Source organism: Apodemus sylvaticus, chromosome 22 (assembly GCF_947179515.1).
Source record: "Apodemus sylvaticus chromosome 22, mApoSyl1.1, whole genome shotgun sequence".
In the NCBI taxonomy this organism is placed as follows: Eukaryota; Metazoa; Chordata; class Mammalia; order Rodentia; family Muridae; genus Apodemus; species Apodemus sylvaticus.
In genome coordinates this window covers 2658367-2730455 of record NC_067493.1, presented here as the reverse complement: position 1 = coordinate 2730455, position 72089 = coordinate 2658367, and the positions used below count along the sequence as shown (strand labels likewise).

General features: G+C 38.9%; 3 pseudogenes; all 3 read right to left on the bottom strand.

Annotated features, from left to right (window-relative positions):
- Positions 1-183: 183 nt before the first annotated feature.
- LOC127673203 (zinc finger protein 431-like) lies at positions 184-22818 on the bottom strand (annotated as a pseudogene).
- Positions 22819-59535: 36717 nt separating this feature from the next.
- LOC127673202 (uncharacterized) lies at positions 59536-61088 on the bottom strand (annotated as a pseudogene).
- Positions 61089-61103: 15 nt separating this feature from the next.
- Positions 61104-70349, bottom strand: LOC127673201 (E3 ubiquitin-protein ligase RBBP6-like; annotated as a pseudogene).
- Between the last annotated feature and the right edge of the window lie 1740 nt (positions 70350-72089).

Here is a 72089-nt window from a genome sequence, read left to right as displayed (position 1 = left end):
CATAAGCATCAAAAAAAACCAACTCCAGAGTGGAAATAATCCCAAGCACCCATGTCTATCATATCCTACTATGATACCCTCCTAATTCCCACTCAATTCATGATCATATTCATTACGATTTTCTCCAGCAAACAGAATGTGGAGACTTATCCCTGATGAAAACACTTTACTATACTGATTACATTAACAAGATTTCTGTCCATTGTATGTTCTTTTATGATTTTTGAGATTACTGTGATAGGCAAAAGCTTTACCACATTGATTGCACTCATAAGGTTTCTCTCCAGTATGTGTTCTTTTATGATATTGGAGATGACTACGCTGTGCAAATGCTTTACCACATTGATTACATTCATAAGGTTTCTCTCCAGTATGTGTTCTTTTATGAATTTGTAGATAACTGTGAGCTGCAAAGGCTTTACCACATTGATTACATTCATAAGGTTTTTCTCCAGTATGTGTTCTTTTATGTCTTTGGAGATGACTGCACTGTGCAAAGGCTTTACCACACTGATTACATTCATAAGGTTTCTCTCCAGTATGTGTTCTTTTATGAATTTGGAGATCACTGTGACATGCAAAGGCTTTACCACATTGATTACATTTATAAGGTTTCTCTCCTGTATGTGATCTTTTATGTTTTTGTAGATAACTGTGAGCTGCAAAGACGTTACCACATTGATTACATTCATAAGGTTTCTCTCCAGTATGTGTTCTTTTATGAATTTGGAGATTACTGCATCTTGTAAAAGCTTTACCACATTGATTACATTCATAAGGTTTCTCTCCAGTATGTTTTGTTTTATGATATTTGAGATGACTGGATCTTGTAAAGGCTTTACCACATATATTACACTCATAGAGTTTCACTCCAGTATATCTTCTTATATGCCTGCAACGATAATTAGCACATGTGAAATCTTTACCACATTCATTACTCTGATCAATCATTTAATCAATATGGATTATGTTTACAATTTGCCTAATGGTAAAGAAGCAGCAGATCTTAAGGTTTTAGCAATTTATATGTTCATGGTGTACTCCCTCATCATGAATAGTTCAAGACCCCTGTGATAGTTATTACATGGCTCATATTTATAACACCCTCTTTATATATGATGTATTTTAGCTATCTGAAGAAAGAACAACTCTGATCTTCATAACACTGATTGTATTCATATTTTCTCCTCTCGTGTGAATTACAACACTTTTGACTATTAACCAGGACACACATAAGAATTTTCAAATTCTTAATACCCATAAAGGTTTTCTAAACTATGAGTTTTGGGATATTCCCTGTAAAAATAGAAAACCAACTAATTGCAAATATCTTTCACATTCCTAATTTCTATCAAAATCAGAATACTATGTATCTTCCTGTTTTAGAACAAAAAAAATTATGTTTCCTCTTTCAATATCCCTATGCTCACATTAATTTTATCCATTGTGACACACAATATACCTAATAAAAAAGAATGATAAATGAAAGGTTTATGCATTACATTCACACTGTTTGAATTTTTGCTTCTCATACCATTTGCAATATAGTCTAATGTTTCTCCACAACAACATTCTTGATACTCATAAAATGCTCTCTCAGCAAACTTAACCATATTACTTCAAGAATATGAGTATCACCAAACTCTCTATGGACTAATTGCTTATTAGAATGCTTTGGATATAGATTTATCATTATTCATTATGCAATTTCTAAATACTTTGAGGCTATACAGAATGTCAGTTCCACAGCATAGCTCTAATGGAGCTATTTATCAAATGGATACACAAGCCAGATATTGGATCTTGAGGTACATGGTTTTGTAATAATATTATAATCATAGCTACACTTAAAGGACTGTTATTTTATAGTCTTGCTTTTAACTGGAGATTCCATAAGATATTACAATTTCCTCAGAGACAAATTTGTATAAGCTTGCACATGAAAATTACCTTTCATGTTTTCTACAACTTTGAAAATGTTCTTCAAGATGATGATCTTCCCAATTATAGCCTAAAACACAGTACAAGAAAATGAATGATATATTGTTGGAAAATAGGCAAAATTAAAGATACTGTGAATTTTAACTTTACTGTGAAAGTTACAGTGAAAATTCAGTGAAACTGAATTATTCAGCTCAATTTTCATGCAATTAAAATAATAGAAGATCATCAATAACCAAGAAACATTTGTTTCCTTCAGAAAAAAAAACACAGTCTTACCTATAGCTTTGAGGTTCAGGTAGGTTTCAAACATCACATTTTTGTAGAGACTCTTCTGGGAAGGATCCAGCAAATTCCACTCTTCCTCCGTGAATTTCACATGCACATCATCAAAAGTCACTGCATCCTAAATATCCCATACAAATGTACAATGCAAAGTATGATACTAACAACACCGGAAAACAAATATATGCTTTCTCAAATAAATACTCACATAATTCTTGTGATTGCTCTGCTTATTTTCTGACTCAGAATTTATAATCACTGTGTCATTTTAGAAGGAGCTTTAATTATAAGATACACTTCTGTCACTTTTGAACACTTTGAATAGGATACAGCTTTGCCAGAGAAATGCGAATTGAGAGGGACATGCAGGGGAAACAGATCCACAATACCGAGCACACATCTGGAAAATTGTATGAACAATTACTAACTACAAACATGATGGGCAAGCTGGGTGTATTTTCTCATGTCTTTAATCACAGAGGCACAGGCAGGTGTATGCCATTTACCTAGACACTGGCATGGCCTTTGTAATGTGTTCTAGGAGACTAAAATGTATATTTTAAGACCCTCAATCCCTACAAAAAACAACCATGGGAAAAATGATACTGAACACAAAGTTCTTTATGAAAGTTCCTATAAAGAATTATAAATTCACAGAACATCTGTATTCATCTGGTAGAAATATGAAGTTTAATCTATAACATTTGGTCAAATTTCAATACTAAAGATATGGATGAAAAAACACGGAGCCGGGCGGTAGTGGTGCACACCTGTAATCTCAGCACTCTGGGAGGCAGAGACAGGCGGATTTCTGAGTTCAAGGCCAGCTTGGTCTACAAAGTGAGTTCCAGGACAGCCAGGGCTACACAGAGAAACCCTGTCTCGAAAAAACCAAATCCAAAAAAAAAAAAAACAAAAAAAACAAAAAAAACAAAAAACAAAACAAAAAAATAAAGAAAAACTGCACAAAAATATGCTTATATTACAAATACAAGACATGTGTCTTTTGTGGTTTCTCTACTACTTTATGGACAGACAAACCTACACAGAGAAATTTGTTTTGGAACAAAAAACAAAGAATAAAATAAATATAAAAATATAAAACAACTAGACTTGTGAAATAGATTAGCACTGATTAGCAAATATATCTATTGTATTTTATATGATTTAAAGAAAGAGATTATAGTGAATATATGGGAGCAAGAAAAGAACGTTGAAGGGTCAGTTTCAACCACAACGCAGAACACACCAAGGACACAATGTTTTCCCTCTAAAAGAAATGCGGGGTAAAATCTGGAACAGAGACTGAGGGAATGGCCAAAGAAAATTTGCCCCACTTGAGAGTACCATCCAATGGGTAAGCGCCAATCCATGACATTATTAATGACACTCTGTTTTGCTCCCACACCAAAGCCTTGAGTAATTGTCTATTGAGAGGATCTACCCCCCAGCTGACTGAAAAAGCTGCAAAGATCCAGAGTCAAACCTTGCATGGACCTTGGGGACTCTTGTGGAAGAGTTTGTGGAATGATTGAAATCCCTGAGGAGGATAGGAACTCCACAGGAAGACCAAGAGAATCAAGTAACAAGCACCCCTGGGGACACTCAGAGTCTAAGCCACCAACCAAATAGCATACACAGGACGGACTAAGTCCCCTGGCACATATATAGCAGATGTGTAGCGCAGAGTCTCAGAAGGTCGTCTAATAACAACTGTAGCACTGGATTTCCCTATAGCTGTGTGTGTGTGTGTGTGTGTGTGAGGGGGTGGATATCTTTTGAATCTGTTTCCTTAACTGGGATGCCATGCCTGGCCTCAGTGAGAGAGGATGCACTTAACTCACAAGAGAATTGATGCACCAATTTTCGGGATACCTGGGGGCCCCACAACTTCTCAAAGAAAAACAGAGGAGACTGGGGGAGGGACTCTGCCATAGCAAGGGACATATAATGGGGATAGTGATAAGGGTGACAATGAATATACAAATTATTGGAAAAGCAAAAAAAGGGAGAAAAAATAAAATTTTCATTCTATAAACACTATCCTGGAAGGTATCTGGAATGGCTTCTACCAGAAGATCTTCCACAAGTTTCACAAAGAAAGCCAGACAGGACAGACAAGCAGCCGAAGACTTCATCCTATCTAGAAGCTTTTTGTTTCAATCAACTGCATCCTGACCCTTGACACTATGGGCAAATATTCATCCGGTGATGAAAATGCATTCAGTCTTTCTTTAGGGATCCTAACAGTCTGCAGGAACTCCTACACTGTTCAAACATCTAAAGTCTCTTCTGATACACAAGGCAAAATCTTGAAGGTCACCTCTGTAACAGTTTGGGTACATCCTTTCCTTGTATACATCTCTTCATGGTAGATTTACCAATGCTTTAGTTACCTCAGCAAGCTGTGGTCACAAAATGCAACTCAAGAATCATCCTCATAATTTCAGTGTAATGAACTCTCATTGAGTCTTCGCTATGGCTCTGACTCTGCCAAAAGATATCTGGATTCGGGCCAAATTGAAACCATACTGGAAGAATCTGGGTTCTCGAATTTATCATCTATCAGTTTTCAGAAGCCATACCATATGTAAAATCCTCTTAAGTTTGGCTTCTAAGGTGATGGACTCTACCTACCTGGTCCACTTATAACTGCTAGAAAGTGAAAAAAATCAAGATGTCCCTCAACCAAAATTTGGATACAGATTATGTGGTTCATTTACAAAATGGAATTCTATTCAGCTAGTAAAAACAAAAACATTATGAATCTTGCAGGCAAATTGATACAACTAGATATTATCATCCTAAGTGAACTATCCCAGACCCAACGGGACATGCATGTATGTACTCACATACAAATGAATAACCATAAAGTACAGGATGTCTGCAAGACATTTCTTAGTCCGGAAGAAGCTAAACAAGAAGGAATGCTCAGGGGCTAGATAGATGGCTCAGTTGGCAAAAGCACTGATTGCTCTTGTGAAGGTCCTGAGTTCATATCCCAGCACCGACATGGTGGCTCACAACCACCAGTAATGAGATCTGATGCCCTTCACTGGTGTGTCTGAAAGCAGATACAGGGTTGTTACATATAAAAAAGTAAATATATTTTTAAAAAGAAAAATGGCTAAAATGAGCATGGTTGAATCACACTCTGAAGTGGAAATAAAACAGTCAAAGGAGGCAGATGAAAGAGAGAGAGAACTGGAAGGGCCAGTAGTTAAGAAAGGGGAAGGGGAGGTAAGGAACAGCTGTGCTGATAGAAAAGGAAGGGCCATAGGACAAGGAAAATGAATTGAAATCTCCAGCTGACAGGGATCTAAGAGCTTAGGAACCTTTAGGATCTGCTACAGACCATGAAAGGGAGGGCAACAGGCGGTCTATGGGGGGTGATCATAGCTGAAATACATAGCAGTGAGATTTGGACACTGAAGAGGGCCACACCCTAAAGACAGGCAGAACTCCCAGTGGAAAGTTAATTACGCCAACCAAACCAAAATCCTTTCCAACGAAAATTTATCTTGTCTACAAGAAATGTAGGCAAAAATATGAAGTAGAGAATGAGGGACTCACGAAACTATACCCTGCTCAAATTGATAACCATCCCATGGGCAATCGCCAATCCCTGACTATACTGAGGATATCCTTTGTTGTACTTCCAGAGAGTAACTTAGCATAATTGTTCTCTGAGAGTCTCCATCCAGCACCTGACTGAAACAGATGCAGAGCCCACAGCCTAACATTGCACAGAACACAGGGGATCTTTGAAAGAGTTGGGGAAAGAAATGAGGGCCTTCAAAGAAAAAGAAACCCATAAGGAGTCCCTCAGTGTCAACTAACCTGGGCACTAGGAAACTCTCAGAGAATGAGCCACCAGCCATCCTTCAGATGACTGTAGCTCTGAAAGGTTGAAATGCTATCAACTTCACCTCTCTCCTGATTATGTTTCCTTATGGATTGCTAGGATTTTCTTACCCTGCCCACCTCCTCTCCTAGCTTCCAACATCAACCAGCAATTTCTCTTGAACATAACAAACAGGTCAGGAAAAGAGCCAGCACTCAGCCAACACTCTAAAAATCTACAAAGAAAATTGTAACACAGGAATAACATTCCCACAAGAACAAGACAAACTGAGAAGCTAGTACGTAAACCAATAATCACCAAAAATGCAAATACCTAGGAACAGCATAGAAAGATATGTAATACCAGCCAGGAAAATAAGTCACCATCCTCAGGCTCTCACTCCTCTCCTTTTCTACAAACAACCTCTTTTGTATCAGAGCTCCTGTGTGTTTTACTTTCTCAATATATGTTAGAGAAAGAGGAGGAAGAGGAGGAAGAGGAGGGGGAAGAGGAGGAGGAGGAGGAGGAGGAGGAGGAGGAGGAGGAGAAGGAGAAGAAGAAGAAGAAGAAGAAGAAGAAGAAGAAGAAGAAGAAGAAGAAGAAGAAGAAGAAGAAGAAGAAGAAGAAGAAGAAGAAGAAAATCAGCATAAAGAAAATATTTCCAAGAAAACCACAAATGAAAGCTTTCATTGACTAAAGTAAGGTGTCTATTAATGTACAAGAAGCATCAAAAATACCAGATTGGGAAAGAGACGTTTACCACATCATAATCAAAACAATAAACATATTAGTTAAAGAAACAAAAAAATTATAACAGAAAAAATTAACAAACCAAGCAAAAGAAAAACTAGTAATGTTTGAAATCAGAAATATTAGATTCATATCTGTGTTCTTTTTTTTTAAGGAATAATTTCATTCCTTATGCAATGTTCTCCCTTCATGTGTTACTGCAGGCCAGAAGAGGGCACCAGGTCCCATTACATGTGATCATGGAGCACCATGTGGCTGCTGAGAATTGAATTCATGGCCTGTGTAAGAACAGCCAGAGCTCTTAAACTCTGAGCCATCTCTCCAGGCCTAATCCTGCCTTCTTAATGTATATTGTAAAAGACAAAAAGCTTTGGACACAGTTGCTGCATAGTCACAGAACCCACCCAAGCTTCTACAAGAAAGCAAATAGTCCAGATGTTTTGGACAGAATTACAATCAGCCGTGATACTCAAGTTATTAAAAGGTCATTGCCTGAACTAGCAGGTTAGAGGCACCACTACAAACCTCACAGGTGGTCACATCTGGCTGATGTTTCTGATCCAACCCAAGGAGGACCGACCATACCACTGCACACAGCTCAGCCCCATGTTCCTCCCCATTGTGGGCAGATATCTTGTGCTCACCATGTCTTGATTTCAGCATTTCCCTGAGGTCCCCCTCACAGCAAACAACAGCAGAGCTCAGAGCAGGACACAGAGAATCACACAAACTGCACACCCACAGGGAACACACCAAAAGGCACCCTGAAAATCCCACCTCTTTTTCTGACTGGCAGGTCTGCCTGGTGTCCTTTGATTGGCCAGTGAGTCTTAGCCCTCCTCAGGTTAAAGTGTGCTTCCTATCCAGGACCGCACCTACTCAAGATCTCAGGAGTGGTTTGCATTCCATTAACATTTGAAATAAGATATCAAGAGGCATCACACCCCTCACAGCCCTGAGGGAGGAACAACATTCCAGCTTAGGCTGGTCAGCTTCCTGCTTCCCCCCTCTGATGCCAGGACCCTGCATTTACCAGTACCTGTGCCTGAGCTTTCTTCAAAGCACTTGTCTTCTTTCCATAAAAACCATGAATAGTTTGCCTAGACCATTACTGAAGGTTCATTGGATATATCAATCTGACCCAGGAATTGATGACCCAATGTAACACCAGCCTGGTCTACAGAGTGAGGTCCAGGTCAGGCTCTGCTATACAGAGAAACACTTGTCTCCAAAAAAAAGAAAGAAAAAAAAATAACAAAAACAAACCAAGTCGGGTTTTTTGTTTGTTTTGTTTTGTGTTGTTTTGTCTAAATCCTGGGCTCAGGGAAACTGATGCTCCCTTCTCAAACAATCCCATAAGGAAAGCCAGAAACATAAGCGAAACATAAGGAAAACACTGTTGAGCACTATTACTAGTCATCACATTTTAAACAGTGACAAATTAAAAAACAAAATACAGATGGATTAGTACAGATTTTCTAGATAAGCCTATCTCAAATCATAGAGAAAAATGAATCTTTCTATGTATATAGAAAGGGTAGTTAACAGAATGTCCTGATAAAGGCTGTCAGCCAAGGGGAGTTAGAAAAATCAAGGACTGGTGGATTTCATGTTGCAGGATATTACAGCTGATCTTCAGTGTATACCAGTATATTTAAGAAATAAGTACTTTCTAATGGCAGTTTAAAACAAACAAACAAATCACCTTTGTTTTATAAAATAAAAAAGTACAAGTACCAAAACAAAAGAACTGCTTTTTCATGAAACTTCTATATGTACGTTGCAAAAAGCACATATAGCCTAGATCAAAAGTGGATAATAACATCTTAAAAGATCAAGATTAAGAAAGGGTCTCTCATTTCAAAAGGTATAATTAAGAAACATCCCCCAGAGTAAGCAGGGTTAGAGTTAGGGTTAGGGGATTAGGGGGTTATGGTTAGGATCAGGACAAGGGTTGTTAGGGTTAGGATGCTTAGGAAATTAAGGGGTTAAGATAGGATTAGAGATTTAGGAAAAGTTCCTGGGTTAGCCTCAGAGTTAGGGTTAAGGTGGCCACCATTATTCTTGATGGTCCCACTGAGTCAATCGTATCCCTGTTACACAACGAAGAAATGTTAGGGTTGTGGTCAGTCTCAGGATCAGGTCAAAGGATTTGTTTGTTGTTTTATGTGAACTCAGTTTCTATCTTTTTGCTCATCTGCCTTCCTAGTCCTCATTTTTTATAATATCAAAATCTTTCCTGTCCCAGTGAAAGTGGAAAGTGAGTTATCCATGAACCTAGTATTCCCAGATGGGAAATATCTTTGCATTATTATGAGGTCCTGTTCACAGACAACAGAAAACCACTACTCCTTTAGTTTTTCTAAGTTTCATCTGGGGATCCTCATAAGATGGACAAAATCATGGGACTTGGTGCCCCTCTTTGGTAATATCATAAGTATTGCATGGGCCATTTGTCTTCACCACATCTTTAGTAAATATAACCAAATGGTACAAGACAAAATGGTCTCCATCATTACTCTTGCTGGTCTCACTGAGTCAATAAGAACCCAATTGCACAAAATACCACAACTGTAAGCTATTCATTTTATATACAACTATAAGTTTAATGTTTTGTTCTGTTCTTACTCTAATAGCTTCTACCTAATTCACTCAATGGTTTCTCTAAAGAACCTAAAAGTTTATCCATACCACTTCCAAACTAGCATACTGAAAAAGGAAGTGATGACTCTGATATTCACAAAATCAAACAGATAATCAAGGGACAAGTTGCCAAGGGCAAGACCGACTGCTGCCAGCAAAGAATATCTGTGCTATCCTGTGTTGGGTCTCAGAGTCAGTTATTTATGCAGCTAATTCCCCTCAGTGATAAAATGGCCTTCAGTACTCTTCTGCTCTAGATATGTAAGGTTTACTTTCTGTCCAAATTAAAAATATGCTTACTAAAGATTTTTTGTGAAGTTTTCACAAAATAATCAATGAAAATTATGGAAAAAAATCTTACACAAGCAATAAACATAAATTTGTGGCTTAATGAAATTTGTCTTTTATTACTTATGTATAGAATATCCACATGGGATCATTGTTTATTCTTCACATCTTTTTCTTAATACCAAATAGATTACAAGTAAAGTAAACTGGTTAACTTAGACTAAGTTATTTTTATTCAGAATAAATAAAACTTAAAAATTAATATGAATAGACAAATGTATATTTAATCAATAAATCCCACAGCTAAAATAAATATGAAATGATATTATGTCTCTGAATCTTTATTTGTAATGGGTAACATGAGGATATATATTTAAATTTTAATGTCTACTTTTAAGTACCTGATATATGTAAACATACAGATCTGGTCACAGTGATATCTCTATGAACCCTATCCCAATTCTAATACACAACATGGTCACTATCCCTCAGGGTTCTAAATTAGTTTTAAAGATTTTTGCTTTCCTAGAGGAGGATTTGTTTTTTATAATGGATATTGTCTTCACTCAATGTAAAAATGATACATGAGTGCTTTTGAAAATGAAATATACATGTGTAAATATTTATATAGACAAAAACACTTTAATAATTTCAACAATATTTATTTCCCAATATGCCTCATTAAAAACCAATAAATATACTAAGATAGAAAGATCAGCACAGGGCTTCTGACTTATTGTCTAAATTAAACAACAACCATTTTCATATCTTTAACTCCCTTGAATTAATATAATGACAGAAGGTCTTTTTAAATGTTATTAAAACTCTGTGAAATAAGAGGACTTGGGTGGCCAATACTTCTATAATTTGTAGGGGGAATTACTAGTTAGGTCATGTGAATTTGTCTAAAGATATCCTGAGTAAATTGTTTGTGATGTATAGAATGTACTTCAGGGCTGGATAGAAGGCTCAGCATTTAAGAGCGCTGGCTACTCTTCGAGAGGTTCTGAGTTCAATTCCCAGAAACCACAAGGTGGATCACTACCATATGTCACAGGATCATGATGCCCTCTTCTTCTGTGTCTGAAGACAGGGATAATATCCTCCCATACATGAAATAAATAAATAAATCTTTTTTTAAAAGAAATGCATTGTCAGTTTTCTTTAGGAAAAAACAATAATTTTACCTTTTATCCTTTGATAAACTATGATACTTTTAAAATGTGGTATCATTGAAACTTAGAAAAGGGGAATAAAAATATTTTATTCCCCACTCCTGAATTAATGTTCTGACAATAAATTGTGGATTTATCTGTTAAAACTCTGTTAACTTTTGGTGTTCACATTTAATGGTCTTAAAAAATAAGTATTTATATATAGAGACTTCTATGTCTTCTACTCTGATCCTATTTAGTTGTAGTTCAAGGCCATCCTTTTATCTTCTTAAAAAGCTTTCTGAAAGCACATTTTCTAGAAAGAAAAAGAGCCAAGACTACTGAATATCATTGGCCATCTTATTTTTCATCCCAATCATTGGACAGAAACAATAATTAAAGCCACATTTTTGTGGTAAATATTATTATTTATTTATTTTTTACCACAATTGAATGATAAGTATTCCAAGTAAAAGACACAAAAGACTTGGTGTTTATAATAAGATTTAAAGCACTAGAGTTGGACGGACTATTTTGTATAGTTCCTGTTAAAAACTGTGAGATATCATTTGTTCGCAATGGGGGAGCTAGAGAAAGGACCCACGGAGCTGAAGGGCTTTGCAGTGCCACAGAAGGAAGAGCAATGAGTCACCCAGTACTCCCAGAGCTCCCAGGGACAAAATCATCAACCAAAGAGTACACATGGAATCACTCATGGCTCCAGACGCATAGGCAGCAGAGGATGGTATTGTTAGACACCAAAGGGAGGAGAGACCCTTGGCCCTGGAAAGACTTGATACCAAAGTGTAGAGGATTACCAGGACAGAGGGTGGGGGAGGGTTGATTGGGGAAGTGAGATGGCTTAGTGGATTTTCAGGAGAGGGGGGATCTAGGACAGGGGACAAAATTTGAAATGTAAATAAAGAATATATTTTAAAAAAGAAAAAAATGAATAGAGAAAATTGGATACAATGGTCAAAAATAAATCTGGATTATAAAACTTTACTGGGACTAAACAACAAAGTGTTCTGTAACATATGAGAAAGCAAAGTTACAAACAATTGGAGAAAGGGAGAAGAGGAAGAAGAAGAAGGAAAAGAAGAAGGGGAAGAAGAAAAGGAAGAAGAAGAAGAAAAGGAAGAAGAAGAAGAAGAAGAAGAAAAAGAAGAAGAAGAAGAAGAAGAAGAAGAAGAAGAGGAGGAGGAGGAGGAGGAGGAGGAGGAGGAGGAGGAGGAGGAGGAGGAGGAGGAGGAGGAGGAGGAGGAGGAGGAGGAGGATAAAGTCTGGAAAATATTTCCAATAAAATCATAAATGAAAATTTTGCTAAATTAAAGAAGGTGTCTGATAATGTACGAGAACCATCAAAAATACTAAACAGACTGAGAAAAAGTCCCTTTGCCACAAAATAATCAAAACACTAAACATATAAGATAAGGAAATATTAAAAAAACTGCAGCAGAAAAATTTAACAAACTAAACAAAACAAAAATTAGAAATGTTTGAAATCACAACTATTAGCTTCATATCCATCTTATTTTTATGGAATTAATTCATTACATACACAATGTTCTCCCTGCATGTATTCCTGCAGGCCAGAAGAGGGCACCAGATCCCATTACATATGGTTGTGAGCCACCATGTGCTTGCTAAGAATTGAACTCATGACCTGTCTAAGCATAGATAGAGCTCTTAACCTCTGAGCCATCTCTCCAGTCCTATTCCTGCCTTTTTAGTGTATATTATAAAAGACAAAATGGTTTGGACACAGGTGCTGCATAGTCACAGGAACCACCCATGCTTCTACTAGAAAGAAACTGGTCCAGATGTTCTGGAGAGAATTACAATCACCCATGATACTGAAGTTATTCAGAGGTCATGGCCTGAAATTGCAAGTAAGAAGAACCACTAGAAATCTCACAGGCAGTCACATCTGGCTGATGCTTCTGATCCAACCCCATAGAGGATCCACAACCCCAGCACCCTGCTCAGCTGCATGTTCCTCCCCATTGTGGGCAGATATTGTGTACTCACCATGTCTTGATTTCAGCGTTTCCCTAAGGTCCCCTCACAGCACACAACAGCAGAGCTCAGAGCAGGACACAGAGAAGCATTCAAGCTGCACAGCCACAGGGAACACCTCAGAAGGAGAAGGTGAGGGTGAGAGTGAAAAAGATCAATTCGCATAAATGTCTAGAAATCATTTCCAATAAAATCTTAAATGAAAATTTCTTAAACTAAAGAAGGTGCCTGTGTAAGAATAGCCAGAGTAATTATAAATATATAGCCAGAGTTAATGTAAAAGCATGCAAAATACCAAACAGATTGGGGAAAAGTCCCTTTAATGCACAATAATTGAAACACTAAGCAACTAAAGTAAAGCAATAAAAAAAAAAACAGAAACAAACAAAAAAAAAACACTACTTCAGGAATAATTAACAAAACTGAAAAAAACAAAAAATAAAGCAAGTTACTCTGGGTCCTAGCCCCGCCCATCCCACAGCCTTTGACCCCAGCCAGCTGCAACTTGATCATTAATGTTCCTTGTGAAAGCGCCAGCCCAGACCTCTGTAAACTGTACCAGGTCTTTGTCGTTTCACAGCCCAGCCTGTGTCATTAAGGATCAGGATGCAGTTTATTGGCCTGTGAATTCCCTACCTGTCTCACCAGCTCACAGCCAGAAGCCAGGGCCGGGCGCACAGCCCAGCGACCCATGGCGGCCACGCTCTGCTTCTGTTCCCACAGGAGGGTTGTGCTAGGAGGCTACTGTCGCCGCCTGGAGGAGCACAGAGAGCGTTTGCACTCCGCCCCGCTGCAAACTTTCCAGAACGGGAAGCCTGCGCCTTGCCCAGCCACTGTCCCCGCCTGGAGGAGCACAGAAAGGGTTTGCACTCCTCCCTGCTGCAAACTTTCCATAGCGGGAAGCCCGTGCCTTGCCCAGCCACTGTCCCTGCCTGGAGGAGCACAGAGAGGGTTTGCACTCTGTCCCCCTGCAAACTTTCCAGAGCGGGAAGCCCGCGTCTTACTAGGCCTCTCCAAACTCACAGACTGCGTCTGTGGAGACGACAGGAGTATAGCCCAAAGTTACTCCAGAACTCAAAGAAACCCGCAGCATGGAGCACTATCTTCATCCGAATGCACATGTGAATACAGTCCCGTTTCACAATTCCAGGCCCAGCTGCTCAGAGCCCGGGAAGCTCAGCAATCGCAGCAGTTGCTAAATGCTCACACTCACCTCCTTCCCGCCTCTGCCAGACCTCTGACCAATGTGCACATTCAAACTCCCAGCCCACTTTCATTCATAAAATAGAAGACAGGAAATGACATCATTCCAGGAGGCTGGATGTAGGGCGGGCGCTGCGGTGACGTAAGGGGTGGTGCCAGCGGCTGCTGGGTGATGGACAGGCACGCCAACATGGCGGCCGCCAGGGGCTTAGGTGCACAGTCACGGGGTGGGGGCGGGGCTCGGGGGACATCAGGGGGCGTGGCCAGAGGTTGCTGGGTGACAGTCAGGGAATACAACATGGCTCCCCCTAGGGGCTGAGATAGATAGCCGAAGGGTATGGTCGACGAATTTCAAAGTTTGTTACCTGTCTGAGGAATATGTTCTTCTAGCTGGGCTGCCTCCTGTGGCCTCTGTGGGAGAGGATATGCATAGCCTCCCAAAGACCTGATGTGCAGCATGAGGGCAAACCCTTTGAAAGCATTTACTCAGAGGAAAAATTCGGAGTATTGGGAGGGGTTATGAGAGCTGGTGATGGGGATGGCAGCAGTGAGCGGGATGTAAAAATGAATAACTAAAAATAATAAAAATATAAAGGATAAAATAAGCTATCAAATTTTATCACATGCAGCATTTAAAACCCATTGCAGCATTTAAAGACATGGCAATAATATCACGCCACTTCATTTTTCACTATTGTTTCATTGAAGGAAAATACTAATTGTTCAAAAGGAGTCTTCAGGTAATTCTAGCCATGAACACTGAAGCCATTAGAGGCTGAACATAGAGTTTGGGAGCTTCCTTTCATTATTTTGGAATCTGGCTTTTTGTTCTTTGCTTTTATTGTTAAAACATTATAAAATTAGAAGGGTTACATAGACAGTTAGCAGTCTTCCTCTATGGTTTCTGCTTTGGATTTTGCTTACAGGGCCTATCTCTAGTACTCTTTACAATGGACTGCAAGATCTGACATGGAGTAAACACTTCCCTCCTCTTGTTCCTTTATATTATGTTGATGTGCCACAAAAAGAGAAAGTGAACAAATGCAGAGGTGATGTCTGGCCACTTTATGAAATGTGTGTCCTTCACAAACCTCACTGCCTCTGCAAAACCACAGTGACTCATGGAGGGTAATACTTACATCAGTGGATGTTGATGGCTGTTCTTCAATTGAGGGGTTAAAGTTTGTTTCTTTACTTAGGGTTTCTTTACCCTTATGCTAGGTTAGAGATCTTAGAAAACATGCCTGATAAACTATTTAAGAAACAGTTTATCTAAGAAATGATGGGTTAAGGAGTTTTACCTGGGGATTGGATGGTAAGTGGATTGCTTTATTTTGACCATATCTGTGGCTGGTTCCTAATAACCATTGTATCTGAATGATATCTTTTGGTTGGGAGTCACAGAGCTCAGAAAAAAAGAGGAGCTGGGGAAGTTTAATTGGCATATTTCTGGGAGTCCAGGGTCCATGTGAGGTTGTGATTTCCTTCCTGGATTGGAATGGAGCTGCACAATCCCATCCATAAATCACACTGATTGGTTAAGCACTCTACTGAAGTTTCATCAAGACTGACACAGACGTAGAAGCCTCCAAAATTCGTTATGCCATTTTACTAATAGCTGAGTAATGCTACATTGAGTAAACATACTACATTTGGTTTTTCCATTCTTCAATTGAAAGACATGTTGGTTACTTTCAGTTTATGGCTATTTTGAATAAATATTAACTATGAAAAAAAAATATATATATATATATGAGTGCCTTGAAATTGATTCAAAACAGTACGAGAAAGCAAAGAAGACTCTGATATGAGTACCTTTTATGAGTACCTTGATGTTGATTCAAAATAGTACAAGAAAGCAAAATGATGGAACCCACCCTTGGTTAAGTATGAAAAACCTTTCCATATGTTATGTGGTAAGAAAATGTTATTTATTGGAGAAGAAAAGTCTACAGTAAGGGGAATGAAAATAACTTTAGTTTTGTGGAATAAAGGCTCTCCACCCACTCAGTCAGACCATTCCTTTTACATTTATTACACACTCCATCGTGGTCTGTTCTCTGAGAGTTGTTCTCTAACATGAGTACCATATTTCCTTGAAAATCCACACTGATTTTTTTAATTTAATTTCTAGTCACTGGAACTGCATACAATGCATTTCTGTCTCACTTGTATAACATATACCTTCATTTTGTTTCTGTTTTTTTTTGGGGGGGGGGATCGAGACAGTGTTCATGTTGAATCTTACTCCAGCAGTGACACGGCTCAAACAACAGAATTCCAAGGACTACAAGGTCCAAGCCATCTGTGCCAATCATAATGAGATCCTCCACTGTGTGATGATCCTGGGTATCCAAGGCTGTGTGGTTGTGGACAAAGAAGGTATAGAATACAAAAATTAAACGTGTATGATCAGTTGCAATAATCTTCAATCAGCTCAATTACTGAGAATTCTCATTACTCACAATTGTCCATAAACACAATAGTTTAGGATCACAAATGCTCACATATTCAAAATACCCCTGATTCCTTAAAATTCAGCGATGTAGAGGCATTGATGATTTCCCTTGTTAAGGTTGAACCTAGAGAATGAGTGCAGGGAATCACGTAGTCGTCCTATTCTATCTTTTCAAAGGCGTGTTTCATAGACTTTTCAGTTTTAAGTACATGGTTCCTGCAGCCCCCTTTTCTTTTAGTTCCTGAAGAACTAGGACTCTCCTTCAGTCAATGAAACACTCTGCATTACTTATAAATTTGACAAAAGTAATTAGTCACAGATATTGATCTTGTATATTATGCGTAGCTTACAAATGTCATTGTATCTTGGAAAAAACAATTGTATACATATCTATATTTCATTTCTGATGAAATGAAAGCCTGATTCCTTTTAAAATACTTTTCTCAGACTCAGTCTTTCTCGGACCCTTCCAATCATAACTGATTTAATTTAAACTGACAATATTTGCAGACAATAGCTCAGTAAATGAATGTTCTACCTTACACAAGAACGAGAAGGAATCTTGGCAGTGAAGAAGAGGATTTTCTAGAAATTCCTCTGGAAGTACATCATACAGATGATAACTTCACAAAAAGGAACTTCACATCAATGCCATGAATCTCTCAATAGAGGAACTGAAATCCACACAGCAGACGGCCTGTCCATAAAAAACTCTCCACATAAGAATGCCTCCACCCCATAACTAACTTGTTTCCCACTTGATCCAGTCTGCATTTGAGTTCATGAGTCTGTGGTCAGACACCATGGGCGAGAAGAGATGCTTTTCATGTTCCTGAGGCGATTGAATGGGAAGTTCAGGGGAATTGACTCTGCTCTCAATTTATGTGCTTCTCAGTAGGCTTGATCCTCAATATCTCTGTTGATCATGAAATTTCTATTGCAACCAGGTCTCCAAGCCTCTGTGTTTCAGGGGATCATGTGGGGAACTCTCACTGATTCCTATAAGATCGTTTCCCATCGAAGCAGATATGGGAATGAAGACTCATAGAGTCAGAGTTTTTCTATATCATGTTGACACTACATCCCTAGACTGAAAAATTTAAAAGCTCCTATTGGAATGGTCTTTGCAGTACAAAAGACTGTAGAAAATAGGCTGGGGGATGAAGTGTGGAAAGTTTCACAATTATCTCATTTCTTCTCAGTCTGACATCTATACTGTAGCATCTCTAAGATACATTGCAACTTCCTCCCTGGCATCTTCTAGATTACCAAGGAAAGGGAGATGTGGTCATTGATAGATAATCCAAGTTTGCTTGTTCAATTGTTTTAAACACAGAATCTCACTATGTAGCTCTGTCTATCCTGGAACATTCTTTTTAGACAAGACTGGCTTCACATTCACACAGGCACAACTGTTTCTTTACCCTCCCATATGCAGAGATTGAAGTTGTACTTAAAGATGCCCCAGTAACAACTTAATATATGAATACATATCAGCCCTCCTTAGGGTAAATATACTACTATCACAGCCAAGAAATTCAACAGTCACTTAACTTGATTTACCTTAAAAGCTCAAACAGGTCCACCTCACCTGAGACTTTGATCTGCTCAGGAACATTGGGGTGTGACAGCAGGTAAGGAGATGAGCTTTGAGAACTGAAGCAAATGTAGGCATCCCAGAGGACTGGGCCCACAGCACTCAGGGAGAATTCTGCTACACATTATGCTTTACCACAGTGCTGGATTTCATATAATTTCTCTCCAGCATGCATAATTTCATAATGATAAAGACTACAGATTTTTGCAAAGCCTTCACCATACCAAATATATTCACAAGGATTATCTGCAGTACAAATTCTTACATGAAGAAGAAGAATGCAGAATTGTGCAGAAGCTTCACCAATCTAAATTTGCTCACTTTATTTCTAAATTAGATTTTCAATTACTAAGAATACATGAAATGATCAATTCAAATTTATAAAAGAAAACATTTAATTGAGGCCACCTTACATTTTTCAGAAGTTTAGTACATTTTCTTTATTCGAGGAAACATGGTTCGCATACAGGCAAACATAATGCTGGAGAAGCATATGAGAGTTCTGCATCTTGATCCAAAGAAAGTTAGGAAGAGACATCTTCCAGGGTGCTAAAAGGAGGGTTTCTTCAGCACTGGGAAGATCCCCAAAGCCCACCCCAACACTGTTAAACTTTCTTCAAAAAAACATACCTGCTATTAGTGCCACTCCCTCTAGCACATAAATCATAACTACCACATTCCACTGTCTGGCCCCATATGATTGTTCAAACACAAGAGTGTATGGCAACCATACTTAAAGAAAGCATATTGCAAAACCCATGACCTCCAATGTCAAAAGGCACCATCATCTATCAAAGTCTCAAAAATGTCAAAAGTCCAAACGTCAAAGACTCTTCTGTGATTAATCCTATCATGCAAGAGTAATCCGCTATATTTTTGGAAACAATAAAGAACATCATATACCTTGAAATTCACAGGATATACTTTATTATTTGTAAAGGTAATCATGAGGAAATACTGGACCTAAAGAAGACCAAAGCCAGCAGAAGAATCTCCAAACTCTGCAACTCCATTTCTGATGTCAAAGTGTTCTTAAGGTCTCCAACTCCTTTCTGCTTTGTTCAATGAAGCACAATTTGTTCTCTTTGACTGGTTTTATTCAATTCCTGAGCAGCTATTGTATAGTTCTAACATCTCAAAAACTTGGGGTCTCTAAGATAACTTCAATTTCACAGCTTCTTGTTTCAGTGTCCTGGATCCACACATGATCTTCTCTGCTCCTCCAAAGAGATTGGGTCACTTTTCCAGCTCTGCCCTCTGTATCAATTTAAGCTATGGTTGACTCCATTCTCCTGCTCCTGCTGTTCTTGCTGTTCATCCCTTGGTACTTACATCTTCAAGATGCTGGGTTCTTCTGCTAGAACTAGTCCAGACCCATAGCCTCCCTTATGCTTCCTCAATGGTGCCAAGCCTCAGCTGTTCTGCATGACAACTTCATGAATTCGAAGTCTGTATCACCTGGATTATTCTTACACATAACCATGCCGAGCTGCACTATGAGATCCAACCTTGGTGAGCTCTAGAACACACCTTTTTGTCACTCAGAAAATACCAGTCAGTTTTCACCACAGTGATGCTGATTTCTTCTTCATCACCTCTAATTACTAGCTAGCCAGCATCAATTGTCTCAGTATTATTACCATTTAAGACCGAGCTGCTGAGTTCTGCTGCTTACTGGGGCTGGAATGTGGCTCCTTCCATTCCATTATCAGCAGCTTTCAATATTTCAAATATATCACTGACTAATCTTGGCTTTCCTGGAACTTGCTTAGAGATCTACCTTGATCTCAAAGATCTGCATGACTCTGTCTCGTGAATGGTAGGTTAAAAAGCATGTAACACCAGGCCTGGAACTAAGCCTTTCTGTTTATATTTTAAATTCAGAACCCAGAATCCAAATCTATCTCTTGGCAATTTGACACATACTTTTATCTTTAAATGTCTGCATCAAAACAATAACCAGGTAATAATAATTCCTAAGATGATACAGTTCACTTTCATACAACTGCAAATCCATATGTTTAGCTGAATGCAATCTTGTCCTAATGTAACCATTCCTTTAATGCTATTGAACATCCTTGATCAGACGATTAAACTTCATTCAACTTCCTGATAAAGCCTTGAATTTTGAACCTTTCTTTTTTTATTTTTCCTTTCTTAGTTTCTATGTTTGTTAAAAATTTTCATGCCAAATTCTATGCGGTGATTTTCATGACTTACTTTGTCAATACAATTAATGTAAACATCTTTACCTTAACCTCAAGGAAACTCTTCAGACAAGGGCAGCAAACTTCTTTGCAAAAACATTAAAAAAAAATCTCCATAGTGGAAATAATCCCAAGCACCCATGTCTATCAAATCCTACTATGATACCATCCTAACTCCCACTTAATTCATGATCATATTCATTAATTTTCTCTCCAGCACACAGAATTTGGGGAATTATCCCTGGTGAAACACTTTACCACATTGATTACATTAATAAGGTTTCTGTCCGGTGTGTGTTCTTTTATGATACTGGAGATGACTGGGTCTTGCAAAGGCTTTACCACATTATTTACATTCATAAAATTTCTCTCAAGTATGTGTCATTTTATGTCTTTGGAGATTACTGCGCTGTGCAAAGGCTTTACCACATTGATTACATTCATATGGTTTCTCTCCAGTATGTGATCTTTTATGATATTGGAGATTACCCTGATGTGCAAAGGCTTTACCACATTGATTACATTCATAAGGTTTCTCTCCAGTATGTATTCTTTTATGATATTGGAGAGTACTGAGCTGTGCAAAGACTTTACCACATTGATTACATTCATAAGGTTTCTCTCCAGTATGTATTCTTTTATGATACTGGAGAGTACTGAGCTGTGCAAAGGCTTTCCCACATTGATTACATTCATAAGGTTTCTCTCTAGTATGTGTTCTTTTATGTCTTTGGAGATGACTGCGCTGTGCAAAGGCTTTACCACATTGATCGCATTCATAAGGCTTCTCTCCTGTATGTGTCATTTTATGTCTTTGGAGATAACTGGATCTTGCAAAGGCTTTACCACATTGAATACATTCATGAGGTTTCTCTCCAGTATGTGTTGTTTTATGATATTGGAGATGACTTGATCTTTTAAAGGCTTTACCACATATATTACACTCATAGAGTTTCACTCCAGTATATCTTCTTACATGCCTGCAATTATAATTAGCACATGTGAAAACATTATCACATTCATTGCTCTGATCAATCAAGTAATCAATATGAATTATGTTTACAATTTGTCTAATGGTAAAGAAGCATCAGATATTAAGATTTTAGCTCTTTATATGTTTATATTGTTCTCTCTCATTACGAGTTGTTCAAGATAAGTGTGATGGTTATTACATGGCTCATATACATAGTACCCTCTTTTTATATGGTGTATTTTAGCTATCTGAAGAAAGTTTGAAAATCTCTGATCTGTATAACACTGATTGTATTCATATTTTTCCTCTAGTGTGAATTACAACACATGTGACTGGGAATCAGGACACACAGAAGAATTTCCAAATTCCTAGTACTCATAAAGATTTTTTACACAATGAGTTTTGGGATATTCCCTGTAATGCTAAAAAACCAACTAATTGCAAATGTATTTCATATTCCTAATTTCTTTCAAAGGTAGAATACTACATATCTTCTTTTTTTTAGAACAAAAATTTTATGTTTCTTCTTTACATATCCCTATGCTCACATGATTATTATCCATTGTGACACATGATATACCTAATAAAAGAATGATAAATGAAAGGTTTACACATTGCATTCACACTGTTTGAATTTTTGTTTCTCATAACATGTGCAATATGGACTAATGTTTCTCCACAACAATATTCTTGATTCTAATAAAATTCCCTCTCACCAAGCTGAACCATATTAATACAAGAATATGAGTATCAACAAATTTTCTGTGGATGATTTTCTTATTAAAATGTTTTGGATATAAATTTATCACTATTCAATGTGCAGTTTCTAAATACTATGAGACGCTACAGATTGGCAGGTCCAGAGCATAGCTCTAAAGAAGCTACTTATCAAATGGATACCCAAATCAGTTATCGGACCTTGAGGTACCTGGTTTTGTAAGAATATTATAATCATAGCTACAGTTAAAGGACTGTTATTTTACACTCTTGTTTTTTACAAGAGATTCCATAAGATATTAAAATTTTCTCAGAGACAAATTGGTATCAGCTTGCACATGAAAATTACCTTTCATGTCTTCTAATACTTTGAAAATGTTCTTCACGATGTTGGTCTTCCCAATTATAGCCTAAAACACAGTACCAGAAATGAATGATACACTATTGGAAATTTGGAAATAATCAAGGTACTGTGAATTTTCACTGCACCATGAAAATTACAGTGAAAATTTAGTGAAACTGAATTATTCAGCTCAATCTTCACTATTCACAATTAAAATAAGAGATCATCAATAACCAATAAACATTTGTTTCCTTTAGAAAAAATAACAGTCTTACCTATAGCGTTGAGGTTGAGGTAGGTTTCCAACATCACATCTTTGTAGAGATTCTTCTGGGAAGGATCCAGCAAATTCCACTCTTCCTCAGTGAAGTTCACATGCACATCATCAAAAGTCACTGCATCCTAAATATCCCATACATGTGTACAACACAAAGCATGATACTAACATCAATGTAAAGGAAATACATGTTTCCTCAAAAACATATTCATATAATTTTGGCATTTGCTCCACTTATATTCTGACTCAGAATTTACCATCACAGTGTCATTTTAGAACGAGCTTGAATTATAAAATTCATGTGTCTTGCTTTTGAACAATTTGAATAACATACAGCCCTGACAGGGAAATGCCAATTGAGAGGGAAATGCACAGGAAACATCCACAATACTGATCAGACATCTGAAAAATTTTATGAACAATTACTAACTACAAGTCTGATGGGTAAACTGTTTGTATTTGCACATGTCCTTAGTCATAGATGTACAGGTAGGTGTATGTCATAGGGCTGGATGCAGGCATGGCCTATGTAATGTGTTCTACGAGACCAAAAGTTATATATTAAGACCCCCAATCCCTACAAAAATCAATTAAGGAAACAAAAATGATAGAGAACTCACAGTTCTTTACTAAAAGTCCCTACCAAGAACTATACATTCACTTCAGATCTGTACTCATCTTATACAAGCATGAAGTGCAAGAGTTTAAACTATAACATTAATAAAATTTTACTAGAAGTGAATGCATGCTTAAACAGTTACAAATGAACAGATGAAAATATAGTAATATAAATTTTGATCATAAATAAGCAATATAAGGCAGGAGAAAGAGCTCAGCAGTGGAAAGCTCTAGCTGGTCTTCCACATTGTGTTTGTAAATTTCTCAGATACACATGGGGACTATCAACTACTAATTATTTCAAGATCAAGAATTCTGAGGCCATCTTATGACAAGTGTAAAGAAGAGACATATGATATACATATTCCTATACATAGGCAAAATATTATTTATTCAAACATTTCAGAACAATCACAAGTGTGAAGAAGTACATCATACACCTGGAATCCAAGGACTCTGAATCCTCAGATAGTATTGATGTAATGAACACATATCAACTTGAGAAATAGAATATAACCTATCTATTTGGCCAAATTTCAAAGTGAAACATGAGGATTAAAAGTTCCATAAAAGCATATCCTTATTTTGCAAATCCATGTCAGGTGGCTTATGTGGTTCCTATATCGACTATCAGGACAGTAAGGATTTCACAGAGAGATTTTTGTCTTTAAAAAAATACAGAGAATAATATTTTTAAAAAAATATTAAACCACTGTGCTTGCAAAATAGCTTAGCATTAAATGCAAATGGGTTTAAAGCATTTTATGTGATTTATGGACAGAGTACAAATGTTGACTGTATGGGAGCATGTGAAGAAACCGGAAGGATCAGTTTCAACTACAGCACAGTAGACACATAGAACAAAATTTGTCCCATCTAAAAGAAAGGCAAGGGCACACCTGAAGCACAGAATGAGGGATTGCCCAACGAAAACTCGCCCACCTGGAGACACACCTTATGGGCAATCTCCAATCCATGACATCATTATGTATATAATGTTATGCTCCCAGACAGGAGACTTTATTAAGTGACCAATGAGAAGCTTCACCCAGCAGCTGACTGAAATAGATGCAGAGAACCACAATGAAACATGGGATGGAGCTTGGAGATTTCTAATAAAGAGTTGGGGAAATATTCAATGCCCTGAAGATGGTAGGATCTCCACAGGGAGTCTAGCAGACTCAATGAACCTTTAACCATGGGGATACTGAGAGACTGAGCCACCAACCAAATAGCATACACAAGCTGGACTAAGGCCAATGGCACATAAGTAGCAGAAGTTCAGGTTAGTCTCCATGACAGTCCTCCAAAAACTGGAACTGGCACTGTCCCTAAAGCTGCTGCCTATGTTTGGTAACTGTTCCTTTTACTGTACTCCAAAGTCTGGCCTCAGTGGGAGAGGATGCACTTAACCCAGCAGAAACCTGAAGACCCACAGTGTGGAGATATCGAGGAGACCCAATCAACTCCATTCTGACCCTGGATGCTATAAACTCATGTTTATCCTGTGATGAAATCCTGTGATGAAAATGCATTTGGTCTACAGTGATCCTAATAGTCTGCAGGAGCTCCTACATGGTTCAAATGTCTAAAGTGTCAAATGTCTGACACTCAAAGTAATATATTGAAAGTCGAATCTTTTAAAATCAGAAAGTAAGTCCTATTTTTCCATAATACAAGGGTACCAAATACCCCTTCCTCTTCCAGTAGACAGGAATGTACACTCCTTTTTCAACCACATGCCATGCCTGCCAGGAGACAAAGTAGGATTTCTATAAGATTTACCACACTATTTATTATCTCGCATGCAATTTACACAGCTCTCCCTAACAGTATACAAACACCAGAGACAGCTTAACCTTTCTCCTGACTATGTCTCCTGGTGGATTGCTAAGACAATTTCTTCCTGCCTGCCACTTCTTCAAACTTTCAACATTAGCAAGCATTCCCTCTTGAACATACCTACAAAACAGGTCAGTAACAGGGGCTACACTCAGCCAACATCCAGTGAAAATACAGACAAAAAAATAAATCAGGAATAAAATTACCAACCAAACAAGACAAACCCAGAGACCAGTATCTAGACCTATTATCACCTCAAACCCAGGTACTTATACATCAGCACTGGAACATAATGAAGAAAAACCAGGGAAATATTTCACCAAGAAATCCAATTTATCCTATCACAGCAGGTCTACAGAAATTAAAACATGCAAGAAATCTGATACAAAAGAGGTTGTTTTTTGGAAAGGACAGGAGTGAGAACCCGGGGAAGGGATAGGGGTGCACAAGAGGACCTACAGACTGTAACACATATATTGAGCAGAGAGAGTGGGATGAGAGTAGAGAAAGACTATAGAGGGGGCTTGTGTAGAGAACAGAAACAGGGAACAAATATAGAGAGCAGCTGAAGCTAGTGCTCCATGTATATAGAGCACACCTGACAACAGCAGCAATTGATGGAGGCAAGTAATGATTTAAGCAGGTGCTAAGTCCCTGAGAGCAGGCCATTGAAATTACCTGCGCTGATACCACTACTGAGGCAAGGTTCACATACCAAACAGGAAAGGAGATAAATTGAATAAATGGACATATTGATCATAAAATATTTGGAGTCTAAAAGTTTCCTTGCACTAAATAACCAGGACCACTGAAACATATCAAAAGCAAATTCTATAGTTGACTGTTATAGAAGATGAATATCATCTCAGAGGACACAGAAGTAGTTTTAATGAAATCCTAAATGAATAGTTTCTAAACTAAAACTTTGATTCCTATTAAGGTACAAAAAGAATCTAAAATACTGAACAGATTGGAACAAAAATATGTCCCCATGCCACCCAATATTCAAAAAACTATACATAGAAAGAAATAGGAATAGTGCAAAACAAAACAAAACAAAAACCAGCCACATATTAAAATAAACCTATTAGATTCATATCAGCCCTTTCAGTGTGTAGTGTAAAACACAAAAAGTTTTGGAAATGTGCTGCAGAATATATATATATATATATATATATATATATATATATATATATATATATATATATATCATCCATGAATCCATGATATTTCTAAAAGGAAACCAATGGTCCAAATGATTTGGGGAGATTCAGCCCTAATAGGGAAGATATTCAGAGGTCACTGCCCGATTTAGCAAGTAAAAAGCACCACTAGAAACCTCACACAGTCATATGTAGCTAAAATTTCCCATCTAACCCCTGGTAGGACCCTCCACCTCAGCACCCACTGCTCAGCTGCCTGTCCTTTCCCATTGTGGGCAGTTATCCTGTGCTTACCATATCTCAATTTCACAGCTTCCCTGAGGTCCCCTCACAGCACAGCACAGAACAGCAGACTTCAGAGCATGAAACAGCGACCTATTCATGCCTGCACAGCCACAGGGAACTTGCAGAAAATTTCCTGAAAGATCCCTCCACTTTCTTTGATTGACAGAGGTCTGGATTAGCCAGTAAGCCTTACCACCCCTCAAGGATAAAATGTGCTTCTAGTTCAGGCCCAAACTCTTTTCCAGATCGTAGGAGTGGTTTGAACTCCCTTAGCATTTGTGCCTGCCTTGCAAGCAGACTCTCACAGCACTGAGGCTCAGGGGAGAACCCACAAGTCCAGCTCAGGCTACTCAGGTGCCTGCTCCTCTCCTTGTGAGCAATGACCCTGCACCTTTCATGACCTAAATTCAGACCTTGACTGAGCTTTCCTCACAGCACTTGCCTTCCTCTTCTGGTAATCAAGGTGAATAGCTTGCATAGCCCATTCCTCAGGTGCAGTGGATATACCAATCTGATCCACAAGGGGAAGGGTGCCCAGGCAATTAACTTTAAAGGGTGACTTTAGGAAATGAAACTTTTGTTTTCTGGCTTCATGCTGGGCTCAGGGAAATTGCAGCTCCCTTTCACCAGAAGATAAGTCCTTGATTTTGAAGTTTCCCTTGGCAGACAGCCATTATTTGTAGAAGAGGACAACTGTCTCTCAGACATTATAATAAATCTCCTTTCTACATACACAGAAAATTTCACTCTCTCTATGAGATATGCTGATCTAGAGAACCTCTGCAAACACAACTGTTAATTTTTCCCCACCTTGCCATGGAGAAAGATTTGCTGAATAATAATAGTGCTCCACAGTGTTTGTCATCCGCTTCCTGGTTTTCTCACAGGGTTGTTTCACACCTACTATCTGGTGGACAGGAATTTTATGAAGGTACAAAGCAAAACATTTGTTTCCTAAAATCCCTCTTTAATGTTAAAAGCCTGGGAATCCTTCCACTAATGGGCCAGCTTTATATCACACATGCAAGTCAATAACAGGTTATCCACCTTGATTTTAGGAAGAAGAAGAATGGGAAGTGCTGTGAGGAATTCTAACACAAGCTATGAAGTCAGGTCATGATGAGATCAGGATCACTGCCAACAAAGGGGAGGAGAAAGCAGCTGAACAGCCTCAGTTGCAATGGTGTGTCCTGTTCCAGTGCTGGGTGGGAGTGCAGATATATGAGGCTCATGGAGGACAGGCACAAATGCTATGGGAGTGCAAACCTGAACTGAGATATGTGAAAGGTTTGGCACAGGACTGGAAGAACACTCTAACCTTGAGGAGGGCTAAGACTCACTGCAAATCAAGGACCCCAAGCAGACCTGCCAACCAGACTAAGAGGAGGGTTCTTTCTGGTGCCTTGTTGAAGTTTGTTTTGGCTTAGCAGGCTTGAATGTTTCTCTGTGTCCTGCTTTGAGTGCTGCTCTTGGGTGCTGTGTGGTGACCTCAAGTTAGTTCTTCTTTTGAGACATGTGGAGCACAGGGTCTTTGCCCATAATGATTAGGAGAATGTGGATGAGCAGGGAAGCTGGAATGGTGTGTCCTCCCTGGGGCTGGATGGGAAGCATCAGTCAGATGTAGCCAGATGTGGCCAACTGTGAGGTTCCTTGTGTGCTCCTCACATCCTACATCAGGGTGTGACCTCTGAATAACTTCACCATCAAGTCTGAATCTGCTCAAAACATTTGAGCCAGGGACTTGCTTAAAGTAATAATACAGTTAAGATGCTAAACGTGGAGAGCGTTATTGTCCCTTAAATCTACAAGTTCTGCTCTTCGCATTTACCACTTATGTATAGGATCTAATTACAGTTTATTTTTTGGCGCTTTTATAAAGCATCTCATGTGTTGGGTAGAACTCCAATATTAAATTGAAATACAGGACAGTAGAACTGAAGGTGTAAAGAATTTACCATGCTTAGGAAATAGTGACAGTAAGAAGCATTTAGCGGATGGAGGACGGCCTTAAAAACACCCCTTGGATGAATAGTGTTCTAAGCAGGCTGGTGGGAGAGTAGGATGCTGGGGTTCACATGTTTGTTCACCAGGTTTGTTTAGAAATCTGTCTCCAAACCATCATGGGTACCACTGTAATGTACAACAAGCCAGTGTGAACATGCACATAGCAAAAAATAAGTCTAATACAAGCTGCTCTCACTGTCATTACAGGGTCACAACCAACAATAAGCACTGGGGCACCTGAAGCCCCCATTTTCTAATGGAGGAAAGCAGAGTTCTGAAACATGGGACAGACTACACTGGGTGATAGCCATTTGCGATGGAAAATCATCTATGTACTTGCTGACAGGAGCCCAGCATGGTTGTCCTCTGAGAGGCAACACCAGTGACTGAGACAGATGCAGGTACTCACAGCCAACTATTGGACTCACATTATGGATCCTTATGGAGAGTCAGGAGAAGGATGGAAGTATCTGTTGGGGATGTCAATCCCTTAAGAAGACAAACAGTGTCAAGTACCCTAGATCCCTGGGGGCTCAGAGAGACAAAGCCATTAACAGAAGAGCACACATGGGCTGGTGCATGGCCACAGGAACACATGTAGCAGAGGATTGCCTTGTCTGTACTCAGTGGGAGACTGTATACCTACTACTCCAGGAAACTTGATGTTCCAGAGAAGAATGGGGGAGGGGAGGTGGTGGTAGGTGAGTGTATTAGAGGAGTAGAGGTGGGAGTCATGAAGCACCCTCTCAATGGCAAATGGGAAGTGGGATTGGGGTAAAAGCCCTGGGAGTTGAGACCAGAGAGTGGGGCAACAATTGGAATATTAAAAAATAAACCAATTAAGAAGTAATTAACAGAGAGAGAGAGAGAGAGAGAGAGAGAGAGAGAGAGAGAGAGAGAGAGAGAGAGAGAGAGAGAGAGAGACTTTTGTATGGATGTCTAGCCTTATGCAGCAAGTCTTTCCATGACACCCTCACATAAGGAGAATGACATAGCTCCTTTTCAAATGCAGGAACATAATTGGCAGAGTCAATAACGGCCTGGAGTCTGGGCCTTGGGATCTTTTCCTGAAACCACAATGTACTGAGAATAAAATAGAGCTCCTTTTCTAAAGCCATGAATATGCTAGGAGATCTGGTAATGGTCTGGGGCCAGGGCCTTCAGGACATTTTATATCCTCAGAACCCAACTCTGTCCACCATATGGGGCTGCGGTTGTCAGTCCTAAGGCCACTGTAGGCTTGGGCAGTAATGTTCTTGAGATAAGCTCATTTCTCCTTGTTTGTGAGACTCCCCCAAAATTTGTCCTACTGTATTATAGTTTCTGCTGGCTTCATAGAAGTCTCCCATTTCTTTCAATTTTCCCACTGTTAGTATAAAAGGCTCTATTCTTAAGAGCTTTATTTAGCATAAGATATGGCTACTCTAAGACCTCGCCCCCCACAATTTTATATATTCTACCTCCTGCTTTTATTCTTTTTCATCCTCTAGGACCCTGTCACTGAATAATGATGCTCTGCATTAGGGCACTGGTATATTTAGGAAATAATTTCAGGAATATACTTGTTGTGTAAATCTTCCATATGCCTAATTGACTTGACTTGAAGTTTCCTGTCCCTATTTAATTTTCTTAAGTATATCAAGGGGCTTAAAACAAAAAGAGCATTAGCCAGAGCTGAATTCATGCTGTCATTAAATATATTTTAAGTAATATTTATTTGTGTGTAGGAGAACCCTGGGAAGGCATATTAATTTTAAGACATCTGAAAATTCAGGTTTTTAGAAAAAAAAATGTTTTCAAAAATGTTATGTTCACTCAGTTCACCTTGCTATCAGTATGATGCTCTTCAGGGAAATGACCTTGCTTTCCTCTTCATTAAACTTCCTATATTCTTCAGGTAAAAGGCTGTACCACAGCAAAGTTTTAAAATTATCATTGAAATCAAGTAGTGAACTGTCCATTGCAGCAATAGGAAAAGGATTTTCATGAGAAAGATGGTTTCTGCCTTCAGAGCAGAAAATGAGGAACAGGTTAGTGTGTACACTGCACAGTGAAACAGGATAGGCATTAGCTTAATCACAGATTTATGTTTAAGTGAGTCAGTTGCTGGGGAAACCATTATGAAGAATGACCTGTTAGAAGTAGGGTGAGTATCTTAGTCAGGGTTTCTATTCCTGCACAAACATCATGACCAAGAAGCAAGTTGGGGAGGAAAGGGTTTATTGAGCTTACACTTCCACATTGCAGTTCATCACTAAAGGAAGTCAGGACTGGAACTCAAGCAGGTCGGGAAGCAGGAGCTGAGCAGAGGCCATGGAGGGATGTTTCTTACTGGCTTGCTTCCCCTGGCTTGCTCAGCCTGCTCTCTTATAGAACCCAAGAGCACCAGCCCAAAGGTGGTACCACCCACAAGGGGCCCTCCACACTTGATCACTAATTGAGAAAATGCCCCACAGCTGGATCTTATGGAGGCACTTCCTCAACTGAAGCTTCTTTCTCTGTGATAACTCCAGCCTGTGTCAAGTTGACACACAAAACTAGCCAGTACAATGGGGACAATTATGATGTACAACCAACCAGTGTGAACATGTGCATAGCAAAAAACAGGTCTGTAACAAGCTGCTCACACTGTCATTACAGAGTCACAACCAAAAATTTGGCCTGGTTTGCCTGACGCTGCCATTTTCTAATTGAGGAATGCATAGTTTGGCCACATGGGACAGACTACACTGGGTGATGGATATTTGAAATGGGTAAATATCTATATACGTGTAGACAGGAGCCTAGCATGGCTGTCCTCTGAGAGGCAACACCAGTGACTGACTGAGACAGATGCAGGTACTCACAGCCAAACATTGAACTCATGTCATGGATGCCTATGGAGAGTTAGAGGAAGGATGGAAGGAGCTGTAGGGGACGCCAATCCCTTAAGGAGACCAACACTATCAAGTTACCCAGAACCCTGGGAACTCAGAGAGATGAAGCCATCAACTGAAGAGCATGGGCTGTTCCATGACCCCAGGAACAAATGTAGCCAAGGTCTGCCTTGTCTGTACTCAGTGGGAGACTATACACCTAATCCTGTAGAGACCTGATGCTCCAGAGAAGAATAGGGGAGGGGTGGTGGTGGTAGGTGAGTGTATTAGAGTATTGGAAGTGGGGGTCATGAAGCAACCTCGCAATGGCAAATGGGAAGTGGGATTTGGGTAAAGAGCTCTGGGAGTTGTGACCAGAGAGTGAGGCAACAATTGGAATGTTAATAAATGAACAAATTAAGAAGAATTGAGAGAGACCGAGACAGAGAGAGAGAGAGAGAGAGAGAGAGAGAGAGAGAGAGAGAGAGAGAGAGACTGTTGTATGGAAGGCTAGCCTTATGCAGCAAGTCTTTCCATGACACCCTCATATAAGGAGAATGACATAGCTACTTTTCAAATGCAGAAACATACTTGGCATAGCCAATAACAGCCTGGGGCCTGGACCTGGAGAGTTTTTCCTGAGGCCTCAATGTATTGAGAATAAAATAGAGCTCCTTTTCTAAAGCCAGGAATATCCTTGGTAGAGCTGGTAATGGTTATCAGTCCCAAGGCCACTGTAGGGCTGGTCAGTAATGTTCTTGAGATAAGGTGTATTCTCCTTCTTCAGTATTGTCTATGAGACTCCCCCAAAGTTTGTCCTATTGTATGATAGTTACTGCTGGCTTCATAGAAGTCTCCTGTCTATTTCCATTTTCCCTTAGTAAGTAGTTCACAAGATGCTATTCTTAAGAGGTTTACTTAGCATAATAAGTCATGGCTTCTGCAAGACCTCCCCACCACAACTTTTATACATACTATTTCATTTAAATATTTATTTTAAAAAATTTATATATTTTTTATAAAAATATATTCTGTATTTATATAAATATATATTTATAGGTTATAATTTTACGGTTATATTTATACTTTTATTTAAAATATGAATAAATATGCAAATTCATATAAATAAAAATAAATACATAAATATATAATTTATGATATAAATATGTAAATATATTTTATAGTTATATTTATATATTTAATTATATATATATATACACACACACATATGCACATATGTTTAAACCATTGCTCTCTTTAGACATACCAGAAGATGATTGTGAGCCTCCATGTGGTTCCTGGAATTGAATTCAGTATCGTTGGAAGGGCAGTTGTGCTTTTAACTGCTAAGCCATCTCTCTAACCTACTTTTTTACATTCAACGATCTGTGTTTTTTATCTTTTTCATCCTCTGAGACTTTGGACATAGTGCTCACCTCTCACTGAAGAATGACCCTTTGCATTAGGGCACTGGTATACTTACAATATAGGTTTAGGAGTATAAATATCCCATTTACATAATTGGCTAGACTTGCAGTCTCTTTTCCCTATATACATTGTCCAAAATATAACATGGGACCTGAATCATAAAAAGCATTAGAGAGGGCTGAATTCATATTGTCATGAAAGGGATTTTTTAAGGTAATTTTCAATTGTGTGTAGAGTGATTTCTCCCTGGGAACACAAATTAATTATAGACAGCTGTATCTTCAGCCTCTCAGAAAAATATTTCCAATAAAAGTGATTTTGCCTCAAGTTGATGTCAGTCTGTTGTTCTCCAGTGAATGACCTTTGCTTTCCCCTTGATTTAAATTTCCTAATGATTTTCACAGAAGACAGCAGCATTGAAATAGTCCCATGTAATAAAATATACCTCATTGATAACTTAAAATTTATATACATTATATTAATGTTCGATGGTAAATTGTGCAAAAATTGATTAGCATATAACAAGTAGCATTTTCTGTGTGAATGTGTATGAGTGTATGTGTGCTCATGCTTTCCAAAATACATTTTTACAAATGTAGCCATGTGTGCACAAATGAAGGGGAATTCTGAATGTGTGTGAAAATAAAGAATGGCTGCTGGTCTCTCATGTAAAGATAGTGAACATATATGAGGTAAACAGAAACTTAATAAAATGTACAGCGCTAAGTATTTGTGGTTTTGTAAATCATTGTTAATTTAAATGAGTAAGCATTAGTTACACCATAAGTACTGATTCTTGAAAAATCACTCTTTAGAAAAATATTCTAATTTAGTCATCACTTAGGGCTTTTATTATAAAACTCTTGGCTTCTCTTTTAACTTTTGAACTCATTTGATGAAATGTTGAAACATGTTTTCACAAAACTCACTGATATCATGAGTAAAAAATTATTGTTTCCTATGAAATGTTTTACTTGGCCATGAAATTCATCCAAGTGAAAAATAAATTAGTGAGTTTTACAGTGCAGAAATCTTTCAACTGAGAGAATAATCTCGAACAAATATGCATGTTTTTCTCTGGGTCCATATAAAAGATCATATTGATTAACCTTCTGACAGTCAGTAAATATTCCTTTGTAGTCTGCTGGTATCTGAGACTCTAGTTGTTGAAGAATGAGTTCATGGTAAGTGTGGGCCACCGCATACACAGCATTATACAAATTGTAACCTTCTTCACTCAGGGCCATGTCATATTTTTGCAGTGCTATCCATTCAAATACGATGTTAAATTTAAAATGTTCCATTTTATTTCTGTTCTTAGAGACTGAACAATTAAAATAATTCCACCCCAGGATAGACTCAGAAATGTTTACTGGATATTTGTCAGTGTCTATAGTTCCCATAAAATTCCTAAATTTAGGCATCTCACTGCTGTAGTGCAAAAGTGACAGTCCCATGGAAGAAATTAAGGCTGAATTCCTTTTTATTGTGATAACATCCCATTGCGAAGATGTAATCCAGATTCTCTGAGCACCTAAATATTCCCATCTTCTAAAGCTGACTTCTAAAGTGGAGTTCATTTCACCATAAATGATAATAACCTTTGCTGAGATGTCATCATTTGTTTATCATATATCATAGCCTTTTTCATGTACATCTGAATGGTTTCTGGTATTACATTCACAAAAGCTAAAGAGATCCCATGACTTTGCATTTCTTCTCTTAAATCTGAGAAGAAACTGAAAGCCCTGGTCATTATCTGAGATGACCAGCCCTATCCAAGTCCATCTAAAATGAAGCATCAAGGTGACCATGCCATGGGACAAATTTGTGTCCTTGGTGGCTACCTGGGGGACATAGGGAAACTGGTCATGGTCATTCAGGTTAGGATTAAATGGTCCAAAGAAAACCTAAAGTGTTTAAAAGAGTGGATTAAACATTTACATGAGGAATATGATTACTAGTATTATTGGAATTATATAGAAATGGTGTTGCTCTTCTTTCTGAACTCCTAATAAGGATAGTACGAATATACTCTAAATATCATGTTTTATTGCTTTTATATTCTAGACTATTTCTGACCAGCCTGAATTTCCTGGAACAGTCTTCCCTGTTTATGCAGTACATATATGATCTGATTATTTAATTCCTTAATATATATGTATATATATATATATATGCCTTATCTAATGTTGATAATTAAATTAATTCAAAAATACATGATATTACTTGGAAATTAAGCATAGGAAAAGAGCATAAAATGTTAAAAACTGAACTAATAAGAAACACACTGTCACCTTCTCAAAAATTGACCTCATAGTTGGACAAAATTCAATAGATCAAGGACAATGAATTAATCCCATGAATTCTATGGGACTACCTCAGATTAAGGCTGATAATCAATAACAACAAAAATACATATATATTATACATATACATATTATGAATATATATATAGAGATAGAGATAGATATGTACATACAGTGATATATATATATATATATATATATATAGTGATATAAAAGTACAATGATATATATATATATATATATATATATATAGTAATACATAGTGATATATATTTATATATCACTATATCTATGTATACAGTGTGTGTGTGTGACACACAGAGAGAGTGTAGTAGTAGTAGTAGTAGTAGTAGTAGTAGTAGCAGTAGTAGCTCACTCTTTAATGCATGCTATCAAAATTTTCTTGTTGACACATGTAAATGGAATTTAATGTTGTTGATTCATTCAGTTTCACACATTCTTACCTGTGGTAGCCCAGAATAAAATGCCAGTTTTGCAGATGTTTTCCATGACGGTCCAGTAATACTTATATCACAAATATTATAATTTCCGCAGATATAATTAGTAATATACTCACCATTGTTTTGTTGTTCATATGCTTTCTCCAGAAGTCCCAATGTATCTTGAATTAGACCAACAGTGATGGAGAACATCAAAGACATATTGCATAAAAGATAAGGATTCTCGTTGATCTCCTCAGTAGCAAAAAAAATTACCAGAAAAAACTCAAAACAACTTGCTGGTATTTTAAAACAAGGCATAGTGATAATTAAGGGAGATATTTGAAACTTAAAATTTCATTTGCAGTAAAGTTTGTACTATGAGACATGCTATATTTCCAAATAAATGTCTTGAAATAAGACTCATGAATGAGGGATCTTTAGACCTGAATACAGTTTAAGAATTCATAGACATAGTGCATTATGATATAAAATTGTATATCCATGTAACTTGATAAGTAGTTTGTTCTATCTCTCAATGCCATCCTTAACTAGATTACTGTCCTATTGAATAAGAAACTATAAAATAATCTTGGATATGTAATTCAAAGGATACATTTTAAAAAATGTTTTTCTTAAATCACATATAAAATATCCAACATATTCTCATTATTTTTTATTAAAGGCCATTTTGTACATCAAACACTTTATTAACATTGTCTATTTTGAGAAGCAAATAATACTTCAAAAAGAGGTCAACTTTTATATTTCTAATTTTCATACCCTGAAAATAGCATGAGTTTGCTATTTTCTTAATAATATCCATCACTGAGGATGCCTTATCTAATGTTGATAATTAAATTAATTCAAAAATACATGATATTACTTGGAAATTAAGCATAGGAAAAGAGCATAAAATGTTAAAAACTGAACTAATAAGAAACACACTGTCACCTTCTCAAAAATTGACCTCATTGTTGGACAAAATTCAATAGATCAAGGACAATGAATTAATCCCATGAATTCTATGGGACTACCTCAGATTAAGGCTGATATTCAATAACAACAAAAAGAACAGAAAGCTCACATACACGTGGAAGATGAACAGACTATCTTCTTAATAATAAATTAATCAGAGAAGAGATAAAGAAATTAAAGTTTTTTTTAGAATTCAATGAAAATAAAGGCACAGCTTATCCAAATTATGGAACACAATGAAAGCAATGCTAAGATAAAATCTCATAGGTCTCAGTGCCTTCATAAAGAAAGAAGAGAGATCATGCGCTATCAGCTTCACAGCTCATCTTAAATCTCTAGGTCAAAAAGAAGCAAATATAACCAAAAGAAAAAGTCAGCAGGAAATAATCATGCTCAGGGATGAAATCAACCAAGTAGAGAGAAAAAATAACTATACAAAGAATAAACAAAACTTGGATCTGGTTCTCTGAGAAAATCAACAAGATAGATAAATATTTAGTCAGACTAACCACATGGCACCAAGACAGTATCTAAATTAACAAAATCAGGAATGAAAAGGGGGACATAGCAACAGAAATCTAGAAAATAAAAAAAAAAATCCAATTCTACTATAAATGTCTATATTCAAAAGAAATAGAAGTTGATTAAATTAATTAATTTTATAGACAGACATCACGTATCAAAATTAAATCAGCACCAAGTAAACCACCTAAAGTGTCCCACATTCCCCAAGGAAATAGAAGCAGTCATTAGAAGGCTCCCAATCACAAAAAGCCAAGGGCTAGATGGTTTTATTGCATAACTCTATCAGACCTTCAAAGATGACCTATTACCAAAACTTTTCATACAAGTCCATAAAATAGAAACAGAAGGAGCACCATCCAACACTTTTTATGATACCACAATTACACTGATACCTAAACCACAAAATGATGTAACAGTGCAATAAATCAAATGACAAATTTCCCTAATGAATACCTATGCAAAATTATGAAATAGAATTCCCACAAACAGAATCTAATAACACTTCAATATGACTATCCAAAAGGAACAAGTAGGCTTAATAACAGGGATACAGGGATGGTTCTATATGGGAATCCATCAAAATGATTCACAATATATATATATATATAAAAAAAAAACAACTTGATCATCTTATTTGATGCTGAGAAAACATTTGACAAAATTCAATAGCACTTCATGGTAAAAGTCTTGGAAAGATGAGAAATTCAATGCACATACCCAAACAATCTAAAAGCAATATACAGCAAATGAGTAGCCAAGATCAAACTAAATGGAAAATTGAAGAAACCACACTAAAGTCAGGGACTAAACAAGACTACCCACTCTCTCCATCTCTATACAATATAGTACTTGAATTTCTAGCTAGAGCAATTAGACAACCAAACAAGGTGAAAGGGATACATATTAGGAAGTTAGAAGTCAACCTATCACTATTTGTAGATTAGATGATAATATACTTAAGTGACCTCAAAAATTCCACCAGAGAACTCTTATGATGATAAACAACTTTAGTGAAATGTCTTGATATAAAATTTACTCAAACAAATCATTAGCCTTCCTCTACACGGAGGATAAACAGACTGAGAAATAAATTAGGGAAACAATACCCTTCACAATAGCCACAAATAATATCACGAAAAACTTGGTGTGACTCTGACCAAGCAAGTGAATGATATGTATGACAAGAATTTCAGGTCTCTAAAAAAGAAATCAAAGAACACCTTAAAAGGTAGAAAGATTCCCATACTCATGGATGCATGCAGGGCAACTGACCCATCAGACTGAAAGCCTCCCTGAAGTTTTACTACACAGAGAAACTGAAACCATAGACCTCCAGGACTCTTCCCAGAACAGCTTCATACAGGACAAAAACTTGACTGTACATCAGAAGACCCAACATTCTGAAGACCTTTCAGGAGAACTACTGTATTTGGGGCAACAGATCAGCAGCTTCTTTACCCCTCTCAAGAGCTCCCAGTTGGAAGGCCCCACAGGTAGTCCGCTACAGCAGACTTGAAGCAAACCAGCGAGAAAAGAAGGAGATTCCAGACTGAGTCTTGCAGACCAGAAGTCACCTGGGATAGCAAGATGGTGTGAGACAAGTGCAAAACCATAAACAACAGAAGTCAATACATGTGGGCATTAGCTGAACCCAGTTCTTCCAACACAACAAGCCCTGGATATACCAACACCCTTGAAAATCAGGAAGCTGACCTAAAATCCTATCTCATGAAGATAATAGAGTCCTTTAAGGAGCATTTAAATAACTCACTGAAAGAAATACAGGAAAACATAGTTCAACAGGTAGAAGCACTTAAAGAAGAAAAACGTAAATCTCTTAAACAAATATAGGAAAACACAATCAAACAGGTGAAGGAACTCAATGAAGCACTATAACATCTAAATGTGGAAGTAGAAACAATAAACAAAACACAAATTGAGGCAAACTTTGAAATGGAAAACCTAGGAAAGGGGTCAAGAATTTCAGATAAAAGTATCGCCATCAGAATACAAGAGAGAATCTCCAGTGTAGAAAATACCATAGAAGACATCGACACACCTGCCAAAGAAAATTCAAAATATAAAAATCTCCTAACCCAAAACATCCAGGAAATTCAGGAGACATGAAAAGATCACATCTAAGAATAAAGGGAATAGAGGAGAACTAAGATTCCCAGGTCAAAGGACCATAAATATCTACAACAAATTCATAGAAGAAAACATTCCCATCCTAAAGAAAGTGATGTTCATAAAGGTATAAGAAGAATATTGGACAGCAAATAAATGGGACAAGAAAAGAAATTCCTCTCGTCACATAATAATCAAAACACAAAAGGCACAGAACAAAGTACAAACACTAAAAACTGCAAGGGAAAAGGACCAAGTAATATGCAAAGGTTTTATGAGAATTCTATGAGAATTACAACAAACTTCTCAACAGAAACACTAAAAGGGCGAAGAGCCTGGTGAGAAGCTATGCAGACTCTAAGGAACACAAATTCCCACCCAGGCTACTATATCCAGCAAACCCTAAGTCACCATAGATGGAGAAACCAAAATATTCCAGGACAAAACCAAATTCAACACTATCACCTAATCCACCCCTACAGAGAATCCTAGAAGGAAAACTCCAACACAAAAAAGGAACCTACAGCAATGAAGAGACAAAATATTAGCATCTCACAAAAGAACCAAAATGATACAGCCACAGCACATGAATCCACCAACAAAAACAAGCACAACAGGAACCAACAGCCATCTGACTTTAAGATCTCTAAATATTAATGGACTAAATTGATCTATAAAAAGAGATAAACTAACAGTCTGGATACACAAACAAGATCTAGCATTTTCCTACATACAAGAAACACACTTAAATAACAAAGACAGACCCTATCTCAGAGTAAGAGCATGGAAAAAGGGCTTCCAAGAAAATTATCCAAGAACAAGCTAGAGTCGCCATCCTAATATCCAATAAAACAGACTTTCAACCAAAAGTTATCAAATGAGGTGAGGGAGGACACTTGATATTCATCAAAAAGAAATCCACCAAGAAAAAGTCTCAATTATGAACATCTATGTTTCAAATACACACACATTCATTAAAGAAACTATATAAAACATCAAAATATGCATTGCAACACACACAATAATAGTGGGAGTTTTTAACACCCCACTCTCACTGATAGGCAGACCTTTTAAACAGAAACTAAAGAGATACACGATGAAACTAATAGGGATTATGAACCAAATGGATTTAACAGATATCCACAGAACATTTCACTCTAAAACAAAAGAATATACCTTCTTCTCAGTACCTCATATTCTCCAAAATTAACTATAAAGTTCATCACAAAACAACCCTCAACAAATACAAGTAGATTGAAATAATCCCATGCATCCTATCTGAACAGCATAGCTTAAGGCTGGTCTTCAATAACAGCCAAACAACAGAAAGCACATATACATTAAGAAAAATGAACAAATCTCTACTCAACGATAACTTGATCAAGGAAGATATAAGGAAAGCAATTAAACATTTCCTGTAATTTAATGAAAATTTTGACACCATACCCAAATTTAAGAGACACAATGAATACAGTGCTAAGAGGAAAATTCATAGCACTAAGTGCCCAGGTAACAAAACTGTAGAAATCTTACACTAAAACCATAACAGCACAACTAAGAGCTCTAGAACAAAAACAAGCATGCACATCCAAGAGGAGTAGACAGCAGAAAATTGTCAAACTTGGGGTGGAAATCAAACAAAAAAATTAATAAACAAAGAGAACAATACAAAGAATCAACAAAACTAAAAGCTGGTACTTTGAGACAATCAACAAAGTAGATAAACCACTAGCCAAACTAACTATAGGGACAACAGGCAGTATCCAAATGAACAAAATCAGAAATGAAAAGGATGAGATATTAACAACAGAAATAGAGGAAATTAAAAAAAATCATTGGATCCTACTACAAAAGCCTATACTCAACAAAACTGAAAAATCTAGGTGAAATGTATGGTTTTCTAGACAGTTACCACATACCAACGTTAAATTAAGAGAAGTTTAACTACTTAAATAGGCCCATATCCCATAAGGAAATAGGAGAAATCACTTATTTAGTGCAGAATACTACCAGAATATTTCTTTCAAAGAAGACCTGATACCAGTATTCCTCACACTATTCCATAAAATTCAAAGAGAAAGAATACTACTTAATTCATTCTATGAAGCCACAATTACTCTGATACCTAAATCACAAAAGGGCCCAACCAAAAAAGTGAACTTCAAACCAATCTTGCTTATAAATATCAATGCAAAAATACTCAATAGAATTCTTGCAAACACATCAAGAATCCAACAACACATCAGGACCATCATTCTCCATGATCAAGTAGGCGTCATCCCAGGGATGCATTGTTGGTTCAATATACAAAAATTCATTAACATATTCTTTTGTATAAACGAACTCAAAAAGTGCATGATCATCTCTTTAGATGCAGGAAGAGCATTTGACAGTATACAACACTCTTTCATGTTAAAAGTACTAAAGAGATCAGGAATTCAAGGTCCACACCTAAATATAATAAAGGTAATTTACTGTAAAATAACAGCCAGTATCAAGTAAAATGGAGAAATACTTGAAGCATTCCCTCTAAAATCGGGGACCAGGCAAGGATGCCCACTATCCCCATATCTATTCAATATAGAACTCAAAGTGGTAGCTGGAACAATAAGAGAAAAAAAAAGAGATCAAAGGGATACAAATTGGCAAAGAAAAATTAAAGTTATTGTTATTTGCAGATGATATGATACTATACATAAGCGACTACAAAAATTCTACCAGAGAACTTCTCCAGTTGATTAATAACTTCAGCAAAATGGCCAGATAAAAAAATTAATTCAAGTAAATCAATAGCCTTACTTTATACAAATAATAGACAGGCTGAGAAAAAAATTAGGGAAACAACTCCCTATACAATAAACACAAATAATATAAAATATCTTAGGGTAACTCTAACCAAACAAGTAAAAGATCTGTATGAAAATAACTTCACGTCTATGAAGAAAGAAATGATAAAAAGATCTCAGAAAATGGAGATATCTCCCATCCTCATGGATTGACAGAACTAACATAGTAAAAATGGCCATCCTACCAAAGGGAATCTAAAAATTAATGTAATCCAAAAACAAAATCCCAACTCATTTCCCCAAAGACATGGAAAAGGTATTTCTTAAATTCATCTGGAAAGACAAAAAACTCCAAGAATACCAAAACTTATTCTTAACCATAAAAGAGTGGCTGAGGGAATCACCATCCCTGACCTCAAGCTCTACATCAGAGCAATTTTGATAAAAAACTGCATGATATTGGTACAGAGACAGACACATTGATCAGTGGAATAAAACTGAAGAACCAGAAAGAAAGCCATACACTTATGTATACTTGATCTTTGACAAAGAAGACAAAAATATACAACGGAAAAAAGAAAGCATCTTCAATAAATGGTGCTCATCTAACTTGCTGTCTGTATGCAGGAAAATGAAAATAGACCCATATATGTCACTGTGCACAGAGCTCAAAGTTTAAGTGGATCAAGAACCTCCAAATAAAACCAGATACACCGAATCTAATAGAAGGGAAAGTGACAAAGAGCCTTGAACTCATTGGCACAAAGGGAAAATTCCTAAACAGAACTTCAATGGCTTATGCTCTAAGATCAAGAACTGATAAATGGGGCCTCATGACACGGGAAAGCTTCTGTAAGGCAACGGACATAATCAATAAGACAAATTGGCAACTTACATATCCTGGGAAAAAATCTTCACTAACCCCACATCCCATAGAGGGCTAATATGCAAAATATATAAAGAACTCCAGAAGCTAACTATCAAAAAACCAAACAACCCAATCAAAAAATAGGGTATTCACAGCTGAGGAATCTCAAATGGCTGAGAAGCACTGAAAGAAATATTCAAAGTCCTTAATGATCAGAGAAAGGCCAATCAAAAGGACCCTGAGATTCCACCTTACACAAATCAGAATGTCTAGGATCAAAATATCAGGTGATGATATTTGTTTTTGAAGATGTGGAGAAAAAGAAACACTCATCCATTGCTGGTGGGATGGCAAACTCGTAAAACAACTGTGGAAATCAATCTAGAAGATCCTCAGAAAACTGGAAATAGATCTACTTGAAGACCCAGCGATACCACTCTTGGGAATATACCCAAAAGATGCCCTGGCTTGTCCCAGGGGCACATGTCCTAATATTCTTATAGTGGTTCTATTTGTGATAGCTGAAAACAACCCAGATGTCCCATGACAGAAGGATTGACACAGAAAATGTAGTTTATTTACACAATGGAATACTACTCAGGTATTAAAAATGAGGACATCCTGAGTTTTGCAGACAAATGGATGGAACAAGAGTATATCATCCTGGGCTGGAGAGATGTCTCAGAGGTTAAGCCACTGACTTTCAGAGGTCCTGAGTTCAATTTCCAGCAACCACAGGGTGGCTCACAACCTTCTATAGTGGGATCTGGTGCCCTCTTTTGGTGTGGCTGAAAACAGCAACTGTGTGCTCATATTAAAAAAAATAAAAAAAATCAATGTTAAAAAAAAAAAAATAGAACCAAGCAGTGGCAGCACACACCTTTAATTCCAGCATTTGGGAGGCAGAGACAGGCAGATTTCTGCGTTCAAGGCCAGCCTGTTCTGCAAAGTTAGTGACAGGGCAGCCAGGGCTACACAGAGAAATCCTCTCTCGAGAAGAAAAAAAAAGATTAGGGCTGGAGAGATGGAGGATAGATCAGTACCTAAGAGCACTGTGTGCAGCCCGGCATGGTGGCACATGTCTATGATCCCAGCACTTGGGAGGCAGAGGCAGGAAGATTTCTGAGTTCGAGGCCAGCCTGGTCTACAAAGTGAGTTTCCAGACAGGCAGGAGCACACTGAGAAACCCTGTTTCAAAAAAACCCAACAACAACAACAACAACAAAAACAAAACAAAACAAAACAAAAAACAAAAACAAAAAACAAGCACTGAGTGCTCTTCTGAATGTCCTGAAACCCATCAACCACATGGTGGCTCACAATCATCCATAGCAAGATCTGCCATCCACTTTTGGTGTGTCTGAACATAGCTACAGTGTACTTACACGTAATAAATACATAAATCGTTAAATTTTTTTAAATAAAAAGAAGGAATTTAAATAAATAAATAAATAAATAAATAAATAAATAAATAAATAAATGTCCAAAAAAAAAGGAGGTCAATTTCACCCTCTGGGTCCCTAAATTGAAGATGCTGGGTAAAAAACCTGGGCCTTGGTTTCTTCCCACCATCTATCGCAGAACTCGAAGGTACATGGACACTAGAGCATAAAGGTTGGAAAACCTGGAAATGAAACCCACAGATGAAGGAAGCACCTATTTGGAGTCGCTAAGATTAATTGACACTGTGTGATACCAGCACGCCTCCTTCATGAACCAGAATTCTGTATTGAGCCTAAGGGAGATGCAAATCCAGCCTTGGATACACCTTTACCACCTTTCTCCAACCTGGAACTGGAGCAAGAAACCCAAAGCTATAGATGGGAACCAAAATGCCAGAGTCAGAAAGTGTACAAGTGAGGAGCTGGGGAGGAGTCAAGGGGGAGAGGCTGAGTAGAAGGATGGGAAACACAAAATGGAGCATACCTTGATCTGTTTCTCTTTCACGCCAAGCCTTTCAGCCGTGTTTTTCACTTTTCCTGTCTCAAGTACTTGCTGTTATCAAAATGCTTTCCCAGGTCTAGCTTTTGTTCTTTGGAAGAGGCATGCTGGTATCACACAGTGTCAATTAATCTTAGCGACTCCAAATAGGTGTTTCCTTCATCTGTGGGTTTCTTCTTCTGTGTTCATGGATCATTGGATCTTGTGACCCTGATGGGACTTGAGAAGCCATGAGACATTGTTGTCTTGGTAGACCCGAGGTATCTGGAGAATTCTGGAGGTGTGCAGGAAATTCACTGGAAAATTGGAGAATATGTTACTGGAAAGGACAGAGCATCCTCACATCATTTGTAGGACTGGATGATGAATGGAAATTTTGGAGAACTAGAGAACGTTAGATTTCCTGGAAATGTGATCCCTTTGGGAGACCTTGTTAAACAGGAGAACCTGGGATGAGTGTGGGGAGGGACTGATGCAAGGAGAGAGGGAGGGAGAAACAGAGACAGACAGATCTAAAAACTCTAGAGGTTTCTAGAAAACTTTCAGGTATCCCCATCAAAGGCCTCGTCCTTGGCTCATACACAAAAATATGGTAGGTGGGCCAGCAATGTGGTGTCTCACCAACCCTCTCCCTCTGCCTTCTATGAGCCTCGCATGCCTATGGTTCCCAGGGCTGATGTTAATGGGGAAACACTCCAATTGCTCTGGCCTTTTTTCAGGATCATCTATCCAACTCTCTGGGGATTTGATGGACATTGATAGCCAATCACATACACCAGATGCAGAATAATACCAAAAGCTCTACATCCATTAGCTCCCTCTTTCCCCTATAAGGGTAACCACCCCCAACAGACCCTTCATGTAGAAAAGATACATAGGACATCCACTCACCTGGCAAGCAGTAGGTCGTTGGCCTTGCTGGGTTTACTCTCTGTGTTTCACCAGTTCTCCAGGAACCAGGCCTTAAATATCTTTTCCAGGGAGGAAACTCAAAGCTCCATTCACACTTTGGCTACTCCTTCACTGCAGAACCACCAAGTACTAAGATAAGCACTTCCATTAGTGCCACTCCAAACAGTCCTTGTCTTATTGATTGATTCCCAATTGTTTAGTTTTCTTTCTTTGGTTTTTGAATCAGGGTCTGTCATTGGAGGAAGTTCTTTTCTTCACAAACCTATAAGTGATCTTGTTCTACCCAGGAAAAAAATTCCTGTCTGTTCAATGGGGAAATTCCTGTAAAGTACATCATCTCAGGGTATCTACCTTTATTCAAAGGACTCAGGCGCAGAGGCAGGTGCATTATTTTACGGTGCTCATCTACAAAACACTTTATAGGACAAATGGAGCTACACAGAAAAACCATCATCAGATTACAAATATACATTTATATATGTGAATATGTATAGAATCGTATTGCTTCTCCAAACCAAGCTCTTACCCACGTCTGTAATATTCATATTCAAGACTTTCACTTTCATGAAAAATTTTAAAAGTAAGTTTAAGTTTATGTAAATACTACAAACCACACCAAATGATGAAGTCCATTCAATCCAACAACTACCCAGCTAACCTTATGGCATACCCAAGTTTTTGATTGCTTCATCTTGTATGTGATCATCTCTAAGTGAACCCAATAAAACTCATACTTCAATCTGGACAGTGGTGCTCTGTAACTTTAATCCCAGCACTTGGGAGGCAGAGACAGGTGGATTTCTGAGTTTGTGGCCAGCCTGGTCTACAGAGTGAGTTCCTGGACAGCCAGTGCTATGAAGAAAAACCCTGACTCGAAAAAACAAAGAAAATTAAAATCCTCATACCTCAGCTATACACCTTTTGTCCACGATATCTAGAAGACTTTTAAATGAAATAGTGTTGGATTTTTTTCAAAGGCTTTTTCAGCATCTAATTGGACAGTCATGTCGTTTGGGTTTTTGTTTTTGTTTTTTTTTTTTTTTTTTTTTCTTTCTTTCTTTCAGATCGTTGATCTGATGGATTACATTGGTGGATTTTTATGTATTGAAGCAGCTCCCTGCATCCGGTAGATGAGGATTACTTGATCATGGTGTGCAATTTCTTTGATGTGTTGTTTTATTGGGTTACTTAATATTTTGCCGAGTATTTTTGCATCAATATTCATAAGGGAAATTGAATTGAATCTTTCTTAAATTGTTCTGTGTTTTACGTATCAGGGAGACTGTTACCTCATAGAGTGACTTTGGCTATGTTCCTTTTGTGTTTTGTGCAATACTTTGAAGAGTTTTGATATTATCTCTTTGAAAATCTGATAGAATTCTGTGCTAAAACTACCTTGGCCCTTAGATTTTTTTCAGTTAAGAGACTTTAAAAGACTGCTTCTGTTTCCTTGGACAGTTTACATTGTCTTAACGTTGGCAAGTGGAATCTATCTAGAAACTCATCCATTTCATTTAGATTTTTCACTTATTTGGAGTGCAGACTTTTGTAGTAAGCCCTAATGATTCTTTGTATTTCCTCAGAGTCCGATGTTATGTCTCCCGTTTAATTTGTGATTGTGTTCATATGGATCCTCTCTCTGCCTTTTAGTTAGTTGGCTCAGGGGTTATCTATCTTGCTGATTTTCTCACAAGCCTTCTCTTGTATTTGATGATTCCTTGTATTGATCTCTTTGTTTCCAATTGCCCAATTTTGCCCTGAGTCTGATTATTTTATGCTGTCTGCTCCTCCTGGGCATGGTAGCTTCTCACCCCAAACCCCAGGATCTTTAAATGTTCACATTATTTGTAAATATTAGAACTCTTAAGCAAAGGGAAGGAGGAAGAAGGAAAATAAAGTACTCTCTAAATTCATTTTTTAAAGATTTATTATTATATATACGTACACTGTAGCTGTCTTTTGACACTCCAGAAGAGGGCAGCAGATCCCAGTAAAGATGGTTCTAAGCCACCATGTGGTTGCTTGTATTTGAATTCAGGACCTTCAGAAGAACAGTCAGTGCTCTTAACCACTGAGCAATCTCTCCTGCCCATTTGTTGTCTTTTGTTTTGGCTTTGAGACAAGGTCTTTCTATTATTCCAGCCTGTTCCAGAGATGACCTTGGCTCAAAATTCTGAGTCCTGATAACAGGTGTGAGTCATCACGATGTCCAAGATTTAAACATTGTTTCAGAGCAATTATAGGTGACAGGTTTATTTAGAAATTGGAAAGGAAGGGAAAATTGGTGTTTCCCTCATGAGGCTCCAGCCCAGAAGAAATTGTGGATTCACAAGTCAGTCATTTTCTCTGGAAATGGATATATACTCACTCTGCTTCCAGGGTTCTTGACCATTCCTCTCCTCTTACTATGCATCCATTCTTCCATGACCGCAGCCTATTCAGTGTTCAACTACCTTGTTAGCTCCCTTATTCAACCACATTCTTCTTCCTGGGCCTTTCACAACTTCTAAATGACCCCTCAAATTCTCTGCATGTGTTGTGGTATCTACCTAGATAACCTAAAGGCACAGAGAGCTCAAGGTTTTGGCAGTTTGGTGCCTGGGTTTCTGATCCTAGTTTGTCCCTAAGCTAAATAGTTTTAAGAAGAAAAAAGGCTGGACAGGCAGTGATGGCCCAAGCCTTTAATCCCAGCACTTAGGAGGCAGATGAAGGCTGATTTCTGAGTTCGAGACCAGCCTGGTCTACAGAGTGAGTTCCAGGATAGCCAGGGCTACACAGAGGTACCCTGTCTCAAAAAACAAAAAAAACAAACAAACAAAGAAACAAACAAACAACAACAAAAAAAATCAGAAAAGAAAGATAAAAAAAACTCGGTCATTCAAAGATGATGTGTCTAGGGCTGTACCATAACTGCAGCTTCTGATTTTCTTTAATTCCTGGCTGATCTCAAACTCACTGGATGACTGAGGTTAACTGAATTTCTCATTCCACTGCCCAAGAAATGTTGTGATTAGATGCCAATATCCCTTGAGTGAGCTTTTCTGTGCCCTTTAGTACTTCACATTGGCATTCTGTCCTAAATTCATATTTAATTGGTTTCTTTTATAAATCTTGTTTCCTCAAAGGACATTTTCTCCTGCTTGCATTTATTTCCACCATCCCTCTGTCTCTTGCTCTGTCTGTCTGTTTGTCTGTGTCTAATACTGTCTCTCTGTCTCTGCTCATCTCTGTCTCTCTCTCTTTCTCTCTCCCTAGATCTGTTTCTCTCTGTGTCTCTCTTTCTCTGTCTCTGTCTTTGTCTCTCTGTCTCTCTCTCTCTCTCTCTCTGTCTCTCTCTCCCCCCTCATGTGTGTGTCTTGCTCTGTATCTCTTTCTATCTCTCCTTAATTTTTTTAGGAATAGTTTCTCTGAGTAGCTCTGGCTGTGCTGGAACATCCTCTATAGATCAAGCTTGACTCAAACTCAGAAGCAGAACTTCTTCTGCCTCCTTAGTGCTGCAAATAAAGGCCCATGCCACCACTGTCCAGGCTTTATCAACATTCTTTGGCCTCTACAAAAACACTGGTCCTGCAACTGCCCTTGGTATAAGCCAAAGACAAGAAAGCATCATACTAAGCTAGACTTGACCAATGCATTTTCTAGTGAAAAGTTTCTTATCAATACTTTTGTTTCAGGTAGGGCCTGGTGTAACTTAAACTGTCCTTGAACTTGCTGTACCGTTAACAATGACCATGAGACCTCATTGCTTAGGAACAGCAGTGGATCTTGATGAAGAACTGAGCCCATTTCCAAACACAAATGTAGACCTCCACTCTCTTGGAAACGCAAATTCCTTGCAGGTTCTTGAGGCATTTGGGAACTGGTTTCTGTGGGTGCATTTGAAGACATTTGGAATCTTCAGTGCTAGGAGGGACGTTGGGACATACATGGGTTCTGATCTTATTGGCGCATGTTTTGTGAGGAGAACCTGGATAAAAGGAAAAGTATCAGAAAAGCTCCAGAGACTACCCATCATGTTTGCCCATCACAAGCTTTGGACTTCTGAGTACGGATTAATCAGGAGCCTCACTCTTTCTGACCACCTGCCACTGTCTCCCAAGCCTATTAAGTATTCCTAACTTTGTAATAAGTATGCAAATAGCTCCTGTAGTAATATGAGTCTGTGAGCCAAGGGAGGCTAGCAATTGAATGCCCTCCCCCAACGTTTAAAACTCCTTGATCCCTGGAGTGGTTGAAGTGGGAGTAGGTTGGTAAGTGGGTGAGGGGAGCCAAAGTGGGGAGCATTCTTTCAGAGCCAAAGGTTAGGAGGGGTGAAAAACTACTTGAGGGAGGACCTGGATGTGGTCTAAAATCAAGCAAATAGAAGCAAAGACGAAGGGCTGGAGAGATGGCTCAGTGTTTAAGAGCTCTTCCAAAGGTCCGAGTTCAATCCAAGGAAGCACATGGTGGCTCATAACCATCTGTAAAGGGATCTGATGCCCTTTTCTGGGGTCTGAAGACAGCTACAGTATGCTCACCTTCATGAAATAAATAAAACTTTTCTAAAAAAAAAAAAAAAAGAAAAGGAAGAAAGAGGAAAATTTTAAAAAATCAACAAAAACCAGAGCTCAACCAGGTTGGTAAACCCTTAGCCAAACTAACTAAAAGGCATAGAGACACAGTATTTTTTCAGTCTACTTTGTATTTTTCTTTTCTTTCTTTTTCCAGAAAATATTGAGGTTGATCTCACACAATCCTAGATAAATTCTTACCTAGATCAAGCCTTACAAGAGCCTATTTGGTTAATTTTGTCCTCAATTTTGTGGTAAAATTTAATCCTCAGTAAATGGGAAGAAAACTTTACAGGACCCTTGGGCCCCTCTGGGACTGAACCATCATCCAAAGAGCATGCATAAATTGGACCTAGACCTCCCTGCATGTATGTAGCAGATGTCCAGGCTGGTTTCTCATGGTCTGGTGCAACTGGAGCAGGAGCTATCTCAAAAATTGTTGCCTATATATGGGATATATTATTCTTCTCCCTGGGCTGCCTTGTATTGTGTCAGTGAAAGAGCAACTGCTTAGCCTTACAGAGACTTGAAGTGCCAGGTTGGGGTGATACCTACTGGGACCTCTCACCCACTCAGAAAAGAAGGGCCTTGGGATGGGTGGTGAGGGTGTGGACTGTTCATGGGGGTATGGGGGTGCAAATAAATAAAATAATTAAATATTTTAAAGAATCACAGCCGGGCAGTGGTGGTGCATGCCATTAATCCCAGCACTTCAGAGGCAGAGGTGGGAGGATTTCAAGTTAAAGACCAGCCTATTCTATACTGTGAGGTCCAGGACAGCCAAGGCCACACAAAGAAACCCTGTCTGAAAAACAACAAAAAAATTCACAGATCGTTTTCCTTTCTGCTAGACTCTCAGACTCCAAACAAGGAGTGAAGAGCCATAGAACCGAAAACATCAAGTGAGCCCATCCCACCCTGATCTACACTAGAGCACCCATGGTCAAATTAGTCAAAATCATAAGGCTCTTACATCTTGCATAGACGCACCCTGGTATTGGAATCCTAATTCAAGGTCTTGGCCTTAAGTGAATCTCCCCCTGGGCCTTCCCAAAGGCTATTCTCCCATCCCCTCATGTCCAAAAGACATTCCCACCCTGTGGCCACAATCAGTCTTCTGCCACAACTTATGGAAATGTGGTCAGGTGCAAGACCATAAGGAACAGAAGCCAATATATGTGGGCATTATCAGAACCCAGTTCTTCCACCACAACAAGCCCTGAATATACCAACATACTTGAAAATCAGGAAGCTGACCTAAAATCCTATCTCATAAATATAATACAGTCCTTTAAGGAGGATATAAATAACTCACTGACAGAAATACAGAAAAACACAGGTCAACAGGTAGAAGCACTTAAAGAAGAAACAAATAAATATCTTAAAAATATAGGGAAACACAATCAAACACATCAAGGAACTGAATGAAGCAGTATACGATTTAAAAGTGGAAGTGGAAGCAATAAACAAAACACAAATTGAGGCAAATCTGGGAAAGTGATCAGGAATTACAGATATAAGTATCACCAACAGAATACAAGAGATCATGTCAGGTGTAGACAATAAGGTAGAATACATAGACACAACTGCCAAAAGAAATTCAAAATAAAAAAAAAAAATCCTAACCCAACACATTCAGGTAATTGTGGACACACGAAAAGATCATATCAAAGAATAAAGGGAATGGAGGAGAGCTAAGACACACTGGTCAAAGGACCGAAAATATATACAAAAATCATAGAAGAAAATATTCCAAACCTAAAGAAAGTGATGGTCATAATGTCTTAAGAAGAATACAGAACAGCAAATAAATGGGACCAGAATTTATTCCTCTTGTAACATATTAATCAAAACACTAACGGCACAGAACAAAGAATGAATATTAAAAACTGCATGGGAAAAACGACCAAGTAATATGCAAATTTTTAAGAGAATTCTATGAGAATTACACCAGTCTTCTCAACAGAGACACTAGAAGGCAGAAGAGCCTGGTGAGAAGTCTTGCAGACTGTAAGAGAACACAAATGTCACCACAGGCTACTATATACAGCAAAACACTCAATCACCATAGATGGAGAAACCAAAATATTCCAGGGCAAACCCAAACTCAACACTAACTATCCACTAATCCACCCTTACAGAGGATCCTAGAGGGAAAACTCCAACACAAAAAAATGTACATACAACAATGAAAAGAGAACATATTATCATTACACAACAGACCCAAACAGAGATAGCCCCAAGCACATAAAGTCACCAACAAAATCAAGCATAATATTATCAACAGTCATCTGACTTTGATATCTCTAAATATTAATGGACTAAACTCATCTATATAAAGACATGAGCTAACAGACTGGATATACATACCAGATCCAGCACTTTCCTACATACAACAAAAAACTTCAATAACAAAGACAGATACTATCTCAGAGTAAGAGCACGGAAAAAAGGCTTCCAAGAAAATGATCCCAAGAACAATTCAGAGTCGCCATCCTAATATCCAATAAAATACACTTTCAACCAAAAGTTATCAAGTGCAAAGAGGAAGGACACTTGATATTCATGAAAAAGAAAATCCACCATGAAAAAGTCTCAATTCTGAATATCTATTTCCCCATACACGCACATTCATAAAAGAAGCTATACTAACCTCAAGCATACATTGAACCCACACAATAGTAGTGGGCGACTTCAACACCCCCAATCTCACTAATAGACAGGTCATTGAAACAGAAACTGAAGAGAGACACAGTGAAACTAATTGAGGTTTTGAACCAAATGGATTTAACAGATATCTACAGAACATTTCACACTAAAACAAAAGAATACACCTCTTCTCAGTAACTCATGGTACCTTCTCCAAAATTGACCATATAATTGGTCACAAAACAACCCTCAACCAATACAGGTAGATTGAAAGAATCCCATGCATCCTATCAGATCACCATAATCTATAACATTTCAATAACTGCAAAACAGCAAAAAACACATATACACTTGGAAAATGAACAAATCTTTACTCAATAATAACTGAATCAAGGAAGAAAACAAGAATGAAATTAAAGATTTCCAGTTATTTAATGAAAACTTTGACATGCCATACACAAATTTAAGAGACACAATGAAAGGAATGCTAAGAAGAATATTCATAGCACTAAGTGCCCAGGTAAAGAAACTGGAGAGATCTTACACTAACAACATAACAGCACACCTAAGAGCTCTAGAACAAAAACAAACAAACACATCCAAGAGGAGTAGACAGCAGAAAATAGTCAAACTCAGGGTGGAAATCAAAGAAATAGAAAAAAGAAAACAAAGAATACAAAGAATCAACAAAACCAAAAGCATTTGACAAAATACAACACCCTTTCATGTTAAAAGTACTGGAGAGATCTGGCATTCAAAGCCCACACCTAAACATAATAAAGGTAATTTACTGCAAAACGACAGCCAATATCAAATTAAATTGAGAAATACTTGAAGCAATACTACTAAAATAGGGGACAAGACAAGGATGCCCACTCTCCCCATATCTATTCAATAGAGTACTCAAAGTGCTAGCTGTAACAATAAGACAAAAAGAGAGATCAAGAGTATACAAATTGTCAAAGAAAAATTAAAGTTATCACTATTTGCAGATAATATGATAGTATACATAAGTGACCACAAAAATTATACCAGAGAACTCTGGAGCTGATTAACAATTTCAGCAAATTAGCCAGATGTAAAAATTAAATCGGTGCAACCAGTGGCAGGCTGGGAGGACTCAGCGTACTCTGGTGGGTCCGGCCCCATAGAGCTTAGGTTACAGTCCAGAGGGCTCTGGCCGAAGCCTTCAGGTCTCTGCTTGGGGATCCAGAACAGCCTGGCTACAATACCACATCTCCAGGCCCTGCAAGAGGCCAGAGGGGCACCCAGGAGGCTGGCTGGGAGGAGTCAGTGTGCTCTGGCGAGTCCAGCAGTCCCCGGGCAGGAGCCTTCAGGTCTCTGCTTAGGGATCTGAACAGCCTGGGACACAGCACTGGGCCTTCAAGAAATGCAAGAGGCCTGATATGCACCCATGAGGCAGGCTGGGAGGATTCAGCATGCTCCGGTGGGTCCGGCCCCATAGAGCTTAGGTTCCAGTCCTGAGGCCTCTGGCAGGAGCCTTCAGGTCTCCACTTTGGGATCCAGAACAGCTTGGGCTACAACACCACATCTCCAGGCCCTGTAAGAGGCCAGAGTGGCACCCTGGAGGCAAACTGGGAGGAGTCAGTGTGCTCTGGTGAGTCCAGCAGGCCCCGGGCAGGAGCCTTCAGGTCTCTGCTTTGGGATCTGAACAGCCTGGGCCACAGCACTTGGTCTCCAGGAAGTGCAAGAGGACTGCTGTGCACCTGGAGGCAGGCTAGGAGGACACAGCATGCTCCTGTGGGTCGGGCCCTACAGAGATTAGGTTCCAGTCTTGAGGCTTCTGGCAGGAGCCTTCAGGTCTCTGCTTTGAGATCCAGAGGAGCCTGGCCTGCAACACCACATCTCCAGGCCCTGCAAGAGACCAGATGTGCACCTGGGACACCGGTTGGGAGGAGTCAATGTGCTCTGGTGAGTTTAGCCCTGCAGAGCAGCGGATCCAGTCCTGAGGCCTCTGGCTGGAGCCATCATGTCTCTGCCTCTGGTTCTGGAACAGCCTGGGCCACAGCACCCTATCTCCAGGCATTACAGGAGGTCGGGTGTGCACCACAGGCCAGCTTGGAAGAGGCAGCTTGCACTAGTGAATCCAGCATTTACAACAAGACAAACTAACACCAGTGAGAACTAGATAGCAAAAGGCAAACGCAGGAACGTCACTAACAGAAATCAGGGCAATGTGGCAGCATCTGAACACAATACTCCATTAACAGCAAGTCCTAGATACCCCATCACACCAGAAAAACAAGATTTGGATTTAAAATCACTGGTCATGATGCTGGTAGAGGAACACATGAAGGACATACTTAAATAAATTCAGGAGACATGGATCTAAAGTTAGAAGCCCTTACAAGGGAAACACAAAAATCATTAAAAGAAATTCCATTGTTTTTATTGTTATTAAAGACCACTTTTACTCCATAGTGATCTGATAGGAGGCATGGGATTATTTCAATCTTCTTATATTTGTTGAAGTCTATCTTGTGACCAACTATATGATCGATTCTCAAGAAGGTACCATGATGTGCTGAGAAAAAGATATATTCTTTTGCTTTGGGATGAAAAGTACAAAGTACTATATATATATACATATATATATATATATATATATATATATATATATATGTTAAATGCAATTGGTCCAAAGCTTCAATTAGTTTCACTGTCTCCCTTTTTAGTTTCTGTTTTCCTAATTGGTCCATTGATGAGAGTGGAGTGTTGAAGTCACCTACAATTATTGTGTTAGGAGCAATGTGTGCTTTGAGCTTTAGTATAGTTTCTTTTATGAACGAGGGCACCCTTTTATTTGGAGCATAGATGTTCAGGATTGAGAGTTCTTCTTGTTGGATTTTCCCTTTAACCAGCAAGAAGTGGCCTTCCATGTCTCTTTTGATGACATTAGGTTGACAGTCAATTTTATCTGATATTAGAATGGCAACTCTGGCTTGTTAACTGAGACCATTTGCTTGTAGAATTGTCTTCCAGACTTTTACTCTAAGGTAGTTTTTGTCTTTGACACAGGTGTGTTTCCTGGATGCAGCAAAATGTAGGGTCCTGTTTATCTAACCAGTCTGATAGTCTATGTCTTTTTATTGGGGAATTAAGTCCATTGATGTTAAGAGATATTAAGGAGTAGTGGTTATTGCTTCCTATCATTTAAATGCTAATTTTATACTTGTGTGGCTATCTTCTTTTGTGTTTGATGAAAGAAGCTTAATATCCTGCTTTTTCCAGGGTATAGTTTTCCTTATTGTAATGGTGTTTTCCCCCTATTATCCTTTGTAGGGCTGGGTTTCTAGAAAGATATTGTGTATACTTGGTTTGTCATGGAATATCTTGGTTTCTCCATCTATAGTGATTGGGAGTTTTGCTGGGTATAGTAGTCTTGGCTGGCATTTGTGTTCTATTAGAGTCTGCATGAGCTCTGCCCAGGATCCTCCAGATTTCCAGGTCTCTGATGAGAAGTCTGGTGTAATTCTGATAGGTCTTCCTTTATATGTTACTTGCCCTTTTTCTTTTACTGCCCTAAGTATTCTTTTTTTATTTAGTATATTTGGGATTTTGATTATTATGTGAATGGAGGTAGTTCTGTTCTGATCCAGTCTGTTTGGAGTTCTGTAGGCTTCTTGTATATTCATGGGGATCTCTCGATTTAGGTTAGGGAAGCTTTCTTCCATAATTTTATTGAAGATATTTGCTGGCCTTTTAAGCTGTAAATCTTCACTCTCATCAATGCCTATAATCCTTAGATTTGTCTTTCTCATTGTGTCCTGGATTACCTGGATGTTTTGGCTTACAAGCTTTTTGCATTTTGCATTTTCTTTGACTGTTGAGTCCATGGTGTCTATGGTATCTTTGGCATCTGAGATGCTTTCTTCTATCTCTTATATTGTTGTTGATATTTGCATCTATGGTCCCTGATTTCTTCCCAAAGTTTTCTATCTCCAAAGTTGTCTCCCTTTGTGCTTTCTTAGTTGTTTATACTTCTGTTTTTAGATCCTCGAAGTTTTTGTTCAGTTCCATCATTTGCTTGTTTTCCTCTAATTCTTTGAGAGATTTTTGTGTTTCCTCTTTCATGACTTCTGCCTGTTGATCAAAGTTCTCCTGTATTTTTAAAGTGATTTTTGCGTTTCCTCTTTATTGACTACAAACTTCTGACCCATATTGTCCTGAATTTCTTTAAGTGATTTTTGTGTTTCCCTTGTAAGGGCTTCTAGCTTTTGATCATTTTTCTCCTGAATTTCTTAAGAAGGTTTATTTGTGTCCTTCATGTGTTCCTCTAACAGGATCCTTACCAGTGCTTTTAAATCCAACTCTTGTTTTTCTGCTGTGTTGGTGTATCCAAGACTTGCTATTGTTGGAGAATTGGGTTCAGATGCTGCCATAATGCCTTGTTTTCTGTTAGTAACATTCCTACACTTGCCTTTAGCCATCTAGTTTTCACTGGTGTTAGATGGTCTTATTGTTACTGGCTGGTGCTTCAACCTACTTTCGACCTTTAAGGTTATGTCCACGACACTGGATGACTGGATTTCCTCTGGCACAGATTACTGATATGCTGCCTTCCTCTTTTCTGCCTTTGGAGCCCTGCTCAGTCTTGCCTCAAGAAATGTTATACTTTGGTTGTCAAGGTGAACCAGGTGTTCTCAGACTGCTCTGTTTTGGAGCAAAGATGGTGTGTGTGGGGTCACTCCCTCTGTTGATTCTCACATAGGACACAGCCCCCACGACCGACCTGCTTGCAGATAAACTGCCTATGTTCTCAGGTTCTGGGCACAGGCAGACCCATGGAGACTTGAACCCCCAGATATCTTAAGCTCACGAAATACAGTACCTAGTGATGCTTTTCTGCCCTGGCAGGCCACAAAGATGGCCATGGGGAGTTGCTCACTCTGCTGCTTTCCAGGCAGGACACAGGCCCAACTACCTACCAGCTGAGAGATGAACCACCTGTATGCTCAGGTCCTGGATGCAGGCAGACCTCTGGTGGTTTGCACCCCAAGAGATCTTAAGCTGGGAGTGATACAGTACCTAGTGATGCTTTTCTGCCCTGACAAGCAATGAATATGGCCGCGGGGATACTTTTCTTCTGCTGCTCTCCAGGCAGGACACAGGCCCCATGGCCAGTGTACTGGCAGACAGAACTGCCTATGGCACAGTTCCTGAGTGCAGCCAGACCCCTGGTGGTTTTCACCTCCAGAGATCTAAAGCTCAGTTGCTACAGTACCTAGTGAAGCTCTTCTGCCCTGGCAGGCAGCGGATATGGCCAAGGGGATTCTCTCCCTCTGCTGCTTTCCAGGCAGGACACAGGCCTCACACCCGGTGGACTGGCAGATGAACCGCCTATCTGCTCATTTTCTGGGTACAGGCAGACCCCAGGCAGTTTGCACCCACAGAGACCTAAAGCTCGGGGTGATATAGTACCTAGTGAAGCTCTTCTGCCCCAGCAGGCAGCGAATATGGCCGTGGGGAATCTCTCCCTCTGCTGCTCTCCAGGCAGGACACAGGCCCCATACCAGGAAGTCTGGCAGATGAACCTCCTATGTGTTCATTTCCTGAGAGCAGGCAGACCACTGACAGTTTTCACCCCCAGAGATTTAAAGCTCAGGGTGATACAGTACCTAATGAAGCTCTTCTGCCCCAGCAGGCAGCGAATATGGCTGTGGGGATTATCTCCCTCTGCTGTTCTCCAGGGAGGACAAAGGACCCACACCCGGTCTCAATTGTCATTAAATCTTAATGACCTTCACTTAATATGCTTTAATTGTCACCCTAAATATTGTAAGTATTTAGAATAAAAGTCACAATAGAATTATTGCTGCCTTCTGAAACCTGAAATGATACCTCTCTATTAAGCAGTTCTATACTAGCTCTGAGCAGCTTACTGGTAAAGCAGAGCTGCCTAGTCATATCAAGATTTTCTAGTCAAAGCACAAAGGAAATTCATAAGAGTTGCCCTATTGCTTTCTGAGAAAAAAAATTGCTGTGTATTTCACGTTTAAGTTGTTATACTATACAAAATAACTTTTGGAGTCTCTTTTTACTTACCGAGTAATTGGGTAATATCTAATTTAGCATTTGAGTTCTAACATTATGTAACTTTAGCTAGGTTCTGGTGGTTATAGAATGTTTCCCTAGTCATCTTAATTTGTTCCCTTTTCTGACTGCATCCTGTAAACAAAAATGGCAAGGAAACTTTATCCTGATTTTTTTCTTTCTTAATTTGTGACTATTCTATTCTATTATGTGATAATATCATAGTAAACGTAAAAAATGTTAAAAAATATTAGGGGAAAACTTTACATAATGGATTGGATGAGGAACTAGGGGCCAGTGGGACTTATGGGGTAGTGATTAGAATATAAATGAATAATATAATGAAATAAAATAATTTTATAGTAACTATTTTCTCCTTTTATTTAATGAGAACATAATCTAACAATGAAGAATTATTATTTACAGTAACTTTGAAACAACTCCTCTATATAACCGACAGTGGTACAAAACTTCTAAAGATAGCCCTAGTGTATTTCCCCAATTAGTGAGATGAATCGTGTATATAACACACTTCTTCATGACTGTAAAGGCCTGGAATGCTCAAGGAGCTGAGAGATGTAACTTGGAGTTGGAATGGAATTCAGAGTAAGCCAGTCCTCTAATTTGTCAAAGTCTTCAAGGATTGTTTGTCAGAGTTCCTCTGCAGATGGACCTGAACTTTGAGACTCCACTGGGCTGTGGGTGGCAGTTTCCAGGCCATCTGGGGTTTCAATCACTGCTAGATCAGTCTGGGCTTCAAATGATGCTGATTGACCAGAATCCCAAGTTGTAATGAGAGCATAGCCAACAAGCAGATCTTCTTGCTGACTACACCTGTCTCCATTACTGGCCTGATAATGATGCAGAGAAGATTCCTGGATACAGTTGAGTTTGGGAAGGGACACCTCAACAAATGTGCCTGAATACATGGACTCTCCATTCTCAGCAGAAACAAGAGGTATGGAACCAGAAAATGGGTTGACCCAAAAACAGCCTTAGAACTTTCATTGGCCTCTGGCAGAGCTTCTGTAATATTTTGGAGAGTCATCTGCTTGTATTTTGCTTGGCTGTTCTTAAACCAGATCTGAAAAAGTAAGAAGTCATCAGAAGAATAAATGTTTTCCACTAACTGGACAACAAGTTGATGTTTTTGAATAAAAATTGTTTGTATAGCAATGTTTCACATGTCAGAAACAAAGAAGCAGGAAGCTTAAGATGGCTAGGATATTATAATAAGGTAAAATATATATGACCAGACACCAAAAGACTGGGGAGATTGAGCCAGTGTGTCCTGTGTTTTAGCAGGAGCTCTGATGTCTAGGTTTCTGAGACCCTGCATGGAAACAACGTTATTCGATATTGGTACCTTGTTGATAGAAAATTTGCGGCCCAGAATTTGATGCGTAAATATCCACCACCTAAAACTGTGAACACTGCCCTAAATATTTAAGAATAAAATTAAAGTCCCTGGTGGGAAAGGGGAGATTGTTGCTTTTGGATTGAGTGAAAAGAGAAAGGCAGACCTTGATCTCCATCTCAGTCACACCAACTAATGCTGCTAGCTCCACACATTGATCCTGGTCTGGGGACTGGAACTTTTCAAAATGTTCTTGCAGCAGGTGCTTTTGATTTTTGGAGTACACAATGTGTTCCTTTCGCAGCTTTCTTGAAGTTGCAGGGCCAGATTGATGGTCACCATATTTATCTGACAGTGCCACAGGACCTATGAGACCATGGAAAACAGATTTCACTTATATATCTGATAATTTGGATGCCCTGAGGGTTTTCTCAAAGTAGATAATCCTGGGCCCATTACAGGATCTAGTTGCATTTGGATACCCAATTTTCTTGATTGTCCTTGGAACTCTTGCAAATGTAGGTCCCTTTCAGGGCCTGAAAGACTTGATTGCACTGGACTTGTTGGGGTCAATAGGGGATTCTGACACATTTGAAAAGGTAAGTTCCTTGCAGGCTCTTGAAGCCTTTGGGATCTGTTTTCTATGGTACATTTGAAGACAATTAGAATTTTGTGTACAAGGAGGGACCTTCGGCCATATGTGTATTCTGAACCTATTGGAATGTGTTCCCATACTGGATAATCTGGTAAAAGAAAACACATCTGAAAAGATACAGAGAGCACAGATTTACCCATCCTGCCTACTCAGCATTTGTTTTGGACTGTTATAGAGCAGGAATCAGTCAGGAGCACCATTCTTTTGACCAACTGCCTCTGTTTCCAAATCTTAAAAGTATTCTCAGTATTGTAATAAATATGCATTTAGTTCCAGTGTTAAGGAGAGCTTGTCAATCCAGGTACGAAGGCAGTTGGATGTTCTTGTCCAATGTTTATATTTTCCAGTTCCTACCCTTCTGGCTGTCAAATTTTGTTGGGGCAGACCACCAGCTATTCTGCCTTTGCCCATGAAAAATACACAGCATGAAGGCTTCACAGGAGTTCTGTGGCATGCAGGGCAACTGACTCCACACTCTAATCACATCAGAGGAGTTCTGCAAACAAGGCAACTGGACAATTGACACCAAAGACTGAAGCCATCCCAGTGGCACTGCAGCATGCAGAGCAACTGAATCAACAGTCTGCAAGCCTCCCTGCAGTTCTGCTGCACACAGGGAAAGAGAACCCACAGCCCTTAGACTTCCTTAGAGAACAGATAAACAGAGAGCAACAGCTTGAATGATCATCTGAAGATTCAACAGTATGAAGACATCCCAGGAGATTTGTCACAGCCAAAGTACCATATCTCCAGCTTCTCTGCACCTCTAAAGATCCCACAATTAAAAGGACTCCAAGAAGGCCTCCCTGAAGACCCACTGCCACCAAGGCAACAAGTCACCAGTGTACATGCCCCTCTGAAGATGCCACAGTCAGAAGATCCCACAGGTGGTCTGCTACATCCATGGCCACTGTCCTACCATGAGACCTGAATCAACCCAGGGACAAAAGAGGCATTCCCCAGGCCGAAACACGTTGACCAGGAAAGACTTGCTCCATATGGCAAGAGGCAAAAGCAAGACCATAAGAAACAGAAGCCAGTAAACTTTGGCATCATCAGAACCTACTTCTCCCACCACAGCAAGCCCTGAATATACAAATGCACCTGAAACTCAGGAAGATGACCTAAAATCTTATCTCATTAAGATAATAGAATCCCTTAAATGGGATATAAATAACTCACTTAAAGAAATATAAGAAAACATGGGTAAACAGGTAAAAGCACTTAGAGAGGAAACACATGAATCCCATAAGAAATACAGGATAATACAATCAAATGAGTGAAAGTATTTATTAAAGAATCCCAATACATAAAAATGGAAGTAGATATAATAAGTACAAATTTAGGCAACCCTGGAAATTGAAAACCTAGGAATGAGATCTGGAATAAGTTAGCATCACCAGCAGAATACAAGAGTACAAGTGAGAAAGCAGCAGTCTCAACTAACCTGGATCCCCAAGACCATTCAGAAAATAGGCAACTACCAATTAAGCATACACCAGCTGATATGAGGTCCCCAACACATACTCAGGAGAATACTGTGGGTCTGGAATACGTCAGAGAAGATGTACCTAACCCTCAAAACACTGGAGGCTTCAAGTGGGCAGGGAATTTTTGTAAGGTAGGGGGTGGTTTCAGGACATCCTTTTTCATAAGGAAGGTAGAGGTATGGATGAGGAATAGTCAGTGGGCGGATCATGAGTGGGATAAAAATGGATTGTAAAAAGATTAAATAAACTTTATTTTTAATAAAAGGAATATTATCACAATTGGAAAAAATGATCCCAGATACTCCTCCTTGCTGCATGACACCCTGTCTCAAAATAAAGAATCAAGGGACATGGAACATGACCCATTGCAATGGACCCTATTCCACTCTCATCTTCTAAACAAGAGCATTGATGGTCTAATTACTCTGGATGTCAGAAAGAACTTACACCTAAGCCAGATCACCCTGGTATTGAATTCTATATCAAGTACTTAGCCTTAATTGAATCTCCCTATCCAGGACCATCCCACAGGCTCCTCTTTCATCCTCTTGAATCCAGCAGACATTCAAACCCTATGGCCACACCTTAATATCTAATGGAAACCTGGCCAGATGGAAGACTTTTTTCTTTTCTTTTATGACAGAGGTTCTCTATATGAACTGTATGCTATGTGAGTCAAACAGAAGAGAAGGCTGAAACAGAATTCATAGAGATCAGCCTAACTGTTACTTCCCAAGCAGGGCTGGGAATAAAGGTGTGTAACAAAGAACTGACCCATCCTGTGGGATTTCCTCCTCTCTTGGGCTCCATTCAGAAAAAAACCCTTCTCTCTAGTGGCCATCTCATGAAATGTGTCTCTTTTCATGCTGCTGTCCAGAGGACATGCACATTTCTGGCTTCCTCTAACACTCTTTATTTGTCCAACTTTCTCTTATGAGACTGAGGCAGGTTCCAGGTGCGTGTCCCTGACTTCCTGGTTCTCACTATACAGACAGGCCAGGCCTCATAATCACAAAAACCCACTTGCCATTGGTTTCCGAGTCCTGGGATTAAAGATTTCGTCCATGCATCCAAAATGGTTACAGATTCTAGATGAAGGAGGGCCTGCTCAGCCAAAAACCATCCAGGATTTCACACTTTTTAGCCAGAATACCACCACTATGTCTGATCTAGGCAATCTGGAGCCTCAATTTTTCCCAAGGTCACCTGAGAACCCATTGTCAGTTCTTTCCTTTGTCCTATAGATGGGCTTCACTCTCTATTGATTCAGACTTTCTGTACAACCCAGGAGTTGACTCAATCCTGTGCCTGGAATGAACAATAGAGCACCTGGAGGTCTCTTGAAAGCTCATTCACAGACTGCTTCAATCAGGGCAAGTCACTGCTCTGCACTGTTCACATCTATGGGATAGACTTGAAACATCTACTAATTTTCAATATTTTCTCCCTGTATATAAGGCTTATTTTAGACTTCACCAATCAAACATCCATACAAGCTACAAAAAGTTACCAAAAAGCCTCCTCCATTGCCTTCCAAGCTTTCCCACATGATATCCCCTTTACATAGCCACCTTAGACATTTCACGCTACTCACCAACTCACCAGGATTGAAGAGGTTTCCTGTAACCAGCTCAGTCCTCTGTCTGTTTCAATTCTACTCAGAAGACCTGCCCTTATATATCTCTCCAAAACTGGAATTCAAAATCCCTCCCACCCTATGGCTCCTCCCACTTGCAATATTCAAATCCATTATTCTCACCCACCCTTTGATGCTACTCCAGGTGCAGCCTCATCTTATAGAACTCATGAGTTTAATTTTTTGATTTGTAATCCTGTATTTCTTTATATTTCATATTTTACTCTTATTATTTCACAGTCCAGCTGTTACTTTCCTCAAAGGTCTCCCTCCCACAATTTTTCATCACATTCCTCATTCCATGTCTCCAAGAGAATGCCTTCCACTCCAGGCCTTTGGTCTTGTTTAAATAAGTAAATGTGTGTATCCATTTCATTATTGTTTCTGTCTTGTCGTTAAGGTATAAATATGTTCTGCATGCCTTCGTTGTATAGTTTTGGCTTATAGGTTTTTGGACATGATTAAAAATGTGTAACTTTGGTAACAGAAAGTTAGCCTAAATTTGGTAACTCAAGGTTAGAGTCCTAAACAATAACATGTAGCATGAGCCAACCCAGGAAAACAGGTCTCTAAAGATACTTCTAAATTTGAATAATATTTTATATAATTCGTATCCTAGAAGCCAGACTTATATATGATAGGATTTTAAACAATGTCTCTTTATTGAGGTATTAAAAGCTACACTGCCATGCATATTATTATGAATCTGTTGCTATGTTAATAAAGTATGGTAAGATAGACTCATGAAAATATTTTGGAAAAGAACTTAATGAAATATTTATTCCGTAGTCCAAACAGCAATTAAATTGTGTATTGCAGAATATGCATATTTGGCCTATAGTATGGGAAACGTTTTAGGCAAATTTGATAATCATTACTCAAAAGACAAGTTGTTAAAATTTGCCTTAATGCATGCTTTTGTAAATGTATGCATGCAGTTGATAAAGAATGCATTTACTGTATTAATAAATCGATCATCTAAAGGGAGAGAAACATATATAATTGGATCACATGTTTATTCTCTTGAATTTCCCTCTTGCTTCACAAATGATTGAATTACATGCTATAGCCACTCTTTTTGGAATGCTGAATAATAAAGCTTTTAATTTGTAGACTGATAATCGAAATATATAGCTCATTCCTTACAAATGCTCGAAACTGATTCTTTAATTAAGATATTGCTAATTCTCAAATTATGCAATTATTAGTGCAAAAACAACTAAATTTAAGAGAATGTAGTTTTAGCCAGGCGGTGGGGGTGTATGCCTTTAATCCCAGCACTTGGGAGGCAGAGGCAGGTAGATTTCTAAATTCAAGGCCAGCTTGGTCTACAGACTTAATTCCAGGACAGGCAGAGCTACATGGAGAAACCCTGTTTCGAAAAAACTTAAATAAATAAATAAATAAATAAATAAATAAATAAATAAATATAGAGAATGCACTGTCCCTTATTTTATAGGACATTTAAGAGTTCATACTGTATTGCCTGGATTCCTTAATAAGGGCAATGTCAATCAGGTTTGCATGACAGTCAGATTATGGGCTTTACACAGGAACAGTTAGGCAATCAATCTCCTTCTTTACATCATCACCTTAGTAATAGATTAAAACAATAATTTGGTATTTCAAAAAAATATGGATGTCAAATTATAAAAACTTGTCATCGGTGGCCTCAATTTCTTTTCTTTTTTTTTTAATTGGATATATTCTTCATTTACATTTCAAATGTTACACCCTTTCCCGGGTTCCCCTTCTTCTAGAAAATCCTACATTCCCTTCCTCCAAGAAAATGGCACTCTACCCAAAGCACCCCCACCTACCCCACCTGGATTTCCCCAGACAGGTTATTGAGCCTTCATTGGACCCTCCACCCAACCCCCGATGATCGACAAGGCATTCCTCCGCCACAGTTGCTGCTGGAACCATGTGCACTATTTTGTTGACGACTTACTCCCAGGGAAACCTGGGGAGATTGGTTGGCCAACATTGTCATTCTTCCCATAGAGCTGCAAACCAATTAGGCTTCTCCAGTCCTCCTTCCAACTCCTCCATTGGGGACCTTAAACTCAGTCCAATCGTTAGTTATTAGCATCTGCCTCTGTATCTGTAATGATCTGGCAGGGTCCCTCATGAAACATACATAAGAGGCTCCTTTCAGCAGCACTTCTTGTCATCCTTAATAGTGTTGGGGTTTCGTGATTGTTTATAAGATGAATCACCAGGTAGGACAGTCTCTGAGTGGCCTTTCCTTCAGTCTCTGCACCACACTTTGTCTCTACAATTGCCCCTATGAGTATTTGTTCCCTTTCTCAAAACATCCAAAGCACTTTGGTCTTCCTTCTTCTGGAGCTTCTTAAGGTCTTTCTGTTGTATATTGTTCATTCTGACATTTGGGCAGATATCCACTTATCAGTGATTGCATACCATGTGTGTTCTTTGTGATTGTGTTACCTTACTTTGGCTGACATTTTCTAGTTGCATCCACTTGCCTAAAAAATTCATGAATTAATTGTATTTAATAGCTGAGTAGCACTCCATTATATATACCACATTTTCTGTATCCATTCCTTTGTTCAAGGACATCTAGGTTCTTTCCCGATACTGGCTGTTATAAATAAAACTGCTATGAACATAGTGGAGCATGAGTCCTTATAATATCGAACAGCATCTTCTTGGTATATGCCCAGGAGTGGTATAGCTATTACTCAGGTAGTACTATGTCGAATTTTCTGAGTACCCAACAAACTGATTTCCAAAGTGGTTTTACCAGCTCGCAATAACACCAGCAATGGAGGTGTGTTCCTCTTTCACAACATCCTTGCCTACATCTGCTGTCCTATGTGTTTTTCATCTTAGCCATTCTCACTGTTGTGAAGTGTAATCTCAGGGTTATTTTGATTTGCATTTCACTGATGACTGAGGCTCTTGAACATTTCTTTAGATGCTTCTCACCCATTCACATTTCCCCATTTGAGAATTCCCTGAGTGTTCTTTGGTGATAGGGTTAGCTCATTCAGGATGATAGCCTCCAGTTCCATTCATTTATTTATAAATTTCATGAATTCATTATTTTTAATGGCTAAATAGTACCCCATTGTGTATATAGCCACATTTCTGTGTTTATTCCTTCATGAGGGATATCTAGCTTCTTTCTAGATTCTGGCTATTATAAATGAGGCTGCCATGAACATAGTGGAGCATGTGTCCTTACTGCATGCTGGGGGGATCCTTTGGGTTTATGCCCAGGAGTGGTATAGCCAAGGCCTCCGGAAGTGTCATGCCCCGTTTTCTGAGGAATGGCCAGACTGATTTCCAGAGTGGTTGTACAAGCTTTCAATCACAACAGCAGTGGAGGAGTGTTAATCTTTCAACACATCCTAACCAACACCTGCTGTCTCCAGAGATTTTCAGGTTAGCCATTCTGACTGGTGTGAGGTGAAATCTCAAAGTGCACCCCCACCCATCCATTCTCATTCTCCCACCCTGGCATTCCCTTACACTGGAGAATGGAATACTCTCTTGCCTGAGAGTCTCTCCTCCTACTGATGTCCAGCATGCGATTATTTCCTTTTCTGTTCCCAGGAACATTCTCACCGTCCTTCTCTCTTGATTTAGGATTATCTTTTGGATTGTGATTGTCTCTTCTTGAAAGCTTATCTGGATAGTTATCACCTAGATGTTTATTTCTATGATTTGTCCAGTAGCATAGTCTTCTCTGTGCCCTCTTGTGAAGGGTGAATTTCTGATATTGAGGAAGGTAAAAGTCTCTCTGGAGAAAAGACCTCTCTGTTTGCAGAGGATCTATACTTCACACCCATTGCATACCGTTTGGTACTTGTCATACTACTCATGGTATTTCCTCTCTCATTCCTGGTGGTATTATTTCTCTGTACAAAGAGAGTCTGTAAAGCTGACACTCTGTCCACAATACTCTTTGATGTCATGAGGGGATGTGTTGTGCCTGTATCTAGGAAAAACAATCACGCTCTTTTTCTCCTTGAGGTACTTTGCTTTTAGTGGGAGACTGTCCACTAAATGCTTGAGAAGATCTAGACACTGAGTGGAATGGACGATATAGAGGTGACCTTGACCTAGATCTGTGGTATCCATGAGTTCTGGACCGTGAACAGTAATTGATGCTCTCCTCTTTCCCCTTCCTGGGGTATGGGGGTGATCTTGAATAGGAGCGAGAATGTGAGCATCTGAAGGACCTAGAGCAAGAATTCGAGCCTGTTGAGCCAGACCTTGACTTTGCATACATGTGTGAACTTCTTAAATATGATGACCCACTATAGGGATATTTAGACTCTTCCTTTAGTAGCCCTTGCACTCTATAGAATTATTCTCTGTTCAAAGGAGGTGCCTGATTTGTAGGGACCATATTTGAATGGGGAGTCTGCACTCCTGATGTATTGGCAGGAGCTGGGGGAAACCCTGGAGGAGGCACACTATATCCTGCTTGTAGAGGCTGACTAGGAGGAAACTGAAGAGAAAACTTTAGGTGAGGTACACCTGGAGGAAGAGGTAGTGTCTGTGGAGGAGGCAGGTACAATGGAGCTGGTGGAACAGGCAAAAAGCCTGGGGTTGCTGCTAGTGATGGGCCTTGAGTTATCTGTGATCTTTCACTGTGGTGTTTCCTTCTGTTTATATGTCTGTAAAAGCTTCTTTCTCCTCTTCTAATTTGCTTTGGTGGAGAAACTAGGTACACAAGCTTGTTGGAATGTCCCCAACCTGGTCGACCAAGACCTGAACCAGTCTTTATTCTTACTGGACCAGATGAAAGGACTGGCACCTGGTAAATCTTTTCTTCCACAATAGCAGTTGAAGAGGCACCCTTTGAAAGCTCTGATATAAGTGCAGGAGCTGGTAATGATTTACTATCAGAATCCAGAAAGGGTTCATCTAATTTTTCTGCATGGACTGGTGTTGATAGTGTTGCAGTCATATCAGGTACTGGAGCTGGGACAGAAGATGCATTTCCAGGCACAGAAGGAGCCAAGGAAGATGGATTTGAAGTTAATGAAGATATGGAACGAGTTGAGCGAGCTGCGGAAGATGTCACTGGAATCAGAGGATCCTGCTGTTCTGATATGGGATACCCCATCCTAGGCTGCAGGTTCTGTTGAAAGAGTGGCCTTTGTGGTGGAATTGGGGGTGTGGGTGGAGGTAAGCGTTTTCGTAGTCTTCTTGGATAGCCAGTTCCATTTTGAAAGTTATTAACAGCCTGTCTTAAAGACTTGTTGGCAACTAAAGTATCAGGAGAAACATCATTTTGCTGACATGTTGGACATGTATGTTCATCTGACTCCAGGAGTGTTGTTCTTACACATTCATCACAGTAACTGTTTCCACAGCAAGGGATGAGCACTGCATCACTCATAATGTCTTTGCAGATGAGGCACAAGAACTCCTCTGGGATAGGACCACCTTGTTCTGAAGGTGATGATGTTTCCTCTGATAAGAAGGGTGGTTTCTCTTTCTTCCCAATTGCTTAGGCCTCTGCATGTATAGTTGGTATTACATATTTCCCAGTGTTTGTAAGCATTGCTCCTTTCATGTTAGGATCGTTCACTTCCATCAAAAAACTCCTAGGAATTCCACTGCACTTTTTGATCCTGCGACCAGATTCCAAGTTCGTGTCCCTATTTGCTGGGCAATTCTTAATATAATGACCAGGTTTACGACAATGAAGGCAGATATAAGATGGAGTTGGTAGACCTGCCAGGGTTTTCCTCATGTAATTGACTGGGTCATATTTACAGGCAGATTGCAGCATCATTGCTTTGATTTTGTCTTCCTCAGAAGCATTGGCTTCAGCCAGATTGGCAGTCTTTGTAAGCTGGGCCAGAGAAATAGATTCAGAAGAGTCATCAATTGCTTTTCTAGTTGTCATCCCTGGTTCAGTTTTCTGTTGAACAGAGTTCTTGCTTTTAGACTTAACACCTTTGCTAGGAATTCTTCTGACAATCACCGATGAATATTTAGGAATGAGCGCATTATCATCAGTATATTCTTCATTGGTCTCTGCGTTGATGATCTGTAGATCACTATTGGCAGCTTTCAGCTTTTCTCTCCACATAATCTGCTTCTTTAAGTTGCACAGGGAGATATGGAACCCATCAAATTTGATGATGTCGTAGGTGAGTTTAAAGGAAAATTTATAGTACACACAGGACATTGTGGCAAAGGATTCCTTGTGCTAGTTACCAATCTGACCACTGATTTTGACAAATTCTGGAGCCCGGTCTTCTGGGATGGAAGGAACTCAGGTCTACCAAAGAGGCTGAAAGAGAATAAACGATTTGCTGGGTCACTATAGATGAAATTCCTGAACCTATTTCCATATTTAAGACCACACCTAGCATATTGGTGCCTCAGTGCTGGGGACTGATTCAACCTCAGCAGATTCACTCAGTTTGATGGCTGATTCAACCCTCTCTCTACACACCATAGTTAATTCCTATAGGAAAGCCAACCCCTGATCCATAGGCCACGCCCTGCCCTTGACAGAATCTAATCAGAGGAGGGATTTGTGTCTCTGGGAAACAGGCATTTAATATGATATGCTTGAGCTCTTCTGTCTCCCTTGGAGACTTTGTTTCCTGGATTTACAGACACACTGAGGAGTAAGCATTAAGTTATCACAGAAATGTCCTCTTTTCATAGACATTTGTTTTTTACCCTTTTGCTTTAGTGGCATCTGATTCACAAAAATCTGCCTACCTCTGCTCCCTGGTGCTGGGATTAAAGGCCTGTGCCTCCAGTGATGTGAAAGTCATACAACAATATGTAAGACCTGGTTCCCATTTGCCACCATGTAGGTCTTGCATATCAAACCCAGACTGTCAGGATTAGCAGCAGGGGCCAATACATGCAGAGCCATCTCAATGGCCCTAGACTTGAATTTCCTTAGGATCTATATTTTATGCTTTACCTCAGATAATGGTGACATTAATTTTTATATTTTTAGAAAATATACTCCCTTGAGGACTTTCTTTGTAATTCCTTACATTCATAGATTGCATGTTTAGGCTGCAAGAAACCCTGTATGATTCTACTCTGTACATAATAAATGAGACATGGTAATAAATATAAAGAATTCCTAGCAGGAATTTAGTGCAAGGTAAGGAGCATTATATGAGGTAGCAAAGTCTAGAGTAACAGACTCCCTCTCCCTCTCCCTCTCCCTCTCCCTCTCCCTCTCCCTCTCCCTCTCCCTCTCCCTCTTGTTCTCCCTCTCCATCTCTCTCTCCCTCTCCCTCTCCCTCTCCCACTCTCCATCTCCCTCTCTCTCTCTCTCTCTCTCTCTCTCTCTCTCTCTCTCTCTCTCACACACACACACACACATATAGACACAATCATTATTAATCTATATATTGTACTTACATACATGGGGTTTATTATCATCCAGCGGTGTCTGATTATGAATGGAAAATTCAAGTGTCCAAAGTTGCCCAGTCCACAAAGCTCAATGTCTCAGCTGGTCTTCATTAGAAGCTGGAATCCCAAGAAAACAGGCTCTAATATCAGAGAAGGAATGCACGTGCTAGTAAGCCAAGAGCAAAAGGTAAATGTTTCCTCCTTCCATGTCGTATTTATTTAGAATGAAAGAAGAGTGTGTGGCCAAAACTAAGGGTGTGATGTCCTACCTCAAGATCCTGATTAAAAGTGTAGGAGAAATGACTCTGTAGTTAAGATCACATAGCTGCTCTTCCAGAAGACCTGGCTTTAATTCCCAGCAACCACATGGCAGCCCACAACCATCTATAACTCCAATTCCAGAGGTATCTGAGACTCTCACTACAGACATTGATACAGGCAAAAACCCAATGCACATGAAATAAATGAAATGAAAATTCCAAAAAATTATAATACAGAATAGAAGTCTATCTTCCTACTTTAAATTAAGTACAAAAAT